The following is a 72,089-nucleotide window of genomic DNA, read 5'->3' on the forward strand; positions in this document are numbered from 1 at the left end:
ATAACTTAGAATTGGGTGCTCAGAACTAAACCCCCCCCCAATTTACAAATTAGGAGACTGAGGCACAGAAAAGCTAAGTGTCTTGCCTGAGGTCATACCGCCAGTGAGTAGTAGAACTGGGATTACAAACCAAAGTAATCTGGTTCAAGGGTCCACACTCTCAACTATGAAATTAATAGATGATGAGGGAAGAGAAAGAATTTCAAGCAGATGAAACAATACATGAAAATACCCCATGTGCTTGGGGAGTATGGGGATTCAACGTAGGCCAGTGTGGCTAGGGCAGAGAGGGGAAAGAAACGTGAAGATCTCTCTGAGAGGAAGTAGAGGCCTATTATGCAAAACCTTCTAAACCAGGTTGCAGAATGTTGTCTTTATTCTTAGAACAATGGATACCATTTAAGTCTTGTAAGTAAGAACTAATAGGAATTTTGAAGATATTATTTTGGTTTCAATGTGGAAAAGAGATTAGAGAGGGCTAGAGTGGATGTGAATAAACTCATTATTGCAGTTGTACACTTGAGATATGTTGATAGTTGAACTATGATAAAAGTCAGCTTGGGGCTTCCCTGGTGGTGCAGTGGTTGAGAGTTCGCCTGCCGATGAAGGGGACACGGGTTCGTGCCCTGGTCTGGGAACATCCCACATGCCGCGGAGCGGCTGGGCCCGTGAGCCATGGCCACTGAGCCTGCGCATCCGGAGCCTGTGCTCCACAACGGGAGAGGCCACAGCAGTGAGAGGCCCGCGTACCGAAAAAAAAAAATTAAAAAGTCAGCTTGAAGAAAGAAAGGCAAGCTGGAAATAAACATCTTACTGCATAACTCAGAAGTCTTTTCCTTTGTAATAATTAGAGGCAGATTGATATTGGGAGGGAATGGATCTGCTCCGAAACTCTCAAGGTGATGGTAGACATAAAACTCAAGTTCTGGTACAGTGAAGCCTGGAGGAGACTGCTAGTGTCCTGCCCACTCTAAGCAGAATTTTTAAAAATAGGCTATCTTTGGAGATGAGCAGACAGCCTTCTCCCACAGAGAAAGTATTAGAAGAACACAGAATATGGCCCCTAGTGAATAACTATTGTTCAATGTGTGCCAAGTGAAATTTTATTATGTACTTTGTTTAAATACTTTCCATAAGAACTCATCTCCAATCTTATAATGGAAGTCAAAGGGAAAAGTAAATTCCTACAACATTTAACTTGGAAGAGATACTAGATATTATGTAGCCACATTCTTCTTACAAACGAGGAGCCTCATCTAAGCTGTGATGTTAATAATTTAATAAACAGTAAATTAACTTGAAAAGTACCTGGCAGAACATGACACATTTAGCCACTTAATAAGTAATATTTATTAGTATTATGCTTAACATCACTATTTTTGATAAATATTATGTTAACAATAAGAATTCAATAGATGTTTATTCAGTGAGTTCTATGTGTCAGATGTTGGTCAAGGCCTGGAATATAAAAATAACTAAAACACTATCCTTATTTTGAACTTGATATGTTCACATCCTACTGATGATTAAATAAAATACGTAAAAGGCTAGATTACAACGTGGGGGGATAACTGCAACATAGCAAGTATTAAAGCATTATTTTTAAAGTTTTGTGGGAATTCAAGCCTTATTACTCACAGACCCCATGTTCTTCCCACTCAACCATTTTGTCTATTCATATAACCCAATACACACACACATGTATACATACAAACTCAGAGGCAGGTTAAAAATAATACACTCATATTCCAAATTAGAGAAACACCGAATTGAAAGTGAAATTGGTTTTAGCAGAGGGATTTTCACAGCGTGGACTCTGTGAAAATCAGTATTCGAAGCTTAAAGCTTTTGTGGTTCAAAATTCAACAAAATGGCATATACCTCACAGGTTTTTCCTTTTATTTTAAGAACAATTTGGATCCCAAAGAGAAAATAACCAGATAATAGGCTATCAACCTAAACTTTATTTGGATTTTTATGTTTGACTGGGAGAATCCATGCTTATAAGGATTATTTTTGTTTAGATTAAGATCCCACCAACCTCACACATAGCAGAGTGTTAAATATATTAAACTTGAGAAGGTTTTCTGATACATGTAGTAGAGGACATTTCTTTTCTGCTCAGCATCCTTTCCTTTGGATTAATATGAAATCTCATCCATTCCATATTAATAGTTTCAGTCCATGCAAATCAGGTAAGACTGTCATGACTCAAACAAAACCTATTAAAATATCTCCAGATCATCAGAGGTTTCATATCTGGTAACTAGGAGGGAGTGTAATGTTCTATTTTTCTGGACAAATGACTTTTAAAATGAAGTAGATTTGGAGCAACACTAGGCACCTTTCCATTTTGATATTCTCTTTCTGAGAATGAGGTCAGGCAAAGATGGATAATCTGAGTGATGGAAAGAAGTAAAGAGTCCTAAGGATATCATTTCAACCCTTGTATCTAGCTGTGCCTTAAAGCTCTAGCTCCTCCCACTGAAATTTCCACATATGGGAACCAAAAGAATATGTTTTCCACTTAAGCTTGTATGAGTTGAGTTTCTGTTGTTTGCAACCAAATGGTCCTGATGCCTACATGCTGGTAGTACATAACATTTATTGCTATTATTATTTCACAATTATTCAGCACCAGCAATACCTCAAACAAAGTACTGTACAATATAACAGGTTTAGCATCACAATTCCTATCATCTAGGAACTCATTTAAATTCGGTCATGACACATATATACAATGGAATATTACACAGCCATAAAAAGAAACGAAACTGGGCTTCCCTGGTGGTGCAGTGGTTGAGAGTCCACCTGCCGATGCAGGGGACACGGGTTCGTGCCCCAGTCTGGGAAGATCCCACATGCCGCGGAGCGGCTAGGCCCATGAGCCATGGCCGCTGAGCCTGCGCGTCCGGAGCCTGTGCTCCTCAATGGGAGAGGCCACAACAGTGAGAGGCCCGCGTACCACAAAAAAAAAAAAAAAAAGAAACGAAACTGAGTCATTTGTAGTGAGGTGGATGGACCTAGGGTCTGTCATACAGAGTGAAGTAAGTCAAAAAGAGAAAAACAAATATCTTATATTAACGCATGTATGTGGAACCTAGAAAAATGGTACAGATGAACCAGTTTGCAGGGCAGAAGTTGAGACACAGATGTAGAGAACAAACATATGGACACCAAGCTGGGGGAAGCCGCGGGGGAAGCCGCGGGGGTGGTGGGGATGGTGGTGTGATGATTGGGATTGACATGTATACACTGATGTGTATAAAATTGATGACTAGGAAGAACCTGCTGTATAAAAAAATAAATAAAATTAAAAAATTAAAAAAAGAAACTAATACTAAACTTTCTTTGGGTTATTTGTATGGAAATATGTTAATATAAATGTTTCAGACATTACATGAAATTCCTAAAAATCTTATATATTCTGGTATAATGTTATAAGTCATAATTCCAGTTATTACTTTAAAATGTATATCTCAGAAATAACTAAATTTCCCTGTCAATTGCATTATTATGAACTTTCATCAAATCTTTAACCGTGGTCATTTTTAAGTCTTTTGTCATTTACAGACAGTCGTGGGTGTACTCTGATGCTTTTGCAAAAATGTTGCCATAAAAGGGTTTCATCTTCAAGGAATTCACTGACAAGTACAGGTTTCTGGTAACTGACTATACTGCTGAACTGAATGAATAAGCATTTAGAACTCTAATGGAAAACTGATGAATTCATAAAAGTGCTAAAAAAGATCAAGATGAAAAAAAAATTAATTACATGGGACTGAGTTAACTGATGAGGATGATTATAATTTTTGTGACTTTCTGTTTGAATAAAAAAAGATGTGATGTAAATTTATGTAAAAAGAACTTAATGTAAAACAATGCCACTCTTCTCACATATTTTTTCTTGTTTTGGAAAATATAGATATTTTCTGTTAAAAACGTGATTTATGCTGACACATAATAGGTTGATTATTGTTATTATAAGTGAATTAATAAATATTTTTAAGTTTAAAAAAAAGATGCAGACGTAGAGAATGGACTTGAGGACACGGGGAGGGGGGAGGGGAAGCTGGGACAGACTCAGAGAGTAACATTGACATATATACACTACCAAATGTAAAATAGATAGCTAGTGGGAAGCAGCCGCATAGCACAGGGAGATCAGCTCAGTGCTTTGTGACCACCTAGAGGGGTGGGATAGGGAGGGTGCGAGGGAGATGCAAGAAGGAGGGGATATGGGGGTATATATATACGTATAGCTGATTCACTTTGTTATAAAGCAGAAACTAACACAACATTGTAAAGCAATTATACTCCAATAAAGATGTAAAAATGATTTAAATAAATAAGGCCATGAAAATGAGAAGGATATTCACTTGTCAGGAAAGAAGGTGAGGTAAATAGAAAGACTGTGATACTACACTGATCTCTCTGATGTGCTTTTCCTTAGACATTGCCCTTACCCATTCAGAGGACAATCTGTAGTAATTTTACTAGATTAAAGCAAGTATGAGAAGGTAGAATAATAACCAACAAGAGGATAACTCAATTGCCATATACTCACAAAACTAGAATACAACAGCAGTAAAATAAATGCACCACAGCTCCACACATCACATTGATGAATCTCAAACACAATGTAGAGTGACAAAGCAACTTCAGAATACTACAAAATCATAAACACTTAATGTACGACTAGAAATATATAAACAGAGTAAAACTATAATGAAAATTGAGGAAATGATCAAATTAATATTCAGAATAGTAGTTACTCTTGGTAAGAAAGGAGAGGGATGTGACTGGAGAGGGGCAGATAGAGGCTCTCAAAGGCATGGTTAACATTCTATTGCTTAATCTGGGGTGAGAGCACATAGGTGTACTGGTCCCTATTGCTGCTGTAACAAATTATTGCAAACTTAGTAGCTTAAAACATTAAAATTTATTATCTTTCAGTTTTGAAGTTTAGAAGTCTGAAATGGGTCTTACGGGGCATAAATCAAAGTGTTGGCAGAGCTGAGAGCTTTCTGGAGGATCTAGAAGAGAATACATTTTGGGGCTCTTCCAGTGTTTAGAGGCTGCTGCATTTCTTGATTTCTGGCCATACTGCTCCAACCTCTGCTTCTGTCATCACATGTCCTTCTCTGATTCTGACCTTCCTACCTCCCTATAATAAGAATCCTCGTGATTACATTGGGCCCTCACAGATAATCCAGGATAATCTCCCCATCTCAAGATCTTTAACGTAATCACATCTGCAAAGTCCCTTTTTCCATGTAAGGTATAATATTCATATGCTCCAGGGATAGTACATGGACATCTTGTGTGTATGGTGGGGAGGAGGGCAGGGATTATTCTTTCCAACACAATGAGTGTTTGTTTTATTTCTTATGTCTTATTCATATTTTATATATATTCATAGTGGATGCCGTAGTGTACCTCTCAAAATTCGGTTCAGGCCTAAGGCACTCATGCCTTCTGGGGAAACTGGCAGCTGACAGTGCCCTCTCTAGGAACTGCCCTTAACCAAAGAGAGGCACTTCACCCGATGTTTTCCCCTTCTCCAGAAGCAGCAGATACAGGCAGATATAGGAGTATAAAGGCCTGCCCTCCAGAGCTGCCCAACAACTCCCTCTGCCCAGTCTTACTTCTTTTCCTCCCCTTACAGGCACTGATCTCAAGAACATGTCACAGTAGATTCCCTGAGCATAAATCTCCCTCTCAGAGTGTGTTTCCTGATCTACAATAATATCATTTTGTAAAGATAAAATATTTCATGATCATTTAAAAAAATTTAAGGACTACTTAGGGCACTAGTAGGGAGTAAATAAATTCAGAAACAAAAACAAGATGAATTGGAGTAAAAAGAAACTGGAAGCACTAAGTCCAATTTAAAATCCTATGGAAAAGGACACAGGTACCCCAAGGTTCATTGCAGCACTATTTACAACAGCCAGGACATGGAAACAACCTAAATGTCCAACGATAGATGAATGGATAAAGAAAATGTGGTATATATATATACAATGGAATATTACTCAGCCATAAAAAGGAACAAAACTGGGTCATTTGTAAAGATGTGGATGGACCTAGAGTCTGTCATACAGAGTAAAGTAAGGCAGAAAGAGAAAAACAAATATCGCATATTAACGCATATATGTGGAATCTAGAAAAATGGTACAGATGAACCTATTTGAAGGGCAGGAATAGAGATGTAGACGGAGAGAACGGACATGTGGACACAGTGGGGGAAGGGGAGGGTGGGACGAATTGGGAGATTAGGTTTGCCATAAATACACTACCATGTGTAAAACAGATAGCTAGTGGGAACCTGCTGTATAGCACAGGGAGCTCAGCTCGGTGCTCTGTGATGACCTAGATGGGGGTGAAGGGCGGGGAGGGAAATCCAAGAGGGAGGGGATATAGGTATATGTATAGCTAATTCACTTCATTGTACAACAGAAACTAACACAACATTGTAAAGCAATTTTACTCCAATAAAAAATAAAATAAAATAAAAATAAATTTGAAAAATAAAATAAAATCCTATAGATATCTAGATACCTAGTAAATGCTTTGATTGAGGAATTAGCAGTAGATTTCAAAAGAATTAGATAAATCCAACATTTCAAAATAACTTTCAATATGAATTAGCAACTGAATGGTTAACACTTTTAATTTGGACTTTTGGATTTAGTCCCAACTCTGCTTCTTAACTTCTGTGAGCTGAGGTTTTCTTACTATGAAATGAGATAATTGGCTGCTGATCTCTAGTCTAAATGGTTCTAAAAATATTTTAATCCAATCACAAAAATAGTATTTACACCAATTAAAAGATCTGAAAAATGAGAACAGACATAAACCAAACAATTTGCCTTTGAAAAAAATGCTGAATCTTTTGTTCTGCTAGCTATTAGGTGCTCAACATGGTTCCTGTACTCTAAAAGAAAAAGTATGGAAAGTCCAACCTCTCACAGAGGGTCAGTGATAATTCAAAATCTACATATGAAAATATTTTCCTCTCTACTGACAAAAGTCTGAATAGGTCCTGACTTTCGTATTTTACACTGTGTAAATTTCAAATACAACATAACTAAAGAAGATTAACTCAGTATATCTCTTTATCTACTACTTCACTTGGAATATTAATACTGAATGTGTATATTCATGCCATGACCTGTTTTAGAATAATACCTTTCATGCCTATTATGTCACTAGGAATAGTATATAAAATATTCTATATTGTATATAGCTATAATCTATCCACACAAGTGAGGATTTATATGGCTAGGGAAGATACATTATATGAACTGGTAAGCATAGACAGATGTTCCCTGCAATCACTGAGCCATTTGGTTTGGAGCAAGCCCTAGTAGCATAGATCTAAACTACCACGGGCTCACAGATTGGAGAAAAGTCCATTGTGGAGTAAACACTCATTTATCAGCAAGTGTGTGTAGTGCAGGACATGTGACAGACATTTCATCTGGAAATCTAGCCTTGGCCTAAAGCCCCAAAACAATTTTAGAACTCACTAGGTACTCTGAACTGAAAATAACACATCCAAAGCATAAGAACCAATTAAGAGACAAACCAACCAACCTACCTCTTAAGATTAGGAAAAGTACTGCTTTAGACTTGCTCTTTAGTTTCCCATGTCCAGTTTGATATTAGCCTCCTAGAACCATAAAGAAAAAATGGTTTTGAAATCATATTTGGGCCTAAATCATAACTTTGCCACATTTTGGTTTTTTGAATTTGGATGATACCTAATTATTTTAGCTTCAGCTTTCTCATTTGTAAATCTAACTTCCTCATTGAGAAAGAAAAATGAAATAATTAATTTAAACTACTTTAGGATTCTAAAAGGCTATGCAACTGTGTTTCTGTTCTTGATGAAGTTGGTTTTGATGGTGAGGGGTTGACAGTGTTACCACCTTATTCATAATCAATAGAATCAAGACATTAGAAGAAAAAGAAAATGCCACAACAGCAGCATGAAAGAGGAGGCTGGTGGGGCAGGCTTTTTTTCCATTCAATAAATGACTAACAAAGGCAATTACATTGGAAATAATATTAATATGGGATTTGTATACTAAATCAATCCACCTTCTAGGCAGCCATCCTAGTTAACCAGTGAACCTAGCCCTTCTTCCTAGATGTGCAATTCATAAAACTTATCAATCCCATAGGAAACAGTTAACCAAGCCATGTGCCCATTCTTGTATATGTCAAACAACAACAAAAAACACAAAATCACTAAATTGATGGTCTCAAGATTATGTTTCTAATAACTGCAGAAAAATGCTAGCACAAGTTCAGCTCTTGTCAAGCCATTGGTTCAAAGGCATAACAGATTATAGAAAAGGAGGAGAAAAGAGGCTAACTTAGAATATTATAAATGACACTAGACTAGCTGTCAGTAACCAGAATTCAAATGCTAGCTGTTCCATGAATGAACTGTTTTACTTCGTATAAGCCACTTTGCTTGGCTGGGCTTCTGCAATTACAAATGCATTCTTTGGCTTATTTATTCAACAAATATTTCTTGATCACATACTAAGTACCAAGCACTGCTTTAGTTGCTAGTGATTCAATAGCGAGCAAATACAGATATAGTTCCTACCCTCATGGAGTTACTAAAACTTGTTTCACTTTGTAAATCAACTATGCCTCAATTAAAACAAAAACAAAAACCTGCTTCACTGGATTATTGTGAGAATGAAACAAGTTAAGATACTTAAAATATTTTGTTGTAATGTACTACAGGTAAAATCTAAATGCCTCAGTGCTCACCACTCTTTAATTTATTTAGGTTTTGAAGCATTTAGAAAAGTATAGAGAATAACATAAACCTGTATGTATCTATCCTCCAGCTCTAGTCAATCTTGCCATTTTTGCCTCATTTTGTTTCTTTGCTTGCTTTAGCTCTCCTCTCCCTCTTTTTCCCAATCTTATTTCCCTTCCTTCTTCCCTACATGTAGCTACTATCCTGAATGTTGTGTTTAACATTTCTATGTAGTTTTTAAAAAATAGTTACTACATAAATTAGTACCTTACGGTAGCGTTGTGTATTTTGGAATTCCATTTAAATTGTATTACACTGTACATATCGTTCACCAGTTTGCTTTTTTCATTAAAAATTTTATTGGAGATTTTAAAAAATATTATCATAGTACTAGTTCATTCATTTTCAGTGCTATAGAGAAAGGACTGGCAAACTTTTTCCATAAAGGGCCAGATGGAAAATATTTTAGGCTTTTGGGGCCATATTGGCTTTGTAGCAACTACTCTGTGCTTTGACACAAAAGTAGACATACACGACACATAACAAATGAGGATGGCCATGTTCCAATAAAACTTTATCTACCAAAATAGGCAGCTGTGGATGGTAGTTTGCCAACCTCAGCTGCTGAGCAGTAGTTCTCAACCTTGACAGAACATTAGTGTTACCTGGAGAGCCTTTTAAAAAAACCCATGCAAGGTACTGAGACTAGATTGGTTAAATCAAATCTCTGAAGGTGGACCCCGGCACTACTGGCTCCCCACTCCCTTTTTCTCAAGAACTTCCAAGGTGCTATTAAAAATTTTTACAACTGATATGCTAATCTAAATTACTATAGAAATCAATATATAGATTCAAATATTAAAAATGTATTTCACCTTTGTCCTCTATACTATAGAATTATGTAAAACTGCTTGTTAGTAACATAAATTATAATGTGTATCATTCATCAAATCATTCCAGTTATTTCCAAATCATTTACTGAATTTTACAAATTGCCATTACGATCTTTTATTTTACATAGGTGTCCCTTGCTGAATGATACCCCTCTCTTAGCCATGGCTTGACATAGGAAACTATATCAAACTGTTTCAATAAACTCTGCACTAAACTGAGAGTAATCAGGCAACTTTCAGTCTCAGTACATAAAGAAGTTCTCTTAATATTGCTACCAAGCACGGGCTCGCTGCCAGACACGCATAGAAGTCAATACTATTGCACCGGCCTTTGAGAAAAGAAAGAGCTTTACTGCAAGGTCGACCAGCAAGACAGGAGGCAGGGCTCAACTTTTTTGAATTATGGAGGACAGGTTGGTATGCACAACTGCTGGCGGGGCAGGTTTCCATTGGAGAGCTTTACACTTGGCCATAGATGGTAAGGTATGTAATGGTGGGTTTCAGCATCGGATCTTCCTGGACAATGGACCCTTTGTTTCTAAAAGGGTTCCAGTGTTCAGGTTCCAAGGGGAGGAGATGTAGGTTCTGAGTGTTATTTGAGGGGGGCTTTCCTTCTCTGCACATGTCCAGGTTACATGACTTGCAGTTTTGGCTCTGCTATATCTGCAGGACAACTAAACATCCTTTTTATCAGAGAAGGACCAGTTTGAGCTGGTCCTGTGGTTATAATATTAATAATTTTAATTGTTAAAATATTGACCTATAATTTTTTTCCAATTCTCATATTACTGTCTAAGATTTTTACATAGTTATTAACTCTATTATCTCTTACAGGATTATCATACTTAATTCGGTTAAACATAATCCTACAATCCAGAAGAAGCACAACACTGCAATGATTATGACTGACTCTGTGTCTAGGCTTCCTGGGTTCAAATACCAACTCTTCAACTTAAGTTTTGAATATCTTGTTTATGTTTTAGTATAGCCATTTGTAAAATGAGAGTGATAGTGATAATTCTATGACCCAAATGTGATTCTATGACCCAAATATGTTAATATATGTTTATAGTGATGCCTGACACAGAGCAAGCAGTATATAATTTAGTTCTCATTTTTACTCTAAAAACAAATGTTGTGTGCCTGTGATGGAGGGTGTAAAAATGGTTTTAACAAAGTTATCCTATTAAATAGAACTGAAAATAAACAGGATAATAAAAAGGGCATCCTCTGGCTCCAAACCACCCATGTAGGTCTGCTTATCCTCTGTGACCTTGTGTCTGTCATGGAATGTCTCCTATGCTGGAAGAACTTGCAGCACCTGAGCAGGGACAATGGTGGCCTCCATTACTGCTATTAACTGATTTCTGTTTCTTCATAGCTTTCTCAAAGTCCTAAGGAGATTACAATTCCCACAAGTGACCATTCAAAGGTGAATCCAAAGGCGAGTCAGCCTGCAGCAGGTGGCCACAGCACTGGGGAGGGAGTCAGACTGGTGCTGAGCATTTGTCCCCAAGGGCTGCTCCAGTGGAACAGAAGCCCATTTTGGCCTGGAGAACATTGTATATTGGGTGCTACGACATGGGAGCCACAGCAACCTGGCTTATAAACCTGTAGGCTGGCAGGTACCTGCACATACTTCCAGTGGTACCCACGTTGACCTCCACCACAACAAGGACCAGGTGATAGGCTCAGGCAAAGAATAACCAGTCCTTTGGGGGTTCTCTGGGACATCCAATGGCAGTGCCTGGGAAGCAGGATTTGGCAGATGGGCAGGACCCAACTAATCAAAATAGACACCAATCACAGGGCTGGAACAAGGTCCTGGAAGCCTCTCTCTGTGCCAGGAATTAACTTTTTAGTTGTTAGATTCTATATAGATGGGAGGGAGGGTCTCTAAGTCTACTTTTATTGACTATTTTTCTTGATTATAGTCCCACTTTTCTGCTTATTTTCATGCCCATTAAAAAAATTTACAGATATTTATGTAAAACAGCAATGAAAACAAAAATGTAATTTGTTTTATTTTGATTATTCCCAGAGAGTGTAAGCCCTTTCCTCAGTTAGGGTGAGGGTGATTATTCAGATTATTCCAAAAGTTATGCTGAAGAGAGTCAAGCCACACTTTTTTTTTAGTTTTAATTCACCCATAATTAGCCCAACTCCCAACACATTAACTCTATGTCTTTTTTTTTTTTTTTTAAGTATTTGAGTTGGGAGGAGGCTGGGTACTTTCAGATAATTTTGGGTCATTTTTAGATTCAACTCTGATAAGGTCCAGAACACCAAACATTGTGAGGATGTAGAGGAGTATATTTTTTATATCTATTTTCCAGGCTTTACTCCTTATTGCTGCTTTCTTGGCAATGTTTGGGTGTAAGTGGTATGTGGAGAGGGGAGAATTGTCAAGGTGCGTAATTTATTTTCAAATTTGGAGCTTATTCCAGTTATCTATTGCTCCATCACACATTACCCCAAATTTCGCAGTTTGAACATTTGAAACAAAGACATTTGAATGGAAATAAAACAATAAAATTTGAAATAAGATCATTTTATTATGTTCAGGGATTATGTGCATCAGGCTGGAAGTAACCTGCCTCCAGGGAGCAGGAATCTTCTAGAGGTGGCTCCAATCACACACACGCTTGTGGGTTGATCCCGACTGTTGGCTGCGAACTCAGTTTGGGATGATCCAGAACATCTCCACATGATCTTTCCTCATACCACAGCAGATTTAGACTCCTTACATTGCAGTTGGGGTTGCAAAGTCATGCATCGCGAGAGGTCCAGCTAGAAGCTATAACACCTTTTATGACTTAGCCTCAGAATTCACATATCATTATTTTCACCATTGTCACAAACTTGACCAGATTCAAGGCAGGGACCATGAACACTACCACTCCGTGGAAGGAATGTCATTGTCACATTGTAGGAAAGATTCTGTAGGATGGAAGATACTGTTCAGGACATTTTTGGAAAACTCAATCTACTATAGTCTTCTTCCAAATTCCTGTGCATCCCACAAGCCCACATTACTGTCAAAATCTTGGTTGGTTTCTTCTCATCTCCATCTTTGACAAGCTAATTCTCCATCTGCCTGTATTTAGACCAGGTGCCTACTCCCAAGTGGGAAATTGCTGAGGCTTTCTGTTCATTTATGAATGCCTCATTTCTCTTTGAAAAGCAGTTCCTCAGGGTTTTCTTTCATTCTTCATTCCTCGCTGACCTCATTAAAAAATATGATTTTAACTTTGTTGAGGTTTTTCTTGTTGTTACCATTTGTCTTTCATGTACTTCTACATCTTAACTGAAAGCAGAAATCTCTCCTTACTGTTTGATTTTAATATCTTCATTTTTCATTTCTATTAGTTGTTTTAATTAACTATTCTCTTGTATTTCCTTGTTTTCTTTTTTATAACATTAACTATTTTAAACATACTTATTTTAGAGTATCTATCTGCTTGCTTTATTACATTTATTCTATAAAATGCATGGGATTTTTTTCCCCTCTGCTATCCCTGTGTCATGCCTATGTCATGGTAGTTTGTAATATGTGATCGCAGGTTCATTTTCAGTGTGGTTTTATATCCACGGGAGTCCTGTGCAACCTAGATGGAAGTTATATCCCTCCCTCAGACCAAATATGTTCTTGCTTTGCAAGAAATCTCAAGGGCATCACTGCATCAAAACCATTTTTATGTTAATTTCTTGGCCTGGTATTTCAAAACTCTGAGGTTACTGTAAATTCCAACTCCTTAAGTAGAAAGAAGACAGACCTTGTGGTTTTTTTTTCCTAACCCAGATCACATCAATATTAAAAAGTTTCCTTTATATCTCCCACCTTTCTTTGCCCTGTTTTTTGATGCTACAACTCAATTGTGCAGACTACCTTTCTCCTTTGCTGGCAGGCTCTATGCTGGGATCTTCCAATAAGGGTGCTAGAGGGACACTGCAAGGCTGGAAGAAGCAATTCACTCTTTTTCTGCTGTTCTGTTCTCCATATGGTGGCAAGCAGATGAGCAGGGAATCCTGGCAGTGATTACCACAGTGGCCACAGCCCTCTACTTCAGTGGTGAATGCCCCCTAGCCTACAGAAGTGGGTTCACTGGCAGACAGCTTTCCATCTAGCTTCTCAGTTACCACCATGATAGGCAGCATGTTTCTATGGCATCCACACTGTCTTCTCAGAGGTCTGAATGTCTAGTATGTAGGGCCTTCCTCTAAATGTCTAAATTTCTTCCCTCTTTACTTTTCCTCAGTCCCGGGCTGGTGGCAGCTCCCAGCAGTAGCTACATCTGTTAGACCTTCAAGTTTCCTTCTAGCATTAATCACTACTTACCTACCTAATGATTCCTTGTGTTAAATTTTCCCTGCTCAAATCACTAGTACACAGTTTCTGAACAGGCAAGAAAGATCTGGGACAAACTCTACCCAGTGGAAGCACTTCATATTAATCACATAACTGTTCTTATTAATCCCCCTCTTTGTGAAATGTAAATGTTGAATGAGCAAAGAAGGAAGGAAATCACTCAGTGTTCATTTTACTCAGTGGTACTGACCAACTAATGAAGCACAACACACACCCAAAAGTCAGAATAAACGGGTCACTGGAGATTCAGCCAAGATTTAAGTAATTTCCCCTTCTACTTTCCCTTTTATCTTTAAGCCCATCTTTGCATCCCTTTGTTCTTGGAAAATCACTTAAACGGTCCATTTACCTATTTAGTTATGCAAATGTAAAGTAAAAGACCACTGCAGAAATAAAGTCATTTGAGAAGAGTGATTTTAAGGAGCTAAACCCCTCTGTAAGATAATGCAAAGGCTGTCTGCATTGTAGGCAGAGTTGTTTCACTTGGACTTTTTTTGGAGAAATGTTTGTGTTTTAAGTATGAACTTAAGCTGTGACATGCCTGCAAAATGTTAGGACTTATTTTTATGGAAATATGCTCTTTTCAAGCCACTGTTGAGCATTCAGAAGCTGAAACTAGGTTTAGTGCACCTAAATTTTCACTTCATAATGAAGGTAAATACGTACAAAAGAACTAGGCAATGCTGGGTTAAGTTAAAGCTGGATTGGACTGTTGGTCTTTTACACAGTTAAGAATTAATAACAAGACTTTAGAAATCATGATACTGGATTATTGTGTTATGGTGAGATTGAGGGCTCCGAATACAAACACTCCTAGCTGGTAGGGGATGAGGCCTCCCTGTAAGTCGGTGGATATTCTAACTTTCAATCATCCTGGAAAGAGGCAGATCATGGGACAGATAAGGCCTGAGAGTTTGAGAACTCATTCCCACGTAGGCCACACTTGCTTAGAGCCTGATCTCAAGTAGTAATGTGGGGTATGCCTGAATGCATGCCTAAGAAGTGCAATTTTGAAAAAGCTAACTTTTTTCATGGGATGCCAAGGATGTAGCTACAAACGAAAGAATAACTTGTTGATGAAAATCTCCTTTGGTCTGTGGATAATAATAACAGCTAATACTTATATTACATTTATGGTATTACAGATAATTACAGCATAATATACAGAGTACACGATTGGAATTATATGTGTAATTATATTATTCTAAGCACTTACTTTTATATTACTAAGCATTTGATTAAATGCTTAATCATTTATACTGACAACAATCCCATAAGGTAAATTTCATTATTATCTCCATGTTGTAGTGGTCATATCTAGTATCCTGTGTAAATTTGGTAATTCAAACAATGCTCCAATGAATTAAAAGGATGCATCTACATTGATAAACTCAGTGGACGAGTGTGGCAATGAGGAGCACAGAATTCTCCCCCTAACCCCCAAAAAAGCACGATGGTAGCAACCAATCTCAAAAGAACAAAAAGTGATTAATAGTCAATACAGAGGGAGTTCTGAGCGAAGAGAGATTCCAATTTGGAACCAGATAATCCAAAAGACAGTTCAAGGTATAGACTGCATCCTGATGGACTCCAGAGCATCTATAAGAAAAACTCTTGCTTTGACTTCAGGATAAACTACGAGAGAGAAAGGAACTTTGAAAGGGATGGGGAAGACAGAGAAAGGTCCTATTACCTGGAAGGTGGGCACATGGGGTCTCTCTAGAAGGCTGACATTAAGTGCCCATCATTGTAAATAATCTATTTGTGTCTCTTACTGGTTACCTTAATATTCTGCCTTGGCAACTGCCATATAAATGAATTCTTTAGCTGTGATACACTTGTCAATTTTGTCTTTACTGATTTCATACCCATGCCCAAATGTAGGGTTGAGAAAGTGATACTGTATCCATTCAGTATAATTTCCTGCAGATTCATTTAAGGTGTGTGTATCAATAATATGTTCCTTTTTGTTGCTGACTAGTATTCCATAGAATGGAAATTCCATTGGAATAGAAATTCCAACTGGAATAGAAATTCCAGTTGCTTTAAACATGTAGAGTTAAATTTTAAAGACTATTTCACAAATATATTTGCTTGATTTCAGGGGCTGAAACGGGAAAAGAAAATACAGTCACTATTCAGGAAGTCATTCAGTCATTCTGCCAACATTCACTGATGGCAGACTATTGGGCCAAATATATCCCTATACACTTGATTCCGAAAAAAGACTAAGACCAAAATAAAATCAAAATTAGTGAAGTAGCAGGGCTAAGGTTGAAACCCACGTCGGAATAGAATTCAGGAAGCAAGAAAATGAGTAGGTCAAAGAATATGTTATCATTAATAACAATTTTCTAAAATGTAAAAATATTCCTAAAAATTGGCATGTCTGGTTAGTTAGTAATTAAAACATCCTATCCACTAGACCAGGCGTTTACTAAGCCATGACTTACACCCGATTTTAAGGCCAACCACAGAAAAAAACCTAGTTTTAAAGGAGCACTTGAGGAGGGTGCCGCAAACCAAGTTGCATCAGAGTAGCTGTCTCTTCCCACCTACTACTGTTCTGGGAAGCACGCTTGGACTGGCAAGGCTGGTGTCCCTGAAAAACCTTAGCCCTCTAACATATTTCCTCTGGACCCCAACCGCTCCTCCGAAATTATTTGACGGTTCGATTCGAAACCGAACAAATAAGGCCAGTAGGGCACTGTTTATAAACTTCCCTACAATGCTGACAAGTATGGAGACTGAAACGCAAACTAGAGACGAGAGAGAAAAAATTCTTAGTGCTTCAAAACAACCACAGTCAGTTCCCTGACTCTATTTGCCACTTATGGTGTAATATAAACAAAACCTAAGCACACACCTCACAGAGAAGTGCCCCCTTCACACCTGATGACTCCTGGCCCGGGGCTCTAGGTAAGCCGCTCACAAGGCTTTGGTACAAAGTTCGAAAACTGAGCCTTGATAGTGTGACACCGGAGACGCTCGGGACCCAAAAGCGGGAAACTGCAAGGAAAAAAGATTTCCTAGTCAGGTCAATATCCAACAAAACAAACACCCACACCCACGAATTGAGACGCGTACCCAAGAGCTGGCGGAAGTGACGTAAGGCCAGTCGCCGGAGGAGGCGGGGCAGCCGAGGGAACGGCCTATTGGGGCCCGGGAAAGCCTGGGGGTGTGGCGGAGACGGTGGCCAGGCGCCGGCCTGGGCGCGCCGGGGGCGGGGCCTGGGCGCGCGACTCGCGGGGACTGGCCTCTTTCGGCGCCAGGAGGCGGTCACTGGATCTGAGCTTGGGGATCTGAGGCGAGCGAGGGGCCATGAGGACAACGAGGGAGTCTAGAGCCCGCTGCCCGGCCCTCCTCCCTCGCACAGCGGCGACTCGGCGGCCGCTGGAGTAACCGCTGCCTTTGTTCCGAGCGCCTGTCCCTCCCGTCGCCCTAGCCTCTCACTCCGCCGCGCTCCGGCCGGCCCGCCCTCGGTCCCCGAACCCCCATTCGGCTCGTGCCGCGCGGATGCGGCTGACGGGCCTGGGTTTGGGCTTTGAGCTGGAGGAGGAGGAGAAGCGGCGGCACCTGGGCGGCATGCAATGGGGAACTGCTGCTGGACGCAGTGCCTCGGACTCCTCCGCAAGGAAGCTGGGCGGCTGCAGCGAGTAGGCGGAGGCGGAGGGTAAGCCCCCGGGGGGAGGGGCCCGGCGCTCGCTGGCTCCTCCTATTCGGCCCCTGGCGGGGAACCCCTTTCACTTCCCCAATGGCTTAGAGGAGGCTGGGAGCCCCGGTACCCTCACAGCTGAACAGGCGTCGAGCGGGTTGTCGTAGTGGAGGCCCTGGGAAAGAGGTAGAGAAGGGGGCGGGGTGTCGCTCTTGCCTCCTCCGAGCGAGATTCTCGCTGGGCGCGCTATCACGCGGGGAAAGAGTGACGGGAGGCATCATCTCTAGGAAGCACGGGGCACCCTCACATGAATGGTCAGTAGAACAGGATCCACGGCGACCCGAGCACTTCCTACGTTGAGCTTGGTTTATTGCTAAAGCTGGTAGTAGCTATGTGTTTGATTCTCTCTTTGGCTCTGACAGAGCAGGTGGAGAATCTCTTCCAAAAAGTTGATGTCTCTGAGAGATTTTTTAGTAGAAGTCATTTGGATGCTGGAGTGAAATAAGGTTTCAGACATTGAGCACTTCTTTGATACTTGCGAATTGCTGGGTTTCCACTGGGCATTCGGATTCTTAATGTTAATAACAAGAGGAGCAGTGTGTAGCTTTTTCATATTAATTTTTTGGAATTTCGAGGGGAATGCCATACCCTGATTGCTACCCACAAGCTCTGTAACACTAGGGAAATCACAGTCCTTCTGAAGTTCTCTTGATTAAATCTGGGATATGCCTAGGTTTTTCTACCCACACCATCCATAGAATAATAGAATTTTGTAATTATTCCATTTTTGTGTTTTTTATTTCATAAGGTAGTGAAAAACTTAAATTCCTTGGAAATTGGCTTTGTTGTTGTTGTTAAATATTTCCCAGGAATTCAAACTTACAATTGAAAATCTGAACCACACCACTTTATGTAAGGAATAAGACATTAATTTTGCACTTTCTGGAACAGATTGCTAAGTTTTCACCATTTGTCCCATTTAACCAACATCATTAGGTAATAAGATGTTCAACATACACATACTGAAAACAAATGATTTATCATTTGGATCTTTTGGCGATGTAGATATTATATGAGTCACTCATTCGTTCATCAGGCACTGTGTGACCTCTGATGCAGAGTAGTTAGGGTTTTACACTAAGTGTCCCTTGAATGGAAAAGTAAGTACTTGAAGACTTTGTGCCTAGTTTTAGTATTTTGGTTTTCCTGACTTAAGGGTTATTACTGTTACAGGGGAACATGGCAACTCTTTTATCTTGTCAGCAAAAGTCATCTATGTTACTTCTAATTTTTATTCGTAGATACTCATAATAGTCAAGCTGCTTAAATAGGCTTGCCTAAGGACTAGGTGCCACAGAATCTTTGGCTTTGTTAATATTTTTATTTGTTCATTTGTAGTTGTGTTGTAGAATAACTAAAAATAGGATCTTATACTCAAATTAGGTAAGCAAAAATCATTTATATTTCACTTTGGAGTACATTGTTTGGTGTCTGGGATTTTGGGGTTTTGTTCTTTCATGGTGATTTTACAAACTGAAAATGTTTTCCTTAGAGTATAGCATTAAAATTACAGGTTTTACTCCCTGAACACATGAACTTGACAGCATAGGGAAGGGTGAGGGGAAAATCAGTGAATCATTGTGAGTGTTAATTGTCTGTAGATGTGTCATAAAAGCATAATAGCTGGATCTGTACTCTTCTGGCTGTGGGCAAAACTTGAACAAACAAGTTCTATTGCGGCAGTGAGAGTCTGTGGGTTGTGGACACTGTCATCTAAAACAATATAATAATGATATCCATCCTTTTGTTTTAATCCATAAATGTAGGTTTGAACAGTCAGTTACTTGAATCTTCTGATTAACTTATTGTTTTTTATTCATTTTAGGAGCTTCTAATAAACATGCAGAGAGGAAGGTGGTTATAGTTCATTGTTGTTTACAGAATAAGGTTAAACTTTACCTCTCATGTTAGTAGTTGCTTTTTTTTAATCACCTGGTAGTTCTGATTTTCTTTCAGTTATAGGTCTAGGTACTTAACTAGTAGTTCACCTAAGGGCAAAAAAGTTGAGGAGCAATCTGAAAAACTTGATTTATATTTTGTCAACCGTAGGTGGAAGAATCCTGGGCTTTCTTAGGCTGATTTAAGCTGGGCCTCACAAGGGTACGTTATAATCCAGGGCCTGATTTCTTAGCCTTGTAGATTTCCCAGGGGTAGCTCAGAGTCAGATCACTCACTTTTCACTATCCAATTTCAAAACCAGAATTACCTATTTTTAAATTTATAACATATTAGAGAATTCTGGTATTTTATATTCTAGAATATGTAGACTAGTCAGAATATCAATATCAGTGTTAAGGTATGCCAGAAACCTTGCTACTAATAAAGTTATTTGATGGTTAAAGCAGAGGGAGTTAAATATCTTCAAGGAATAACATTTAGACATCCTAATGAGTCATCCTTTTTCACTCCAGGGAGTTTTGCCTACCACACATTCTAGAGGGCTCCATCTGCTGGTCAGCTCTTCTTTTTTTTGGGTAGTACGAGAAATCTTTTGTATAGACACTTATCGTGTTCTTAATTTTTTCTTTCTCAAACTGAAGGTCCAATTAAGTTTTGTTGTGTTGTATTTTAATTCCTATTTCTATCTTACCATATAATTGCACGTAGTGGTTCCAGTTAAGATGTACTGTAGGTTTATATGAAAGTATGCTCATGTTTTATATCTCTCTTGATATTTAACATTTGTTGGCCTTTTTGGCTGCAGCAGCAAAGTTGCCTTCAGACAATAATTTACAGTGATTTGGTGTTTTCTTTACTGGTAAAAAATGATTTTAATAATAGCTGCCAACATATGATTACTTCCTGTGTTCCAGGCACTGTTCCTAAGTATTTTACACTATCTCATTTATTCCTCACCACAATTCTGTGAGGAAGGTGAGTACTATTATATACACTGTAGGTTGAAAATTGAAGCTTAGAAAGTTTAACTTGCCTAAGATAGCAGAGCTGAGATTGCAGCCCAGGTCCCTCTGAACTGAGAGCCTTTAGCCTTAACCACTAATATCTCATGGTTTTGTATTAAACATTATAAACATTTTATTAAACATAAATATTATAAACATTTAGTTGCTCTATATCTCTGTGCATTATCTTGTACTTTGTCACTGGGAGCTCTTATGCGTATATCTCCACAACTTGGCTCTTTATTCTGTGTGATAAGCTGTCTTCCTTTTCTTGAAACTATGCACTTGACCTCTGCAACATTGCTTTTATCTTTTTATTTTCCTGTTCCTGTCCTGGCTATATTTACTCTCTCTACCCATTAAATATGGAATTTTTCTCTGTCTTTTCTTTATGTAGTTCCCTTAATTTCATCCACTCCTATGGTTTCAACCACCACCACTTCCAAATCTCATGTCTTCTGAACAGACTTCTTTTCAGAGGTTCAGCACTGTATTTTCAGTTGCCTATTGAAGAGATATACTTAGATGTACCAAAGCTCCTCAAATCAACTTATCTGAAGTATCTAATATTTAATATTTGTGTCCCATTAAATATCCGAAATAGTGCATTTCCTTTTCCCCTAGATTTTTTCTTCCTCTGCTTCGTGTATTTCCTAATCAGGGATTAGGGACTCCCTTAACAGCTCTGTTCACAGTCTCTATACTACCAACTTTATAGTCCTCACTAATCAGCTATTCAGTCTTTGCTTAATACATACTGAACCTGTTTCCTTCCTCTGTGCTTCTTCCTTAAACTTTGTCTTTCACATTGCTCTCCCTGTTGTATCTCTACACTTCATGCCATCTCCCCTTCCTGTCAGTAGAGTTAAGCTTTCTAAAAACCACACTGGATCATGCCATTCCCTTGCTTAACAATTTCCATCTGCGAACTATTTCCTACAGCTAAGTTGCTCAACCTTTTTTTCCTTCTGTGACAGATGATGAGTTGCATGTCATTCAAACATGCAACATAATGTCCATCTGAATACTCAGGATTATATGCAGTTCTGCATTTGGGTAAAGAGTATGATCTCACTCTTTGTTCTCTCATTCAGAAAATCATGTCAGAATACAAATCAGAATAACATTAAAAGGAAAACAATGACTCTATTCTAATTTCAAAAAACTTAACTCATTCATAAACCTTAGTATTTTAACTTTTTTGATAAATGATAACCTTCCAATTCAGAGTAGTATGAAGTGCAGACTCCTGACAAGATAACTTAACCTTAATCTATTTTACCAGGCTAATTGCATTTTCTAATTATATTTTCCTTACAGCATAGCATTAAAATTGTAGATTTTACTCCTTGTGCACATAGCGTGGCAGCACAGGCCGGGGGAATTAGTGAAAGGATTCTCTGCCATTCTTTCACTTGGTACATCCCCAATGGCCTGTATACCAGTTGGACTATACCTGTTTCTGTTTTCCTAAATGAACTTGTAAAATCTAGAGAACAGTATTTTCTCCTTTTTTTTCCTCAAGATAATTCCCTAACTTTGGCATCACTCACATAGTTAAATATATATCTTACCAGTTTTATGTTGACTTACTTTTTAAAGAGACCGTATAGAGAATGAGAATTTTAAATATTTTATCATAATGTATATTGCTAAAGTATACTAATCAGTAGTTATTATTGAATGATTCAGTTTGGTTTTCTGCATGTTTGTCAGCTTTGAGAAATATACAAGCATAAGATATTTCTCTTGAAATCTCAGAAGTTAGGAAGGAAAACAGTAGCAGACTTAAATGGATATGAATCTCCTGAACATTCTGTGTTGTACCTTGAAGACTCCCCAGGGCTGTGTTCTGAATCTCACTCTGTTCTTCCTTAATATATTTTCCTTCCTTAATGTACTTTCCCTGGGTGATGGCAGGAAAACAGATGACCTTACCTACTACCTGCATACTAATGAGCTCAGTCATCTCAGTCTGAGCCCTGAATATCTTAATTGCCTACTGAGTATTTCCCCTTGGGTATCAAACATAACCTCAAATTCGGTTTGTAAAGTTGAGCTCATCTTTCTTTCCTGCTCACAGTTCTTTACTCCTTTTCTTCATTTTTTTAAAGCCCCAACCATTTTTACTACTTTGTGTCCTACTTTGTGAGTAGTGAAATAATATACGGTTACCAAAGCCATGAACCTGCGAATCATAATAAACTCCTCCCTTTCACTCATCCTCTAAATCCGCGTTGTCAAGTTCTGAATGTCCCCTACCATTTTCTTCAGTGGTTTACCATACTTCTAGGATAAAGACTGAAATATTTAATGTAGCTTTCAAGACCTCCCATTATCTATTCCTTGCCTTTTTTTTTTTTTCTGCCTCATTTGTGCCACACTCTTCCTTGAATCAGTTTCTTCCCTTTTTAGTTAGATAACTCCTACTCATCTTTTAGGTGCCAGCTCAAGGATTATTTCCCACAGAAGTCTTCCCAATCTGTTTCCTACCCTCAGGGGATGAGTTCTCACACCATGATGGAACCATCTTCCTTATCCTCTCAGCACTTCCTCAGGTTATAATTATATCTGAAATAGTGTCATTATTTGGTTAATGTCTGTCTTCCGCTCTCAGTGTAAAGGAACAAGTTCATGCCTATTTTGCTTACCATTGAATACACAGCTCCAAGTTATGTGCATAGTATGTAGTAGATGTTTAGTAAATACTTGTTGACAGAATTAATGTATGCAGTCTTGATCTTTTCATTCCCCTTTGCCTTTGGTAGCTGCTGCTCCCTGAAACATTCCTTTCCACTACTTGGGGGCCTGGCTAATTCCTTCTCCTTCAGCTGATTTTTGATGCTCTTCATCTGAACGTATCCCTTTCAGAGCATGGTAGTTGTTAATTTACCTGTGTGTCTACCCCATTAGACTGTAAACCTCCTGGGTACATGGGTCAATTTTTACTCACTTCTGTACTTTAAATATAAATACATAGCTATGACTGTCATTCAGTTATCCAGGGAAGTAAGAAAAATTAGAACATTCAAAATCATAGACACATAAATGGCAACAGTTTCTGAAAGAAGAAGGTGGTCAACAATTTCAGATGCTGCTCACAGACTGCAGAGGATGAACGAGAAAGAACTAAAAGACCTCTAGGATCCCTTCTAGTTGTTGATCTCCTCTAAATCAGGCTCCTCTTAAAGGACAGTGACTCTTTTTGACATGTTTTCCATCTTCAACATGTTTAACAGGAGAATTTGTCTCTTCCAAGGAACACAATAAATGTTTTGAACATCCAGTCTTCCTCAATTTGCCTTCATTAGGGAGGGGCTTATTTAACAGTAAATATTATTACTTTATTATTACTACCTATGTTGATGCTGTTCTACCTGGAAAATCTGTTGATGGATCATCCCTTGAGATCTGAATGCTTAAATCTTCACTGAAGTATTTGGTACTAATTGAAAAACAATGTGTCCATCATCTTCAATGTAATAGTTTTTGCCAGGCTTCTATTTGTAACCTTTCCAATTTTTGTCTAGAAAAGAAGAGTCTTGGGAAGCTTTTAATTTTTAATAGACTGTGGAACAGTTTACCATGGTTCTTCATTATTTTTTTATAATGTCAAACAGAAGATATAAGGAAAGACTATTATTTTAACAGATACTATACAGGAGAATATGAAGAAAAGGAACAATAACAATGTAGGATTTATGAGAATTTTTTAGTTATCTTTTACTTAAGTCACTTTGATATGAGTATTTGCCTGCTTTCCGTAATAACATGTAGAAGCATAAAAAACTGCATTTTCATTCTATTCTTGATGAGACTGATTTTATCCTTAATAAAAGATTGTCTTGATATCTGCCTTCACAACATTGACAAATAAATATATATGCAAGAATTGCCACTTTTGTACGTCTTTACTTTCAACCTTTTCCAAATACCTTTACATGCCACGATCATTCAGAGTATGATAGCCTATCTTTTCTACCTTTTTAATATCGTTTACATATTTGAGTCTACTTTCACATCGTCAGCGATAGTAGAATAGTTATATAGAAACTTACATTACTTAGAGACAGCTCTCAGGGGCATAAGGATTGTGTATAAAGGAATGTCCATGGATGGCTTTGGAGAGCAACTAACACACCATTGTAAAGCAATTATACTCCAATAAAAGATGTTAAAAAAAATTTTTTAAAGAAAACACAAAATATCAGGACAGTTTTTTTTTTTTTTACAGTGGTGTGTTAGTTTCTGCTGTATAACAAAGTGAATCAGCTATACATATACATATATCCCCATATCTCCTCCCTCTTGTGTCTCCCTCCCACCCTCCCTATCCCACCCTCTAGGTGGTCACAAAGCACTGAGCTGATCTCCCGGTGCTATGCAGCTGCTTCCCACTAGCTATCAATTTTACATTTGGTAGTACATGTAAGTCCATGCCACTCTCTCACTTCTTCCCAGCTTACCATTCCGCTTCCTCATGTCCTCAAGTCCATTCTCTACGTCTGCATCTTTATTCCTGTCCGGACAGTTTATAATGGGAAATACTGAAAAAGTCACATTGGAAATGTGTTAGGCTTTTAAGAATCCAATAATACAGAAAGATTTTAGTTTCAGTTTCTTTCATTTACTGCTTAAGTAATGGAGAGCACTCTGAAATCTGAAAGGATACTTTCAAAAACTGGCTTTCTAATTACTTTTAAAATATGTATCACAAAGTTTCTCATCTTCTTTTCAGATAAATTCCAGGATAAAGCTCTTCTAATAAAAATGTTACCCGAGTTTGCCAAATTGCGTATTACTTTAATCTATCAATATAATCTTAGCATTTATGGTAGTAGGAGTCAGTATGTGCCCTTTGTGAGTAATAAGGTCTCAATCTAATCTGTCCTAAAAGGAAAGCTTAAATTTTCTTCCAAACTTATTTTGCTTTTTTGTTTTCTTTCCATTAAAATTTTTTTTGCTATTTTTTAATTTGCTCTTTTGCCATTCTATCTCTTAGACTCTTGTTTACTTATTAGACAGGACTTTGGTTATGGGGACAGAAACCCAAATCAAACTATCGTAGGCAAAAGGTAGAATTTCTTATAAGGATACTAAGTTTGTCAAGTACTAAGGAAACAATGGGCAGGGCAGGGATGCAACTGGTCCTTAGGAATGACTTCAACACTGTCAGAACACTCTTTCAATTGATTTCATTCCTCTTTGCAGGTTGTCAGAAGTATAACCCCTAGCAGCTCCCTAGAGCTCTCAGGAGGGTATATGTCTGCTCAGTTTCTGTATAACCCTGAACCAATCAAATGAAGTCTGGGGGATGGCTATGATCTAGGTTGGTCAGATAATCAGGGAGCCAGAGTCATGCAAGAGCATGATTGTCCTCACCATAGTTAGATATGGAGAGAGGGGACAGAAAAGATAGATTTACAACAGCCAACACCTTGGGCTTCTACTGAAGTTAGCTATATATCTGTGTAAAATTGGGACAGAACACAGTACTCTGCCGTCTAATGTAAGTGTAGTGCAACAGTTACTTCCCTTGGTTTGTATTGAAGACAGTCTTAGCTTCAGGCTTTGCTTCAGCAGTGAAGTCACACTGATGGCTTATACTGGGATGCTTGGTATTAAACTTTATTTTACTATTCAGTTATATCATTCAGTAAGCCTGGAAGAGGAAATAGATTAATCAGAGACAAACTCTTCATTCAAGGAAGAGAGTGATGGTTGCTGAGGGAGAACGTATAGCACTTTATGAATGAATCCTAATGCCAGAACACAGTGCTACTGGAAGGCTCAACTCATTTCTGTTTTTATTTGAGAAATAGGGAAAATAAAAGAATGGGAGCACTAGATGCCTAGAGAATTGGGGTATTTTATTTATATTGGATATGTTCCATGAATTATTAGATCTATGGGATGACAATACCAAATGTTCCGTTTCTACCAATGATCTCTTAATGGGCAATAAAACTGCTTTGCATCTGTTAGCAAATAAAGATTGTACTGGAAAAATTGCTTTTTTTATTCTTTATGGTAATAAAAACTTAGTCATGATAATATACCATTCTCTTTTACTGAGCCCATCTGCCACCTCTGCACACATACACACATAATACAAAGCATTCTGACCTGTCCTAACCCCAGGATTCTTCCCATCTCTCAAAGGGGTGCTTTTTGTTCAAGAGTCCTGACACATTAGGAACCCACAGTGTGATTTTGGATCCCCATGGGAGGATGGGGGGGTCTTCTGTGTCATCAATTTAGGCAGCAATAACAGGATCCACATTATAAGTGAAAGTCTTAAAATTTCTTGGTACTTCCAGTAGTAAAGGAGCTTGAGGGGCTCTGTCCTGTACCAGCTTTCATACTATAGTAGTTAGAGGACATATAGTTAATAGAATGTGGTGATATCTTTGGAGCAGATATAACAAAGGAGATGCTTATTTGACTACATGTAAGTTTCACTAGTAGGAGCAGAAGATAATAACTAGAATTTTTAAATTTCAGCTTTATTGAGGTATAACTGACAAAATTGTAAGACATTTAAAGTATACATTGTGGTGATTTGATATATGTATACATTGTGAGGAGAAATTAAAATTAAAGTCAATATTTCACCCTAGTTGGAAAAATTAATGTAATGGATTATTTGGTAGATGTATATGTGATGTATATTGTTTTTCATTTTCTTTCTTTTATTTGTGCAGGCATGGGATGAGAATAAAAAGCACCTAAGCTTTATATAAACACATATCCCACCATCTAGAGATAACTATTCTTAGCATATTGGCCTATATCTTTTTTAGATTTTTGTTGTTTTGCAAATGTTTAACAAAATTGGGAACATGTTCTTATACATTATTTAACACAGCAGTACTTTAACAAGATATTTTTCTTGATACAGTAAAAATAATGAGATAAAATTTTAAATTTAATTGTATTCTGTTCTATGTAGTAAATATAGTAAATTAACTTATTATTACAGGTATAGTAAATATTAGGACCAATAGAAAAATATTGGTTGACTAAACACTTTTAAACCTACAACTAAGTTTAAAAATCTGGAGTGTTTATATTCTTATGTAAGTTTAGTGGTTCCTTTTTGTAAATATAAGATACTATACATTGGAGAATTTAAAGTTGCTTTTGAGGAAATGTTTTTATGCCACTATATTAACTCAGTTTTAGGATTGATTGTAATTTTTAAAGTTGTTTTCCTGTTTTTCTTCCCAGATCCAAGTATTTTAGAACATGCTCAAGAGGTGAGCACTTAACTATAGAGGTAAGTAGAGTCGTAAATCTGATTGAATAAAACTACCTTCGGAAGGGCAGGAGAGACACTTTTTTTTAAGTAAGGGGAAGGCTCTGTACCTAAATTTAGTATGGACTCTTTATATTTTAATATTAGATAGCTAGTGAATAGGAAGAGAATTGGAGTGGTGGGGGAAGCATGAATAGGGGAGAACAAGTTTGCAAAAGATTAAGATCCCATTCTTCTAGTAGAATTGTTATTTCTACTTAAGAAGTGGTGGGATTTTTTGTTTGTTTTTGTCTTTTTTCTGCCCTATACAACTGAGCGAGAGGGTACACTTCTATCAATTATAGTGGCTTATAGTAGCCAGTGACTCTAGAGACAGATCATTGGTCTGCCCTAGTAGAGGTGTGGCAGAATCAAAACAGCAAGTTGATTTTGAGCAACTCCACCATATAATTTTTTGTGAGATATGTACCTTAGACAAATATTCATCCTAACACTCACTTTCTTGTTGTTTCAGTTTGAGAATCTAGTAGAAAGTGATGAAGTAAGTATTTTCACAGCAGTATAAAATTCATATTTGTTCTCATTAGTCATCTCATAAGTTCTGACAATTATTTTTTTAATTTTTATTATATTCTTTTATTTTAGAATTTTTACTTCTTAGTTGTTATTTTTACTTTTTAGTCCCTTATAGTTTCCTTCTTTTACTAATTTATATTAGCAAATTATTCAGAATTTTCTATTATTTAACATATGTAATAATATATATACTACATATATATTATAGTTTCATACATCAGTTATATATTATATGTGTGTGTGTATATGTATACATATACATAAAACAGGTTTTTAAAGTATTCTGTAGAACTTGAGAAACTTTAAAAAAAGATATTTCTAACATCTTGCCATCTTACCTAAGGTAAAATTCCTCAGCAGTCCAGAGTAGACCCATTGTTTGACCATAGTTTTTATAGATTTCTGAGGGTAGAATTTATACATGTTTGTTCTGCAATCACTTTCTGACTTTAGCCATTATCTTTTTTATAAGTTATTCTTTTTGTTGATTTTTGTATTTCACCTCATCTAAAAATCAATTTTAAGATGCATCCCAAGTACAGAAATGTTAAAATGAAAAAAAAAAAAAAACATTTTAAAATTAGTGAAATATGGTATACATTTCTTATGCACTGGTATAGTTAGAAGAGTTTTAGTTTGTGTGTTACTTTCCAACTTTGCTAAACTAATTATATGAGTTGGTGTAAATTATTTAACCTGCCTTGGGCCTACTTTCCACATCTCTAAAGTATATTTGACTAGAAGAGCATTGCAAGTTTTTTTTTTCTTCATCATTTTTGTTTTCTAAGGAAAGAGAAAAATGTATTAAACCAAATTTAAATTATTCTTTAGCCCAGCATTTCCCAGAGTGTGTATAGAATACTAGTCTCAGAGTGTAAATTGGCATATTAAAGGTTCTGGGAAGAACTATTAGAAAAATTGTTAAAGAACTGTTAAAGAAAATTATTTAAACTTGTCCAATTTAGCATTTCCCAAATTAATTTGAGTATAAATCTGTTTTTAAAATAGTAATACATATTTATTATTATCTGGTAGAATATATTTGAGGACCTGTCTTAGCCTTTTGTTTCCCAGTAAAATTTCTCCCAAATATTTTAGTGTTTCATAGAATCTCGTTTCTTTCCCTTTTCAGAAGTAACATTAATTTTGTGTATTTTTTTAAACAAACACTTAACATATTTTTAAAGTTTCTGACAAGTACTAAATGTAAGATTTCTGTTAACCTTCAATATAGTTCATCCCCCCATCATACAGCTCTTTAAAAGAATGTGTGATTCCAAGTGTTTTCCTAAGGTGCGTTTTGTTTGGTTTGAGTTTGTTTGTTTGTTTGTTTGTTTTGCTAACCAGTCTTTTCCTCTCTCATGTCATAGTTAGTGTTTGGTTTAGTTGAATGTCACATCCTGCTTTGTAGTGCTTTTTCCTAAGTTAATTTGGACCATTTGAAATTTTATTTCTGCTGTTACTTAGTCATATATTTTAATTGTGAGATGTGAATAGCACAAATGTGTAAGAAATGCATAAATCCAAATCAGTCTTGAAAGTAGTTACAGTTTGCTTTGGAGGAAAAAACTGTAGGTAATTTCAGAATCCCAGGAAAGAACAAAAGCAGTCTCGTTATCTGTGGTAGTTACATTCTATGAAGTTGCCGTGAATACTGAATTAGTGGATACTGGAACATTACTCCTAGGGGAAATACAGAATTAGCTTCCTACAGGCTTCTGATCACAACATTTTCATCAACTGATCAATATATAACCTTGTTTTATGTTTCTGTTTGACACCTTATTTTAGTGTATATTATTGATTCATTAACTTTGAACTCACTAACAACAGCGCTAATAATTCATGCCTGAATGAAGCTTATCTAACACATGTATGTGTAGGCACATGTAGGCATGTCACACCTTCTTATGATTAGGAACAATAGACAGCACTTCAGCACTACACATGGGCGTCATTTTAAACAGCAAAATCAGGAACAAAAATGCAAAAAGTGACACTGCATAGGCTGCAAAGAGGGCACAGTAAGAGTGCTGAAACAGGAAGACAGAGCATCATCTTCTACTTCAACTGGGAATGTGTATGTCAGGCAACCAGATTTTTTGCTGCTCTGTGTATGCCCATGAATGACCATAAGAGTGAGGGGAGCATTGGTTTTGATGTTGCAAATAAATTTTAACTCATTGGTGAATTTTCAAATCTGGAATCTGCGAATAATGAAGATCAATTGTAAATGATGAGAACATAGAGAATATGTTGTCTAGTACCATCTTGAACCCAGAAGGTCATTTGGTGTAGAGTAAATATTTGTTATAAAAAATTAAGAAATGTCCAACAATTGGTTGCTATATAATTAAGATAGATAATAAACTAAATTTTGCCTTTGAGAAATAGTAAAATGTTAAAGCTTTTTGTTTAAAACACTTTTAATAATGAAATTTATTACCAAGGTAAAATAGATAAGCAGAAAATATTTTGATTAAATAAAAATTTTATTGGCTTGCCTTAAATAGAATTCAGCTAGTGAAATTTGTATAATTGTTTAATTAATTCTTGCACAGGGGGAAAGCCCAGGAAGCAATCATAGGTAAGGCTTTTTTTTTTTTTTTTTTTAATAAAACAAACAACTTCTATGTGAACTATAAGAAGCTCTCTAAAAATCCAGGCTCTGTCATTTGCTTGCTTTGAGGCATTGAACAGTTTACATTTCAGGACCTTGGTTTTCTCTTTCTATAAGATTGAGGCAATATCTCAAAAGGTTGTTTTGAACATTAAAGAATTTAATCTACATAAGTGCCTAAGTGCTTTCCTACTGAACGTAAGTTGTTATATATATTTTAGTTTTAAAAAACTATTTAATATATTAATATTGATAAGTACATTTCTTTGAATTTGTAAAACTTTATCCCCCTTTTGCTTCCTTATGACATTCTAAAACTTGTTTTACTAATCATGTTTTTTACTTTATATAAGTAATACCTCAAAAAACAAACAAACAAAAAGCCCTAGGCAGAAGTTAGGGCTAAAGGAACAAAAGTAGGAGACATTACCTTATACATGGCTGGTTATAACCATGATAATTATCAAGACCTGAAGTTGGGGAAGGGGGAGGAAGTGGGGTGATTGGAGCATGGAGAGAGAGCAGTTGGTCTGAAGACTGAATAGGCAGACACTAGAAGAGGATTCAGAAGATAGCCAAGAAGCAGTGGGCAAAAAGAACCAGGAGAGCATAGAAAGCCAAGGGAGGAGGTAGAGACAGACTGACAGATGGAATGGAGGGAATGGTCAGCACTGCCACATGAAACTGAAGAAATATTATAAGGACTTAAACTGTCTCATATTTGGCAACATAGAGGCCATTAATTACCTTTGTTAGAGTTAGTAGAGCGATGAAAGCAGATGCAGACTGTCATGAGTTGATGAGAGAATGGGAAGTAAGGACATAGAAGGGAAGAGAAACACAGTTGTTAGGAGCAAGGAGCTAGACTACTTGGGTTCAGATTCTAGCTTTGCCACATACTATATGACTTACTTGGACATAATCTGTCTTCATCTCATTTCCCTCATATGTATGATCTCTGTATCTACCTTACAGGGTTGTTTTGAGAATTAAAATTAGTCAATATATGTAAAGCACATAGAAAAGAACCTGACACATAGTAAGTGCTAGATGTGCTATCAATAAACTTTTAATTTCAGACATTTTGGCTGAAATGAGAAGGAGAGAGCGAGCAGTAGTTAGAGATAGATATAGGTCAAATGAAAGTTTTTCCTTCTTCCTTTCTTTCCTTCCTTTCTTCCAATCTTCACAAGGAAGAGAGGTGAAAACAGACAAAAAGAGTAGACTGAAGAAAAGAGGTACTAATTGATGGAGCAATGTCCCACAGAATTCTCTGGAGTGAAGGTGGTGTGGGGTAGCATCAGTGATGAATGAATCAAGTATAAGTGTGACAGGTGACCTTGAACAAATTAAGGAATACCACCTCTTTAGAGGAAGGAGGGAAGAGTAGGGAGGATAGACTTAGGTGAGAGGAGGACTGGCAAGAAGTTGAGGGATTTGATGGTTGGAGACATGCTCGTCATGTCTCAGAGTGGGGTGAAATTGACTTCTAAGAGAAAAGACTTTGAATGAAGAACTTAAGGAGTGTGTTTGTGAAGATTTTGAAGTAGTTAGCATAGGATGTGAGAGGGAGTTGGCCATGTATAAGTAAAGGGTTATTGCTAGGGGCAGAGGGCCAAACAGATGTAGGATTTTCTCTCACAGCTCTCAGCAGAAAGAGCTAATCATGGAAATGATCCAAGGTCAGAGAATGAGTAATCTGGGTGAATAAGGCATAATGACAGGTGTGCAGGAAGGCGAGTATGTGGGTAAGAAAGTACTTCAGATTTGCCACAGAGTCCACACTGGTTGTAAGTGAAGTAAAGCCAGAAGATGATCAGGATCGATAAACTGAGAGAAAAGGGAGGATCAAGGGCCTGGGGTGGTTAGAGGGATTGAGCAGGATAAATAGGGCAGTGGGTATGAGAGTTAGGAGTTCCAAAATGATATGAGGGCTGAGATCAGAGTATAGTATACTGAAGTTTATATTTTATGATGAACATTTTGGGATATAGTCAGATGGCTGAAGAGCCAAAGTAAAGGGAGTCCACATTTCTTTAAAGTTGATTTTAGGGCTAAAAAACGGTACTCTGATAGTATATCATCTTATATACCAAATTATAACAAGTATTAGAATGTATGATTTTTTACTCTAACAATTGAAATCATAGCATCAAATTGCTTTAATACATTTTTGACAGTAAAATTTCATAATTTCACTGATTTTATGAGTATTTTATTTAACTTGGACTCATCAGCACTTTTTTTTTTTCCTTTTCTTTCTTTTTCTGCCTTATTTTTCTCTGTAGGCCTCTTACTGAGGAAGAAATTGTTGACCTAAGAGAGAAGCATTATGATTCTATTGTTGAAAAACAGAAAGATCTTGATATGAAAATCCAAAAAGAGGTAAATAGTCTTATGTTGCTTAAGTATATATTATCATAAAGTCTCTGTTTATATGGGAAAGATGTCATTAAATAATATATTGCATGTGAACCTAAATTTAGATACATAGAGGTGAAAATGAGTTAAAAGTTAAAAAATTATTCCAGCCTATAATAATTTGGTTTAGTTTGGCACAATTTATCAGAAATCATATGCTGCCAATAAGTGAAGAGAATACATTCTTCTGAAAATAATTTCTGAATTCACAAGTAGGGACTCTGGCAAGATACATGCACCTTTGTGTTTAAAACTAACTTTAAAAATTACTCTGTTTCACAATAAGTGGTTTATTTTTTAAAATCTTTTTTTTTGTCTTGGATTTATTTATTCTTAGTAAGTGAACCAAGTACTTCTAACAATCATAAATGTTATATTTACTTTAATATATTTACAGAGGTGGCCTGTAATTATAGTTTTGCATTCACTAAACTAAATGGAATACGTCATATTCCATTATACATTTAAAAATAGTCTGTTTAGTACCAATTAGTGATTTCAGCAGCATTAACTTAAGCTACACAATAGATGCTAATATTAGGCTAAAGAAAAATATTGTGTTTGATTTTTAAATTTGATTTGACTTGCAGTAGATTATCATTAAAGCAGTTCGTATGCTATTATGAATGGCAGGAACTTAAATTTGGAAGTAATTTTTTAATAACTTGATGGTAATAAAATACAGGACATGTGTATCAATGCACCATGAACTTTGTGAAAGCTTACTTCGCTTTGGTAGACAGTGATGTGATTGACCTTAGTTTTAAAGACCTTGGACTAAGGAGGGCCCAAACCATGAAACTAATCAGGGTGATCGGCATTGGAACGATTGTTGAGAATGAAGATCACTGCATATTCTAAGGAAAGAAACAGTTTTGTATTTATGCAAACTAGATGCTCTACTTTATAATTCAACTTCTAAAGAATTCTGTAACATGTTTGATATCATTTGAATTATTTTGTAAAAAGAGAAATGAGAAATCGCAGAAATTTAATTCTATTATGCTTTGTAGAGCTCAGTTATTTTTTTAATAATTTATTTTTTATTTTATAAATAGAAGCATTTTATTTTTAGAGCAGTTAGACAGGTTCTGATTTTTGTTAATCCTTATTGTTTTGTTCATGTACAGTTAGCCTTACAAGAAGAGAAGTTAAGACTAGAAGAAGAAGCTTTATACGCTGCACAGCGTGAAGCAGCCAGGGCAGCAAAGCAGCAAAAGCTCTTGGAGGTGAGGGGAAAAGACCCCGACATATATTAGGGCTGCTTTTCTCCTGATTTTCTTTGACAAATCTTAGTTGGGACTTTTTCCCCCTAGAATCAAGGGCTTCTTATTCAACAACAAATGTATTTATTCCTATACTCTTAGGAATTTTAAAGGGAAATTAGTTGGTCTTTAACAGCTAGAAATAACATCAAATTATATGCTTGCTACTGAGTGCTCTTTAGCTTTAAATTACCAGAAGCTAATTCTTGTTTATCGCAAAAATGAACTTTATACTTTTCCAAAATTCAGCATTCTTTTGGAAAAATAAATATACTCTTAGATGAAACATTGCAAAACTAACCTTTAAATATCATTTCTGCAGCATTTTTTAGTTTATTTTGTGAGTTTTTTTTTTTTAACAATTTCTTGAACTGCTAGACTTTCTTATACTTCCTAAAATTGGGTAAGCTGAGTGATTTTGCCCCATAGGAATACTCTGTATTTCTCATCTTTATATTTGTGTCTTTGGGAGATTGGGAGTTTGGGTCTTGGGAAATCTTTGATGTAGTATCAGAAAAAACAACAGATTTATCATATCTTACCATGCTGTATTCAAACATGGCATTGTTATAATGCCAGACAGCTATTAATAATAGACATTTATGGAGCCCTGGCTAAGTGTCAGTAACTGTTCTGATTAGTTTACATGTTTTACCTTGTTTAATCGTCACAACAATCCTAGGAGAAAGGTAGTGTTTTTAATCCCCATTTTATAAGTGATGAAACCAAGGGACAGAGATGTTAAGTAACTTAAGATCCTACAGCTAATAAATGGCAGAGCCAGAATTCAAGCACTGCTTAGCCACTTTTCTATTTAGTATTTAGTATCTTCCTCCATCTTTTGCCTATGTGAACTCTACTGCAGTGTTAACTGAAGTGTAGTACAAGGATTATGTCACATAATTATTGTAACTTAGATGAACTAAAAAATCATGTATCATTTTCTGTGTGATTTCTATGGGACCCATGCTCTTCATCCCTCTCTCTTTTTTTTTTTTTTTGGTGTTTCAACAGATTAATTAGATTATGTGAGGGAGTATCTTTTTTATTTTTATTTTTTACTAACTTCTAAGTGATGGGAAAGTTTAAAAATTAACTCACCTTCTACTAAGAAAGGAAAGTATTTTTCTGGTTATAATTTAGACATCTCTTTTTGCTATAATAAATTCTCTGCTGCTTACCTTTTAAAGACTACCTTTTAAAGACTAAAATGATTCCATATGCAAAATCTGAGTTCCTGAGTTTTTTCTTCCTTGAATAAATATTGATATGGGAACACATAGCAGTCTGTACACATATGCTGACACAAAGATACACAGATACATGCAAATTCATTTGATTTTAACAGTAGCCCTATGAATTTGCTAGGACAGTATTATAGCCATCTGTAATTTACAGATGAAGAAACAGAAAATAAAGGACATGCCAGGGACATACAGTAATAACTGTCAGAGCCATAACTCTGACAGGTTTTCTAAATACTCTGTTTTTATTATTTCTGAGTCAAGCCAGCCAGGTCTTTTAGATTTTTTAATTGCTACTTATTTCACCCAGAATAGAACTTCATATACTGTTTTAACTATTACTTTCCAGTTATTAGAAGTTCTTAGGTGTAATAAGGAAGTCAGATATACCAATATATATTTTTTAAGTTATTTTTTAATAACAGTATGAATAGTCTGACCACTTAAGGATTATACACTGAAAAATTGAGAGAAATTCTACCCATGAATAAGAGGATATAGAAGTGAACAGTGATTAATTTAAGGAAAGAAAAACTTCAATGGAATAACTTTTAAAGTTTTTTTTTCCCCGAAACTAGAAAATAACACTTTCTGGCATTGCATGAATAGTGTTAAAAAACATAATTTTACAACAGAGTGATTTTGTGTTGCATTATGTTTCCAAAGCAAGAAAGACAGAGAGTTTTGCAGCAATACCATCCTTCAAACAATGGAGAATATCAAAGGTAAATAGTGAAATATACTTCTTCCCTTTGTGGTAGAAAATATTATTTCCAGAGAGAACACAGTACACCTCTGGATGCTTATATACATATTCATGTGTATATGTTGCATAAAAAATGATTGCTTCTTGAAGACACTTGTAAGAATACTGAGAACATTTGCTTTCTTTATGTTGGAAAATGATCATCATTTATTTTAAATTGACTTTATTGCATTCTTAAGAGTGGTCACATCTTTCATACAGAATATGATGCAATAGCACACTGAATGCCTTTGGATAAATTGTTTATGCCTTGGTTGTTTGTGTTTTCCTTAGCTCCTCTCTTTTCTTATAATAAAGTTTATGTGTGATCTTTTTTTTTTTTTTGGCTGTGCCATGGGGCATGTGGGACCTTAGTTCCCCGATCAGGGATCAAACCTGTGCCCCTTGCATTGGGAGCAAGGAGTCTTAATCACTGAACAGCCAGGGAAGTCCCTATGTGATCATTTTTTAGAAGATGCATTTCAATGTCACATTTCCAGGAGTATTTCCTGCTCACTCAAAGAAAACTGTTCATGCTTCATTATTGTAAATTACAAGTTAAACTTATGGCTAAGCTTTGGATTTTGACTTCAAGACTAACCAAAATCTTATTATTTTTCAGTTTATTGCTAGCATTAGGAAAAGTAAGACCTGTTTTGACTAGGTTATTCTAATTGTACAGCAATTATGAATTTGTATGGAATAGACCTTTTCAAACCAAAATGCCATCATTTAACTTAAGCATGAATTATGTTGTATCTACTATGAATATATAAAAAAAAATTATTTCACTTTTATTACAGTTCAGAACCAGAAGATGACTTTGAATCTTGTTTGAGAAATATAAAGTCACAGTATGAAGTATTTCGAAGTAGTAGTAAGTCTTTTAAAATATCTGCATTCATTTTAAGGTTACTTTATGCCACGTTAAACAGATAATTGAAGATCCTGGCTCTGTTTTTCTAGAAGAACTTTCTGCCCTTCAATTTGTGTTGCCCAAATAAGTCAATTAACTAGTCCTTAATTATACAATTTTATCTTTCCTTTTTAAAAAGGAGTTGGAGAAACAGGAACAGACTCACAGATACAGAGAACAGACTTATGGTTGCCGGTGGAGGGGGGAAGGGGAAGGGATTGATTGGGAGTTGGGGGTTAGCAGATGCAAACTATTATATATAGAATGGATAAACAACAAGGGCCTACTGTATAGCACAGGGAACTATATTCGATGTCTCATAATAAACCATAATGGAAAAGAATATGAAAAAGAATATATGTGTATTAACTAAATCACTTTGCTGTACAGCAGAAATTAACACAACATTGTAAATCAACTATACTTCAATAATATAAATTTTAAAAATAAATAAAAGGAGTTGGAGCAAAGAAAAACCTCAGGCTATTTCTGTAGATATGTATAGGGAATCAGGAATTCCTTTTTCCATTTCCACTCTGTTCTCACCTCTCCTCCTCCCAGAAAAGGGAAGCAGGTACACAAAAGTGTATTTATTTTACTTACTACAAATTATAAGATTAAACTTTTCTCCAAGTTTCAAAAGTCAAAACTCCTGTGCTCCCCAGATAGGGAAGAATAGTAGTGGTTCCTTTTGAAAATGTAGGTGCTTTTCATTTATCATTTTTAGTTTTTCATTTTTTTTGCCCCCTTTTGTAATTGACTATTAAAAACACTGCCTAGAGTTCATCATATTTTAAAAATTTATAATTCATTTAAATTTGCATGTGTACTGTGCTATATGGCAAAAAAAAGTAAAAAGAAAGCAGGAAAAGCCCTTTATACTATTTCTAACAGAAACTTACCAGTGTAATGATTTCAATAATTGTTTTTTATGATGTTATGATTTGAAGAGAGATGATTATTGCAAAATAAATGGTTGTAGTAAAAGAGTATAGCTCACCACATCTAATTGTATTTGGTGTATATTCTAGGACTCTCATCAGATGCCACGGTTTTGACACCAAATACAGAAAGCAGTTGTGATTTAATGACCAAAACTAAATCAACTAGTGGAAATGATGACAGCACATCTTTAGATCTAGAATGGGAAGATGAAGAAGGTATTTTATATTTACAATTTTCCTGAATATTTTTTTAAAGGAATTTTGCCTTTTTTTTTTTTAATTTTATATATTTATTTATGGCTGTGTTGGCTCTTCGTTTCTGTGCAAGGGCTTTCTCTAGTTGCGGCAAGCGGGGGCCACTCTTCATCGCGGTGCGCCGACCTCTCACTATCGCGGCCTCTCTTGTTGCAGAGCACAGGCTCCAGATGCGCAGGCTCAGTAATTGTGGCTCACGGGGCTAGTTGCTCCACGGCATGTGGGATCATCCCAGACCAGGGCTCGAACCCGTGTCCCCTGCATTAGCAGGCAGATTCTCAACCACTGGACCACCAGGGAAGCCCTACCTGAATATTTTTATTTAATATGTGTTAATTTATAGAAATCTACTTTGTGTTTTACTTTATTTAAACTGAAATGAATGCAAGGCCTTGAAAAATCAGTGTAAAAATTTCTTAGACTCTTATATTTTATCATTTGTTGTAAATTGTTTAGAAAGTTTCTGAATTCTTTTTTTTTAATTGTTTTTATTTTTGGCTGCATTGGTCTTTGTTGCTGCGCATGGGTTTTTCTCTCGTTGCGGCGAGTGGGGGCTACTCTTCGTTGCGGTGCATGGGCTTCTTATTGCAATGGCTTCTCTTGTTGCGGAGCGCGGGCTCTAGGTGCGCGGGCTTCAGTAGCTGTGGCACACGGGCTCTAGAGTGCAGGCTCAGTAGTTGTGGTTCACCGGCTTAGTTGCTCGGCAGCATGTGGGATCTTCCCGGACCAGGGATCAAACCCGTGTCCCCTGTATTGACAGGCAGATTCTCAACCACTGTGCCACCAGGGAAGTCTGAAAGTTGCTTAGTGTTAGTTAGTTAGTTAGTTCTTAGTGTTTCTTGAGATTTAGAAAATAAATGTTGTTTCTCATTTTAAGGTTTTTGTAATCCAGCCCATTTTACTCTGTAGGAATTACTGCCCGCTTGTGAGCAACCTAAAGCCAAAATTTAATTAACTTTTGGTTCATAATAAATAAGCAATTTGTTAGTTCTGTTGGTAGTACAAAAGCCATAACACAGACATGAGTTTGAATTTTACCTGGTATATCTTCCCAGCTATAGTACTTTAGATAGGTTTCTTAATCTCTCTAAACTGCAGTTAGTTCATCATAAAAAGGGAATTATAAACCTACTTTGAAGAATGATAATTCACTATTATATACTGATGGTCTAAAAAAGCTTGGCACATAATAGACAGTCAATAAATATTTGAACAAATTAAATCATGAATGTTAGGAGGAGTAAATAAAATTTATATAAAACACCCAGTACATAGTGTGGCACATAGCAGGTACTCAAAATTATAGCTAAATGTGGACTTTTTTTTTTTTTTAAATATTCAGCTATTTCACTGAATAAGGCCCAAGTCTTTATTTTCATTTTAAGAAATAGGTAATCCCAAAAGGAAGAATCAGTTACAGAATAAGGAACTTTAACTTTAATTTTTTTTAATATTCAATATCAAATATTTCATAGAATTTTGAGATGGAATAGACCTTAGATATACTCTAGTTGAGCCATTTGTTTTATCAATAAAGAAACTGAATAACTTTAGCAAAGATTGCGTTAATTTACTTAAGTCTTCTCAGCTAAACACTGTTTCCCCAACCCTATACTTTTGTTATTGTGTATTTATATCCCAATCTAGATTTTAAATTTATCTTTATTTTAGCATCTTGTTCAATTTGATCTAAAGCCTTTCAGGTGTTTTAATTCCTGATTTATCATCCTTGCTGTATGCTAATCAAATTTTTAGATAACATGACTTTCAAGTTTGTTATTCAAATTATTATAACAGAATTATTAAACTAGACTAGGTAGAAGACAGAACCCTCTAGAAACCTGATGATGTCTAATCCAGCTTCCTTTAGACATATTATTCAATTAAGTACAAATCCACAAACTTATATTAGTCTCCAACTCATATTTTTATTGTGTCTATAAGGATGATTTAGTTTGCTAGGTTGAGTGTGCAATTTTGGGGGAGTGACAGACAATAGTGATAGATTTATTTTTTTTTTTTAAATGTATTTATTTGGCTGCACCAGGTCTTAGTTGTGGTATGTGGGATCTTTAGTTGCAACATGTGAGATCTAGTTCCCTGACCAGGGATCGAACCCCAGCCCCCTGCATTGAGAGCGTGGAGTCTTAACCACTGGACCACCAGGGAAGTCCCTAGATTTAAATGTTCTTTTATTATTGTAGGATCTGATTCTTTAAGCTCAGAAAACAAAATTATTGGGTGTGTCTAGAGATATTCTCTTATAATCTCTTTTCTTAGATTTTAATTCTATTAGCAGTGTTGATTCTGCACTTGCAAATTCAAATTTCTTTTCTGTCCTCCCTCTCTTCCTTCTGCCAAAATGATGTTTTTTTCTTCAAAGATTTTTGATGCTCACTTTACTGATCAGTTTCTTTCTGTTCAGAATTAGATCTAGAACAGTTTACCCTAGAAATGTCTCTACTTTGTTATACTAGAGTCAGACTAGCAAAAGAGCACAGACTTTGAAGCCAAACTGCATGGAATCTGTTTCTTGCCCCACTACTTCTATTGCTATGTGACCTTGGGCAAATCACTTTCCTCTTTCTGCCCTAGTTTCCTCAACTGCAGAATGGGGGATAATGATAGTACTGTAGGTAACTTCATAGAGTTGTTGAGGATCAAATCAGTTAACATATGTCAAGTGCAAACAACATTAACTGGAACCTAGTAAGTGCTGGAAATGTGTATATTGTTATCATTATCATTAGAGTTACTATTATCTCTGAGAAATGAAATTGTCATCTAGGTAGGAAAGAAGTTTTGCAGACACACTAATTTGGCCGTATAAGACTAATAGCAATTGAAATCCTCCATGCATTCTGCTTTACGTATGGCTCTTCAGAAATTTCATCTTACTAGATTACCAGTGTTGCATAAAACTGTCCTTTGTTGAGTATTAATGTTCACTGTAGGATTATACCCTAACATTTCCCTTAAGAAAGGCTTCCGTATGACTGGCTTTTTAAGTTAATTCACAAATCAAGTCTGATAGTTTGTCTTTTAATATAGCTCTTTAAATCTTTACTGAGATTTCTAATAACCCTGCCCATATAATAGGAATGAATCGAATGCTTCCAATGAGAGAACGTTCCAAAACAGAGGAAGACATTCTCCAGGCAGCACTTAAGTATAGCAGCAGGAAGACTGGAAGTAATCCTACATCTGCCTCAGATGATTCCAACGGGCTGGAGTGGGAGAATGATTTTGTTAGTGCCGAAATGGATGATAATGGCAATTCTGAGTATTCTGGATTTGTAAATCCTGTATTAGAACTGTCTGATTCTGGCCTAAAGCAATATGATGTGGATCAACAAAAACGGTAGGGAAAAATTGTGTGATCTTGTTTATCAGTTATGACCAAATGTTTAAAACCAACTAGAATGTATAAATGGTTGTGCTGAGCCTTTTTGTAAGAGGGGAAGTAAGAAACATGTTATAAATGCTTATTAGAAAGGAATAGGAATGATAGGTTATATCTGAATTGCTTCAGAATTAAGTGCAATTTCATCATCTGCCTTCTGCTTTTCAAAAACAATTTAATGGTTCTGTCATGTTATTAATTAAATTTCTTTAACTCTTTTCTTCATAGCAATCCTGTTTACTGTTTGTAGATTTTCAGCTTTTAAAATAGTTTTATTAATTTCACCTTGAATGCTTTCTTAACTCTGTTTCAGTAGCTAACTGCGAAAGTATTAAGGCATTTTGTGTTAATTCTCAGCAGATGTGAAGGGAGCATGAGGAGGGACTGCCAGATTCAGATTCAGAATAGTGTTCCCTTTTCCAGCATTATTCATTCCTATGACTTACTTAAATTTTATTATGTGATAGTAAGCACAATTAATTTGAGTAGATGACCCGAAAGAAAAGCCGAAGTATCAATTTCTTTCTACACTTGTTGCATATCCTACTATAATAATGTTGACTCAGTCTGAACAAGGTATGTGATATGTTAAGATAATCTTTCAGAGTTTGGACACTTAAAGTGAATAATCAAAAGATATTTAAGAAAATATATATACTTAGGTGGGTTTTTTTGTGTTTTGGTTTTTTGTTTTTGTTTTTTTTGCGGTACATGGGCCTCTCACTGTTGTGGCCTCTCGCGTTGTGGAGCACAGGCTCCAGTCACGCAGGCTCAGCGGCCATGGCTCACGGGCCCAGCCGCTCCGCGGCATGTGGGATCTTCCCGGACTGGGGCACGAACCCGCGTCCCCTGCATCGGCAGGCGGACTCTCAACCACTGCGCCACCAAGGAAGTCCTATACTTAGGTTTTTCACTTCCTTTTCTGTGCCACTATAAATGAATGTTGACTTTAATTGATATAGTAAATTTCTATCTGTCATTTTTTAAAATTCTGTATTTCCAATGAATGGTCTTGAAAGATTTCACACAGAACATATTCTCTGTGCATGATTTATTAAGAAGGGAAAACCTGAAAAAGGTAATACGGGTATTTCAAAGTAAATAAAATCCTTTCTGGCATGAAAGAATCCATTGATTTTATTAAGCTTTCCTTTGCCTTGTAATACAACATGCTTTAATGTGATGGAACTAAGTAAATCAATATATATAACTGAATTTTACGATATACAGTTAACTTTTCTTTTCTCTAAAGTTTACGTATCAATTTAAAAGGCCAAGGATATAAGACAGTCCCTGATTGCTTGTCTTGATTTTGCTGAGGATTGAATATGACTTTAGTAAGCAAACTGTTTTTCAATTTTTCCTTAGTGTTTTTTTTTAATTTTTCTTGCAACAATGACAGTGCATGTTCTCGAAAATATAGGAAGGTCCAGATATAAATAGTAATTTAAAGTTCTTGCTATACTTTAAAAATATCATGTGGCCCTTTCAATATTTGAACTGCTGGGCAATGACATATATAGTTTTGTCACCTTTTTTTATCTCATAGAAATAAATATGACACTTTAAATATGTAAATATATTAGGTAATGCTGTTATTTATGTCTCAACATAATTTAAGTTGTAGCTATGTCATTGGAAATATTTTAAAGATAATCTATATTCACGTTGCCTGTGTTATGCTTTTTAAAGTTTGTATACATCAGATGTATATTTTTGGTTTGGCATAAGCTACTATTGTAATTTTTCTTGGCATTTTGTTCATAAAGAATTTTTTGAAGGAATGGTAACTTCTCAAAGATTGTGAATAAACACATTTTTACATTTAAATAATTTGATTATTATAATAAATTATTTGATTATTACTAGTTTTACTCCATAAACATGCAACAGTTTTGACTCCTGGCTTGTAATTATTTTATTAAATCTGCTATGAAGACAAAAAAGAATGAATTGGTAAAGCAGGATGGAACTAAACTTGAAAATGTGTTTGAACTGCTAAGAAAAGGATATCAATTTTCTTGCTTTGTATGTTTATAAAAAACACTAGAAATAACATTTATTCAGCAAATATTGGAGAATCTACTGTATCTGGTAGGGTGTTAGGGAGAGTGAATTTTATTTGATGTAGAATAGGAAGCCACTGACTTTTTGTAAGCCAGAGTGTACAGTGATCAGATTTGCATTTTCGAAAAATTCCTGTAGCTGCTATGTAGAGAATATGCTGTAGGAGGGCACAAGTGGATATATGTATAGTACTCCCAGTGGGACATGGTGTGGCTTGGATTGATAATTGCTATAGGAATGCAGAACAGATTACCTTTAGAGGTAGACCAACAAGATTTTTTTTCAGTTTTATTGAGATATAATTGACACAGAGCACTGTATAAATATAAGGTATACAGCATAATGATTTGACTTACATACATTGTGAAATGATTATCACAATAAATTTAATAAACATCTATCATCTCATAGATACAAAATTAAAGAAACAGGAAAAAATTTGTTTTTCTTGTGATGAGAACTCTTGGGATTTACTCTCTTAACTTTCATATATAACATACAGCAGTATTAATTATATTTATCATGTTGTACATTACATCCCTAGTACTTATTTATCTTATAACTGAAAGTTTGTACCTTTTGACTGCCTTCCTCCAAATTCCCTCTCCCCCTACCCTCCACCTCTGGTAACTACACATCTGATCTCTTTTTCTATTTGTTTGTTTGTCTGTTTTTGAAGTACAATTGACCTACAACACTACGTTAGTTCATGTTACACAACATAGTGATTTGGTATTTCTATACATTTCAAAATGATCACCACGATAAATCTAGTTACCATCTGTCACCATACAAAGATATTATTACATAGTTATTGACTATATTCCCCACACTGTACATTTCATACCCATTACTCATTTATTTTGCAACTGGAAGTTTTTACCACTTAATCTCTCTCACCTATTTCTTTCCTCCCCTCACCCGCCTCCCCTTTGGGAACCACTTGTTCTCTGTCTTTAACTTTCTTTTTTGTTATGTTTGATCATTTGTTTTTTAGAGTCCACATATAAGTGAAATCATACAGTATTTGTCTTTCTCTAACTTATTTCATTTAGCATTATACCCTGTAGGTCCACCCGTGTTGTCGCAAACGGCAAGATTTCATTTTTTTTTTATGGCTGAGTAATAGTCACACACACACACCATGTCTTCTTTATCCACTTATCTATTGATGGGCACTTTGGGTGCTTTCATTATCTCTGCTATTGTAAGTAATGCTGCAATGAGCGTTGGGGTGTATATATCTTTTCTAATTAGTGTTTTTGTTTTCTTCAGATAAATATCCAGGAGTGGAACTGCTGAATCATATGGTAGTTCTATTTCTAATTTTTTTTTTTTTTTTTTTTGCGGTACGCGGGGCTCTCACTGTTGTGGCCTCTCCCATTGCGGAGCACAGGCTCCGGACGCGCAGGCTCAGCGGCCATGGCTCACGGGCCCAGCCGCTCCACGGCATGTGGGATCTTCCTGTACTGGGGCATGAACCCGTGTCCCCTGCATCGGCAGGTGGACTCTCAACCACTGCGCCACCAGGGAAGCCCTATTTCTAATTTTTTTGAGGAATCTCCATACTGTTTTCCATAGTGGCTGCACCAATTTACATTTCTACCAACAGTGCACAAGGGTTCCGTTTTCTATACATCTTTGCCAACACTTGTTATTTGCTGTCTTTTCGATAATAGCCATCCTGACAGATGTGAGGTGATACCTCATTGTGGTTTTGACTTGCATTTCCCTAATGATTAATGTTGAGCATCCTTTTATGGCCTGTTAGCCATCTGTATGTCTTCTTTGGAAAAAACGTCTTCAGATCCTCTGCCCATTAACTGTAGGGTAATGCATACAGCATGGTGCCCTGGTGACCTTGCTCACTTTGCATATCTGCATAGCCAACACTCAACCATAGCCTGACCCAGGTCTTGACAGGAACCCCTACGATCCTTCCTGGAACATGGCAAGACAGGCAGTCTTAGAGGAGCCACCACAAGGCCATTTATCATCTGCCTCCCTGGCTTGCAGAAGACTGCCATGAGGCAGTTTCTCATCCCACTCCCTGGTTCCAGCAAGGCAAGGGATGTTCGCCTCACCCGCATTCAGGTACAGATGTAGGCTAACAAGACTCTTGGTTGGAGTTTAGAGTTAGCTCCTCAGTAACAGAGCTACCCTCCACTGAAGGCATTTGTCATCTGGCCCCCTCGGTTCAGTGTTAGCTCCGGACATCCCTAGCGACCAGGGATGTGGGACACTGACTCCTCACTGGTCCTGCTTTTTCTGTTTGTGTAAGTAATAAACTGTCTAAATCTATTGGAGTTCATTGCCTTTCTGTTGGCCAAATCTATGGAAGTATGAGAGCCAAACTAGCAGCTACAGCTACTCTTGATGATAACTTATTGGTTTCTGACTTAATAAATGTAGTGGGAGGAACAGGTTTGGGAAATTGGAGGAAATTAAGAGCTCTGTTTTGTAAAGTTAAATTTGAGGTATTTATTTTTTAAAAAACCTGAATGAAGATGTCTGCCAAGTAGGTGATGGGATATATGTCTACAGCTCAGAGAAGAATAGGTACAAGTTTAGGAGTCAGTAGTAGGTAAATAGTAATTTAAGTAATTATTCCAGCTGAGATCCCCCTGAGGAAGCAGACAGGCAGAGAAGCCCAATTAAGTGTTGCCCTTCAGAAGTCGGGGGTAGAGAACAGGCCAAAAGCAGCAGATAGGGGAGGAATTTGAGGAACCAAAGAATGTGGTGTCACCATAGCCAGAAAGAGAGGAGTCAGTGATATCAAATGCTGCTTGGGCACTGAGAGAAAGGGCAGGTGCATCAGCTGGGCTTGGAAACATGAATATTGCATGTTCCATTTTTTCAAATGAAGGGATGGAAACTGAGAAGTATCTTGTAAGGGGTGAAGAATAAAGAATGGCCAGTGTAGACAATTATTTGAAAAGTTGTGGTCAGAGTAGAGAAATGGGGTAACTGGAGGGTATATGGAGTTGTGTGAGGGTTTTAAGATGCTAGAACTTTTAAAATGGTATAACCAGGAATTATGCCTGCTTTTATTTTTCTTTCCAGTAATTGGAGCGTTGTGCGACTTGTGGGGATCTTAGTTCCCAGACCAGGGATTGAACCTGTGCCGAAGCGCGGAGTCCTAACCACGGGACCGCCAGGGAATTCCCATGTCACACCTTATTTTGACTGTCTAACCCCAGAAGTTTCCTGTTTTAAAATATTACTACCTTGATTTGGGTTTTTGAGAAATGATTCCACGAACAGTATTAAGAAAGCCGTTGTGTTCCCCTGCATCTCACGATGATCTCTTCTATGAAGGTGCTAGTAAGCAATGCGAAACTGGCTCATCTCTAGTCCCTCAGTGGCCTTCCACCAGCAACAAAATGTTGAAACCAGCATCAGTCTAAAACCACTGCTTTCCTATTTTTTTCACCAGTGTCCCTGCCCTAAATGCATCGCTTAGAGAGATACCTGGCCAAATAAATATTTTCATGTAGGTTGTTTAGTAGAATGATGAGTGATTGGACTTGGGTACAACTCATACCAACTAGAAGCCCAGTAAATTCCAATCACAATTTTCCAAGTGCTCATCCTCCGTCATCACCTGAAATGGAAGATCTAATTGTTTCAATCAGGCTCCAGAAAGTAAAATGGTAACCTTACCTGTTATTTTAACAGATGATAACAATTACTGTAAGGAATTAAACAAGTGTTAGAGAACTGGAAATGTTAAAAGGGCCATGAGATAACATGGAATCAGCTACTAAATATATACACACAAAATGTGAACAACAGTTATCTCCTAGTAGTAAAGATTATAGCTAATTTTTCCACAAGGCATATTAAAATTAATACTACACTCATGTTAGAGCCTAAAAGTAATGCTTCTTCAAGTCAGTCAATGCAGTAGATAGTAGAGACAGAATCTTCTAGAATATGGTTATATAATCACATAGCATATGAGACTCCACCATTGGAAAGCACCCCCTTGTCATAAAGTTGCAGGTTCAAGAAGAGACTGCCTATGACTGTAACACTGGCACCAATTAATACACCCCTTTACTTAAAGAGCGCAAGAAAAATCAGCTTCCTGGGACAAGTGAGTCCTTAAGAGGTGAACAGCGAGTCTCACAACTTAGCTGCAGTACCTAGTATCAAACACCAACATTTTTGTTTGCCCTCACCCACACCCCACTGTGGCCATTTTTTGAGAAAACTCTTTTCTTATCCACATGGTCACTGACTGGAGCAGCCATTATTTAACGTGACCTGTGGCAAGTTGGTTGGTAGATGGGTGGGCACCTGACACAAGCTGACCCTTCTCTTGGACTGGAATTGGGAGATAAGGTTCTCTTTGGGTGGGTGATCGGTAACATATAGAACTTGGGAGCTACTGGTGGCGATGTGCCTCCATGCGGGGTGAGGAACAAATAATGGAGCCAATATGCATTGAGGGGCACAGCTGGATGTGTCTGAATCCCCAGCCACAGCCTCTGCCTGCGGCCTACTGCAGTCCTCCCTTAAGAGCAGTCTAAAAACAGTTCCTCCCTTTCTTCAGAGTTTCAAAGAAAATGGTTAGAGAATTAAACTTTGACTTTATTATGTATATGGATGCTGCTAAAATTTTGAATTCATGGAATTTAAAACTCTGTAGTACATAAAAAACTATTTAAAATTTGGTAATAAAAATGAAAAATTGGGAATCCCTGGCAGTCCAGTGGTTAGGAGTCGGCACTTCCACTGCCAGAGGCCGGGGTTCAATCCCTGGTCGGGAACTAAGATCCCACAAGCCATGTGGTGCAGCCAAAAAAAAGGAAAAAGAAAAAGAATTCTAAGCTTAACACAGTGGTTTGTTAAAATGTTTAAAATATTGGTTTTAGATACTGAATACAGATAAGGAAAGCGGTATTCTTGGGAATAAACAGTATAAGTCTATAGAGAAAAAAAACAGAAAATCAAGGTATTATTGCTCAAATAAGTCTTCCCATATTAAAACCACAATGACACACTAAAAAACATGATGCTCTGTTCCAATGCTCTGGTACAAGTACCAACAGGCTACAACACCCATAATAACTTGTTTGTAGCCCTGACCTTGAAAACAAATGACTACTGTGAAATAATATGACCAAACCAAAACTTACAAACCAAAATGAAACAATATAAAACATAGGACCAAAATCAGGCATAAGAAGAAAGTAACATAACCATATTTTGAGAATACTATTCCTTCATCACAAAGGATACTATTTGTACATTAATGCTCACAGATGTACACGTACAGTAATTCTTCACATATCCAGCAATGCAACAGGTGACTAAATCAATGACTAACACAAGTTACAGACTTCAAATGATAACACCAGATCTCAAATTTGACAAAGTAATAGATGACAGTAATATACTACACTAAGAAACTCTTAATAAGTGGAATGTCTGTAAAGTGTCTACAGAGCTCTTCATCCTTCATGATTCCCTTAGCCCTGTGCGTTTACCATTCATTTTCACCCATTTCTATAGGAGAATTGTTTTGGGTGGAACAGGATGAATAACTGCCGCACTCAGGTATGCGCTTCTGTGGCAGCCAGTTGTTTTCTTGCAAGAGTGGTCTTGTCGACAAAGAAAATTCAATCTCAAAAAATTGTAATGACTCTCCATCTTCCTTCTCCATCAGGAACTGATAGTCCCCAAACCTAACGAGGCATTTGTGTGGCAGGTCCATTTTATTTAGGTAGCCCAGCTCCTTGTTGTCCACAATCAGTTTGGTCTTCTTACTCATATTTTTAATTTCAAAAGAGAGAACTGAGCTATCAAACTTTTTAAATAGCTGCAAAGAAAACTGAACTCGGGAAACCTGTTTGTCCTTAAAGGTATAATGACAGGTGTTGGAATTTCGGCCAAATTTCACCACTTCGCTGGAGGGGAGTTTTTCTCGGTTAAAAAACCTTATTGATTGGAATATTCCATTTTGCTGGTGGCCAGGATGGTAAACAGTCATCTGGAGACAAGTTACTGTCTCTTCTGTGTCGGCACCTTCGAAATCAGACATGACGTACACCAGAATCTGACCCGCCTGCAACAATCAAGTCAGCACATTAGTTCACTCCCATACATCAGGCATTGAGATCTTTGATTCTAATATTTTGATGAAAATCTTCTGATTTATTTAGACTTTAAGAAAACAATACATAGGCAGGATACTTTCAGTTAATGAGTAGATATGTGAAATCTTATACCAAACCCCATACGAACTGGTGCATTACTTTTTCCTCTCTATTTTTCATTTCTAGTTTGACAGTAAGACCATACATATAATCTGGACAATAACAAGGAATGACTATTGATAAAGTAATTTGGGGGGAGCATAAAGAAACTTCCGTTCCTTTTTCATTTAAATAGAGTGACTTGGTCCCAGACCAAACATGACAGCTGTACTTTAAACAGAAAATCAGGAATAAAGAAATGAAGATATACACATGAAGAAAACCTACAGTTTATTAACTGAATTAAAACTTAATGTATTATGAATTTTCTATTGTTTTGGGTGGAACAAGATGAATAACTACCACACTCAGGTATGGGCTTCTGTGACTTTTGAGGTATTATGTATTATCCTGATTAAAGACATGTAAAAGTTATATACAAATAACTGCAACATTTGTCCTTTATATCCTGACTTAGATTTCTAGGCGGTAAAGGGTTAAAAATAGTAAATGCTTTAAAAGTTTACTTTATCCTATAATTTTTTAATTTAGACATTACACACTTTTTATTTAAAAAAAAATATCTCCATGAGGTAGTTCTAAATATCATAGTCTGTACTTGTACTGGAATTATTCATTTTTGTCAATGGTTCCTAATGACTGGACAAACTGTCGTTAGCCACAAGCAGCTCAATCTAACTGCTGTTAACCCATCCCTCTAGAGTGCACGGCCCCGTGGTGCCCTCCACCTCCAACTCACTATATGTACCTTTAATAATCAGTGGAGTAGTTTAAGCAGTAATACAGACAGAATTAATTATTAAAATCTATGAGAGGTTATTTTGACCCAAAGCTGCCATTTTAAAACCAATTTATTTTAAAAGAATTACACGCACATGATTTAAAAATTCAAACACTTAAAAAGGATTTTTTTAAGTATCTTCCCTCCACCCTAATCCGTTTTTTATTCTTCTAGAGTCAACCACTATGTTGCTTTTATCCTTACAGAAGTCTTCTTTACACCTCAAGCAAAACTGTGTGCAAAGACACATAACACATTTCTACACAGAGAGAAAAAAATTTCTTACACAAATAGGAACATACTGTATTTAGTTCTAGACCTTGTATTTTTCAATTAGTAACACAAATGGGTGATTTTTTCCATATCTATACATATAAATATACCTCAATCTTAAACAGCTGCATAGAATTCCTTTAATCTAGTGTGGTAGTAAATTATACCAGTTGGTAGAGTGATGCTGAGTGCTCCCTGCATTCCTTAAATACTATACAGTATTTACAGTGGGGTTTGGGGAGCAATAGCCTTAAGCGAAGTTGATTTGTAGTTTTATTGGTTTTTGTTTGCCATCTATGTTAGATACTGGTATCAAAATTATGCTGGTTAAAAAGAAAAAAACAATGTTTTCCTTTTCTTTCCATGCTTGCTACTGTTTACTTTTAAAATACAATCTTCTGTTTTTCAAAGTTGTGTTGCAAAAAATCAAACTCAGTTTATTCAATTACTTAACAAATAACTAAGCAAAATTTCTTTTTTATTGATTTAGAAACGTATTTTTAGTTTTAAATTTACTTTCATAATAGGTTCTTTTTGGACATTATTTTACCATATTGCCTTACCCAAGCAACAAATGTCCAGCTATAAGCAGAAAAAGAGAAAGGAATGCTCAGAATCTTGGAGCAAGGGTGATAAAAATTACTATGAAACCAAGGCAGCAAGAATTAACACACAGTGGGTAGAACTGGTTAATCACCATGATTTGAAAATACTTTAATTACAATAATAAAGTCGTTATTCAAGAAACAGCTTAGAATAAATATAATAAATCATGAGATGATGCAATTAATGGTTGACAGGAAAACAATTAGCTGATAACAAGTAAAGAGCCTAAAAAGAAAGAGCAAGGGCTTCCCTGGTGGCGCAGTGGTTGAGAGTCCACATGCCGATGCAGGGGACACGGGTTCATGCCCCGGTCCGGGAGGATCCCACATGCCGCGGAGCAGCTGGTCCCGTGAGCCACGGCCGCTAAGCCTGCGCGTCCGGAGCCTGTGCTCCGCAACGGGAGAGGCCACAGCAGTGAGAGGCCCGCGTACAGCCAAAAAAAAAAAAAAAAGAAAGAGCAAGAATCTGTCATGATTTCCACCTTGTCTAGGATACACTGCCATCACTCTAATTCATTCTTGGACTTTGGACAATAACGGTTCCAAAAGGAGACCTGGATTTTAAAACATGGTATATTCTGGATACAGTCTTTTGGTAACACCCAAATTTGTGTTTTTGTGTTTTTTATGTAACCTAGTAGCTTAGAATTAATTCAGTCTTTTGAGAAAATCCACCATCAAGAAAATTTTGCCCCGTACAGGCTCTTATGCCTAGTACCCAGGGGAGATATATTAAAGGAAAATTTGGCATTCTGGCTTATAAATCAGTGGCTATAAGTGTCTTGGGGTGACTCAATTCTAAGCTTTTGATGAACTTCTGGGTTCACAATTGTAACCTGTGTTACTATCAAGTATTTGCTGCCCCTCACTACCAGGCCTATCTCTACTGGTTCTGCCCCTTTAGAAAGATGATACTTCCCACTCCAGTGACAACCATATCAACGAAATGTGAATGGAAGTAACATGAAGCTTATTTCCGAGCGCAGGTTTTAAAAACCACTGTGTAGATAGACCTTCTTTCCGTGTGCCACCTCGGTGCTCCACAAAAGTAGCAGCTCAGCGTGGGCTCCCAGAGGGAAGGGCCAAAGACAGAGCCATAGAGACTCATAATATAAGCAAAAATTAACCCTTCTTGTAAGGTGTTACTGAGCCATAAGGTACCCTGACACATGTACTCACCTATCTTATGAATGTATGAAATGATAACAAAGCCTGACAGTAACAAAGGCTGCTACTTACTGTATGCCTTTCATGTGCCAGGTACAGGGCTAGCCCTTTATACGTACTGTCTTACTTAATTTTCAAAATAACGCTGTGAATCACTGCTTCACAGATGAGGGAGCTAAGTCTCAGAGGGTTTATCTAAGTAACGCAGGTCACAAAGACAGTGTCAAAGGCAGGATTCACACAACAGAAATGCACCCTCTCTCTTGCCCACTACAAACATTACTCCCAAATACCAGTTACTTCACAAACTATAGCAGCTAACCAGTAGAGAAGAGGGCCACGGAGGTGTCTGTCAGAACTAGCAGGACACCAACCTAGAATCTAGCGTTGGGGAGGCAAACACACTGTTACTGGCTCCTCATAAGAGGAAGAGGCTGTGAAGCACCAGGTTACTTCGATTATCAGTTAACCTTAAGCCTTCGTGTATGGATGTTGGCAGGTCACTAATAATTATAGCGGGTTGTTAGGGAGCTCCAAAATTTAGGAAACCATGGTATCTGACCTCAAGGAACTCAGAAACTAACATTCATTAGTTTGCAGAGCTGCAAGTTCCCTCTACAAAGTGACCTGAATCTCTGACATTTCAGAGTGGTCAGTAGAAAAACAGAAAAGACAGAAACTAACAAAAAAAAAACCTAAAATAATAAAATTGTTGGATTTTTTATTTAAAAAGTCACTAGCGTGCAGGTGCTCAAAAGCAGCTTTTTCAAATCTGCTTGGCCTAAGTTATCAAAGAAACAGTAACAATGAGCTTATATAGTGGTATCAGTGGTTACCTCTGGAGAGGGAAACTGGGATTGACGGTGGAAAGGAGACTTGTCACTGCACACTCTGTACTTTCGGAATTTTATACCATGTGCATCTAATATCTATTCAAACATATAACAAATATTTTCTTTACAAAGTCACAAACCATCTGATTTTTATGGAACTAAATGGAGTTGGAGATTATCATCAAAGTGGGTTTAAACCGATCTCTGACATCAAAAAGCTGTAAAACACTGTAATGATGTCTGACATACAGTAATATTTGTGTTAACAAATGAACTAAAATAACTTTGCTGGCACTGAGCTAATAGGAAGGGAAGAGAAACTTGGAAGCACAGCAAAAGACAACTATCCTGACCCCCCCTCACCAGGTCATCGCCCTGTAGTGTGGCTTTGAAGACATCCGTGAACGCTATTGTTCAGCAGAATCAATACTTACTTAAGTAACAGGTCTTGCTAAAGGAGTCGTGAAAACCAAAATCAACAGGACAAAAACCTTAGTAAAGCTCTGTTTTTTCCAGAGACGATGTCTTCTTTCTCCCACTGTGCCTTGTAGCCAGCCAACATTGCAGAGTCCGGTTCTACGTGGCTGCGGACTTCCGCTGCGAGGCTCAGGGTGTATTCTCGCTCTAGAAAATTTGGGAAATTCCTCCTTTCAATCTGAAAGCTGGAGAAAGTCCCGGGAAACAACGGATTACGTTATTTTCCTAACCAAATAGGCTGAAGCAAGGCAGGTCTACATGCAACCGCTCGGTGAGCTCCACTTCATAAATGGAATTCCTTTTTGTTTACTGACTAGAGGGGGGAAAAAAACTTTGCAAAGCACAGGAAAGTACAAGGAAAACCCATCTCCAATATTTCCTTTCAGTGCTCCCTCGCTCCATTTATAAATATTCCTATAGTTTGGGATCACGCCGTAAATAATCGCTCAAGCGTCTGCCCGCAGCCGAGTCCGCGGGAGGGGCAGATGACTCTACGCAACGCCCCGGAAGACCCCTCGACAAAGCTTCCCTCTCCGGGCGATAAACAGAAAAGACGCAGTCCCCACTTTACACCCCAGACCTCCCCTAGACAGGTACCTTGGGGTCCCAGAGTCCGTGAACTTCCCTTTGCTTTCCGGGCTAGGCACGAGGTCAAAGGACGCGACCTGGAGGAGGCCCTGGATCGAGGGGTGGTCTCCGCCCGCCGGCCGCGCCGCCGCCACTGCGGTCTGCGGTGCGAGGAGGGGGAGCAGATGTGAGCCGAAGCGGAGGGACAGGGCCGAGCGGGGAGAGAGGGACGCAGACGCAACCCAGCGGGGGCCGCGGGGGGCTGCGGCTTTCAGACGCGGCGGCGCGCACGGCGACTCCTTCTGTCGGCCGGCCGAGTGCGCCCTTCCGCTGAGCCCTTAATTCCGAAAGCGCGGAGATTCCCAGACTCCACCCCGGCCTTGCCAGCCCCACTCCTCCCCCTGCCTTCTCCGTGTCCGACGCTGCCCTGTCAGACCAGAAATCCCAGCCTCCAGGCTGGGTGGGATGCGAGGTAAGCCGGCGAGGACCCCACCTCCCAAACGAGGGCCCTTCCGAAGAGGGCGTGGCTTTCGAGCCGGATTTTGAAAAGGGGACTGAATCACTTCAACATTAAGGGCGACTTCCCCCCACACACTGGGAGTGTTGGCCTGGGACCAGCGTGGGGAGAGGCGAGGTGTTGAATTAACCATCAAGCAAGACAGGTGCGGGGCGCACGTTATTCTTATGCAATCCTCACAGTCGGGAGAGTAGGTCCACTTTACAGGTGAGTCAACTGAGGCCCAGAGAGTGATTAAGTTTCTGAGCGAGGAAGAGGCAGAACTTGCTCCAGAGCTCCTGATCAGCCTCCTGGTACCCATGGTGCCCTCACCTTACACCCGAGCATCCAGGCGCTCCCTGTCTCCCCATCTACCTGAAGGCAGTCCTCACTCAACACCCAGGGTCTCGGGTTCCAAAAGTAAGGGCTAGTACCTGATGCAACAGGAAACAACCTCCCAGGAGTCCTTTATAGCTTAGAGTAAATAAGATGATACTATTTTCCTGCCTCAGGGAGAAGATCTGGGATGAACTAAAGGTGGAGAGAGCATAAAGACAATAGGTGTCTAGAGGGAGACAGGAGACTGTATGAAGAGAAAAAGGGCTGAGAACAGCAGTGGGGGGGACAAAGCTTCTGGTGATCGAGGTCATACTGGCTTACTTACTTCAAAGCTTGGGAAACCGCCCACCAACTCTGGTAAATGTCTGATGGAAGCCGCTCATTTGTCTGGGTTCCATCCTTGACTTCAGGAGAGGGCTTGTTTATGGGTCTGTTTCACTGGTAATAAAATAACAGTGATGCTTGCTGCGTCACCACTTGATAAAGAGGTTCTGAGGAGGGGTTAAGTATTGAACTCTCAAAGTTACATGTAATCAAGAACCATAAGCATGAGGAAGGACCGGTGCATCTATAAGTGAGGCAGATTCCTGTAAGGCTGCAATTTTGTTCGTTAATCATCAACACTTACTATTTCTCCCCTGAAAGACAGTCACAGTATCTTCTTTCAGTCAAAGAACATTAGAGCAGGTGGAAGATAAGACATGCAATTTGACTACACCAATAAGCTCACACAATGAAATAGTATTACCGGAATTGGAGTTTCTGATCTCTAACCTTTAAAATTAAATGAGATGTGAAAATGCTTTATAAACTGCAAAGGACTATTTAAGTAGGTGTTATCGATAACATTAATCGAGAAGATGCAACAACTGTTAAAATTCATGATGCTGAACATTATTCCATTTTTCTCTTTCCTTTAAGATGACTTATTTGATTTACTAAATGACCCAAAATGAAATTTGAATAAGCCTTCAATTCCAGATCAGTATCTAATCTCAGTAATGGTTTTCACCCTCTGACAACTGGTTGAAAACAATGGGCCTTGAACTGAAAATGGCTTGTGCAAGTTGAGAAACAGCCAAGAGTGCACATATGAAAAGTTTCTGTTCCTTAAAGGTTTGAAGGGACAGTTGGTGGCGGCTACCTGCTCCTGGTTTCAAACTATGCTACAAAGCTTTATAATCAAAACAGTATAGCACTGGCACAAAAACAGACACAGATCAATGGAACAGAATAGAGTCCAGAAATAAACCCATGCACCTATGGTCAATTAATCTAGACAAAGGAGGCAAGAATATGCAATGGGGGAAAGACAGTTTCTTCAATAAATTGTGTTGGGAAAACTGGATAGCTACATGCAAAAGAATAGAACTAGCCCACTTTCTTACACCATAGACAAAAATAAACTCAGGATGGATTAAAGACTTAAATGTAAGACCTGAAACCTAAAAGAAAACATAGTCAGTGTACTCTTTGACATTGGTCTTAGCAATATTTTGGGGGTGTCTGTCTCCTCAGGCAAGGGCAACAATAGCAAAAATAAACAAATGAAGGTACATCAAGCTAAAAAGCTTTCACTCAGTGAAGGAAACCATCACAAAACAAAAAGGCAACATACTCAATGGGAGAAAATATTTGCAAATAATATATCTGATAAGGAGTTTGTATTCAAAATATACAAAGAACTCATACAACTAACATCAAAAAAACTAACATTAAAGAAAGGGTAGAAGACCTGAGTAGACATTCTTCCAAAGAAGACAATACAGATGGCCAACAGGCACATGAAAAGATGCTCAGCATCACTAATCATCAGGGAAATGCAAATCAAAACTACAATGAGATATCACCTCACATCTGTCAGGATGGCTATTATCAAAAAGACAAATAAATATTGGCAAGAATTTGGAGAAAAGGAAACCCTCCTGCACTGTTGGTAGGAATGTAAATTGGTGCAGCCACTATGGAAAACAGTATGGAGAGTCCACAAACAATTAAAAATAAAACTACCATATGATTCAACAATTCCATTCTTCTGGGGTATTGATCCAAAGGAAGCGAAAACACGAATTTGAAATTGTATATGCACCCCAATGTTCACTGCAGCATTATTACAATAACCAAGATATAGAAACAACCTAAGTGTCCACCGATAGATGAATGGATAAAGAAGATATGGTAAATATATACAATGTTATATTATCCATAAAAAGAATGAAATCTTGCCATTTATGACAACATGAATAGACTTAGAGGGCATTATGCTACGTGGAATAAGTCAGACAGAGAAAGATCGATACTGTATGATTTCATTTATATGTGGAATCTAAAAAAAAAGTGAACAAACAAAACAAAACAGAAACAGATTCATAGATACAGAAACCATACAGGTAGTTGTCAGGGGAGAGGGGTATGGGAAGGTGGACAAAATAGGGAAAGGGGATAAAGAGGTACAAACCTGCAGTTATAAAATAAAGAAGTCACAGAGATGTAACATACAAGATAGGGAATACCGTCAACAATATTGTAATAACTTTGGTGAGAAATGGTAACTAGACTTATCATGGTGATCATTTCATAAAATATAACAATATCGAATCACTATGTTGTACACCTGAAACTCATATACTAAGTCAACTGTACTTCAATTTTAAAAGATTTTAAATCACTAATATGTAAATTAGGCAAAGTACTCTGTAATAATTGCTTCATTTTGTTACTGTTTCTGTTTGTGTAAAACCACTAGAAACATTTTTAATAGAAGAGATTATTTTACAATTCTACTACAGATTTTACTTTTTTTACTGTTATTCAAGATCAAAGTTTAAATACAGTAACAGTAGCATTTACAGAGAAACATGAACATCGTTCTTTGATAATGAAAATGTCTTTGCTGTTAAAGGAACACAATAGGACTTTATGTGATGAAAGTTTACTAGATATTACAGGAAGAGGTTTATAAAATATCCTCATCTCAGCCTGTGATTTCTCTGAAAGCAAGAGAATTACTAAAAGCCCTTGTGAAAATACTTCAGCCAAAGTAACATCAGTCTGAAGAAATGTAAGGATTCCAGCATGTGCTACCATCACGCATGTGCTGATGAGAACATACCTACTGAAAAGCACTTTTTAGGGCCTCTTATTTGCAGATTTCCGTTTCGGAAAGGAGCAAAACAATTTTTGTTTTGGTTTCGATGCGGTTGTGTCATTTTGACAAACCCGTCCTTTGATTTTGAAGTTTCAAGAACTTTCTCTTGCACTCAGAACTGCTCATGAGTTTTCAACATCTTTTAAATTACACGGAATGTGGATAGACTCCTTTCCTGTGAGTTTAATGAAGGAAGGCTTTGGATGGCTTTAAAGCTTGGTTAACTTCACTTGACACAGCCAAATGCTGTGAGTGTTGCTGGGTATATATGGAGTAAGCTAAATGCTTTCTGGAGGGTTTAAGTATTCCTAGGCTGCTAATTAGAGAGATTAAAAGGAACCCTTCAGAGAAATGGTACCTCAAAGGTCAGACCAGAATTGTTTATCAAAGCAAAACAGAAGAAACACTAGGCATCTATATTGTTGATACCAAAAAAAAGAGGGATTTACTATCTGAATTAGTGATGAATCATATAATCTGGAAATAACATAAAATGCCTACAATCCAATAAATTTCTATCTAGCTTTGAACAATTTGAAATTTCCAAATCGTATTAATGTTAAACAATAAAGTAAAATTTTGTCTCAGCTCTCATATTCAATTGATGATGTCCCCTTCAGTAACTGTTTCCCCTTCTATCACTACCACTCACCTCCATGATATGGGTTGCAACATAATTTCTAATTCAGTTACTTCCATGTTTGGAATTACAAAAATATTTGTCCATGGAAACAATCTAAAAAACTGCTTTTAGGGGCTTCCCTGGTGGCGCAGTGGTTGAGAGTCCGCCTGCTGATGCAGGGGACGCGGGTTCGTGCCCCGGTCCGGGAGGATCCCACGTGCCGCGGAGCGGCTGGGCCCGTGAGCCATGGCCGTTGAGCCTGCGCGTCCGGAGCCTGTGATCCGCAACGGGAGAGGCCACAGCAGTGAGAGGCCCGCGTACCGCCAAAAAAAAAAAAAAAAAAACTGCTTTTAGATACTTTCACTAGCCCATAACTAAGCTGATATACCTGAAAGCCTACTGTATTTCACTTAAAAATCAAAAATAGAAGAAGCTAATTTGTGGTAATACAATTGCACACTATAGAAAAAAAATAGAAAGTGTTGCTTTTTTGCGTTGCCTTGTGGCAACTGGGTTATATGATACTCGCCTTGTGCTCGGTGCACTCTAAGCACCTTGGATACAGACTCATCTAACTCTCTCAGGCCCAGCTAAAATGTTCAGATTCAGAGTGACTCAGTTCAGGAGTGTCCCATCTCAGGGCTGATGCTCTCTGCAAACCTGTGAAAACATTCAGAATCAACTGAGATAACTCACTTAGCTCTTTTCCCATTATCTGCTAAATGGGAGACAGGAGTAGGCCCAAAGTATTGAGAATGAAGGAAAACTAGCCTAGACTTCACTTTCTCCCTATTTGGGGGTCAAGCATCTGCAGTTAAAACAACTTAGATCTATGTGGAAAGATCTGATGGATGCATCACTAAAGCAAAAAACCAAAGTGCAGAACAAAAATGCTATATTTGTAAGGGGGAAAAATGTCTGTTAATGCATGAACTATCTACAAAGAGATCCAAGAAATGGAACTGTATACCTGTTAGTCTGAGAAAAAGAATTTGGGAGACAGAGGGCAGAATGTGGAGGTGGGAGAGATTTTTCATTGTGTACTTTTTCAAGCTGTTTGGATTTTGGTCTCATTTGCAAGCAATATGGTTCCATGCACACACAAAAAAGCTTTTTTAAGAAGAACCAAATGAAAGAAATCTCCTGAGAGAAAGGTCTCAATGCTTTGATGCCTCAATATTTTTCACATGAGGAGAACTGCAATAAAATTCAGACTCTCAAGAGAGTGAGCAGATGGTGAGGAGAAAATTGGAGCCCCCAGAGGCAGGACACCTGGAGGGTGGAGGGAGAGAAGGAGTCACGCTGTCTTGGGCCATTTGTCCGGCCCCTCCTTGGGCAGTTATGGGGAAGTTGTGTGGTAGGCAGAATTCTAAGACAGCCCCCAAGATTCCCACCCTGTGGTAAACACAGTTTGTAAAATCTCCTCGCCTTGAGTGTGGGCAGAATCCATGAATATGATAGGATATCTTCCTGTGACCAGGTTTCTAATCAGTTGTCTTTGAATCCAAAGGGAGATTATCCGGTTGGGCCGGACCTAAACATGTGAATCCTTAAAAGGGCTCAGCCCTTCAGGAAGTCAGAGACACATGCCCCTGCTGGCCTGGACACAAACATCCATGTCAGGAACTGTCTACAGAGACCACACGGCAAGAAACTGTGGTTGACATCTAGGATCTGAGAGTGTTCCCCAGCCAACAGCTACCAAGAAAATTGGCAACCTTGGTCCTATATATGGAATTCTGCCAACAACCTGAATGGGCCTTGAAGGAGTCCCCCCAGGCCTCACACAAGAACTGCAGTGTTCTCAGCTGTAATGTGCCCAGATTTCTGACTGACAAGACCTTGAAATAATAAATGGATGCTGTTTTTTTTTTTGTTTTTGTATACCAAAGGACCTTTATTACTTTTCCTCTAAATTCTTAAATACTTATAAAATGTCCATGCTCTAGTTATAGTATCATTTTATAGACACTTAAAATGCATCTTCATTTATAAATATTTTACATTTAGTTCATAGAAAAGATCATTTAATGGGTACTGTTTTAAGCTGCTAAATTTGTGGTAATTTTTAGACAACAGTAAAACACTAATAAGGTCTTTTGATTAGAGGAGCCCAGTGGATAATGAGAGTCTCCAGTGGATCCTAATCCTGGAATCCCCAGTCACTTATTATGAGAACTATGTAAGCAGGAAAAGAAGGGCCAGTTTTGGGGGGAGGGATGCATTATTTCTACCTGTCACATATCCTCCAAACCAAGTAACTTAATTTTGCCTTGTTAAATCTAAACTTTGTCATATAGTACTCCTTATTAGTGTAATTTTTAGTAAGAAAGAAAATAACAACCCCACACCTCCTCCTCTTTAATGTTTAAATATTTACATTTCATTTGTTAGTGCTTTTCCATTAATTTTTTTTTTTTTTTTTTTTTTTTTTGGTTGCACTGGGTGTTAGTTGTGGCAGGCGGGCTCCTTAGTTGCGGCATGCAGACTCTTAGTTAGGGGATGTGCGTGGGATCGAACCCACGCCCCCTGCATTGAGAGCACAGAGTCTTATCCACTGTGCCACCAGGGAAGTCCCAGTGCTTTTCCATTAATTTTTAAAATCTAATGAATTACTAGCATCCTAACAACTAACAACTTTATACTACTAATGAGTGATTAGACAATATACATTATTTAATTTATAATACAATAATTTCATTTTCTCATGAAATAAAACAGAAAGTCTTTCCCCAGAAAAATGCCATACCTGGAATAAGTTCTCTTTTTATCCTCCATCTCTGGTTCTTTCTTTATGCTTATCATCATTGTGCTGACAACTAATTCTGAGAAGAAAGTTCCAGAATGACATTCTGGCCATTATGCCCATAGAAATCTCACTATTCCCTGCTGTTTGTGGCCTTCATGTTTATTATGTAGTTAGTTATATAATAAAAGGGTTAAGTTGGTCTTGAGATCATATTGCTCCATCACTGAAGACCTTTGCAAAGAATGTAACCCCCTCCAAAAATAGGCTCCACCTGGATATTTTATTTATTGTAGGCTTAGATGGAAAGTTTCTCTTTCTACTCTATTTATCTTACTAGGATTTTAAAAATATTTCATCTCCTTTCTACCACTACTCCACTGAATTTGTTCTTGTTAAAACTATCCTTGACCTACCTGCCAAGCCAATGGACACTTTTCTATCCTCATCCTTCTCACTTCTCTGCATCATTTGGTACTGTTGACCACTCCCACTTTATTGAGATATGACCCAGCCACTCTCACCTACCTGGCTTTTAGGAAGGGCTGGCTTCATGAGGATGTGACCTGAACGGTGGCACAGGGCCCCATACTCAGGGCCTCATGCTTGGCTCTGCTGTTGCCATCTTGAAATTCTTAATAATTTTTGGACAAGAGATCCCACAGATTATACAGCCAATCCTGTTTTTAGAGGATAATTTTGTTTTGCTTTCTCTGCTGTGATCTACACATTCTTTCCCCATATCGTTTGTGGCCCCTCTTTTCTGACATGAATACTGGTATTACCACACTTGCTCTTTGTGACTTTTCACATCCTCCCTCGGTAAACTCTAACTACAGTTATTGTTTTTGGACAGCCTCTAAGTCGTTTACCCATACTTCTATGTCTGTCACACAAGCCTGTGAACCTGTCTCCTAAATATTTCTTTCTACTTTTTTTTAAATTTTATTTATTTTATTTGTTTATTTTTGGCAGTGTTGGGTCTTCATTACTGTGCACGGGCTTTCTCTAGTTGTGGCGAGCGGAGGCTACTCTTCATTGCAGTGCACAGGCTTCTCTTTGTGGTGGCTTCTCTTGTTGCAGAGCACAGGCTCTAGGCACGTGGGCTTCAGTAGTTGTGGCACGCAGGTTTCAGTAGTTGTGTCTCGCAGGCTCTAGAGCACAGGCTCAGTAGTTGTGGCGCATGGGCTTAGTTGCTCGGCAGCATGTGGGATCTTCTTGGACCAGGGCTCAAACCTGTGTCCCCTGTATTGGCAGGCAGATTCTTAACCATTGCGCCACAGGGAAGCCGGTATTTCTTTCTGCTTTTTATCTACTGTTATTAATTAAGCCCAGTCATGATTGCAGTATAGACCAGTGCAGTAGTCTTCTAACTCAATTTCCTAACTCCAGTCTTGCCTTCTAATCCATCCACTACCATGATTTTCTCCTGGAATAAACCTTGTCCCATAATCCAAACTTCCTACTACAATGAGCATTCTTTCTAAAATAGTTATATGATTTTACCATATTCCTTAAATTTTTCTATGATTCCCCAGTGCTTTCAAGATAAAAGTTCAAACTCCTTAGAATTAAACACAAAGCTCTCATATTATGAGCTAACTCCTATCTTTCCAGGTAATTTCTAGCCATACATCCACCAATCTATCTGTCGCTGTGATTGCATTAAGGGTATTTCTTACGTGGTCAGTCTGAATCCATGGCACCAATGTAACACTAGGCACAATATAAATGCTCTAAACATGTTATCTGAACAAATGAATGATATCAGCTTGTTTTAGCGATTTATAGTCAAGATAAGAAAATAGTCAAACCTAGAAAATAAAAATGAATATGATGGTGCAACCAGTTTTTCTAAGTGATTCATAATGTACTTCTTTTATGAGTGTACATCTCACAATAGTTGAGGCTTGCGTTATTAGTTTTCCATCTCAAAGAATTTTTATCTTTGAAATCTTTCTAAAGCTCAACATTGTGATCATAAATGAGACATTCTATCTTTGTGTTTCCATGGCTCTGGGAATTCTACCAGAAATCGCTATTGGAGACAGATTCAACTGTTGTCCAGATAGTAGGCAAGATAAATGCCTCATTGCATCCCTCAAATAAGAATGATAAAAGTATCAGTACCCTTTTTCTCTCTTTCCATTCCCAAGTATCCAATGCCCTCTTTTAGGCTCTAGAATACTGAATTTCTAACATTTTTGCTCATTTACTCTCAAACAGAATTTTACAAAAACAACACTCACACATTTTTAAGTTGATATCCATCTTTTATCAACACTTTAAATAGTTGCAAATGATCTAAGTCAGATGTTTAATAACTCTTTTAGATGTACCCAATGGAAATTATATATGCTAGTAATTTGCTGACCTCATCATCCATTTAAAAACACAGGTACAAGTTCTTGTACATGTACAAGTTTAACAACTGGAAAGTTTATATTATTCATCTCCTTTAACTTTTATTTCCTTTCCACTTTCTCCATAGAATTTTCTCCTAATATTAGTAGTTTATATGCTTGAAAGTTATTTTAATCATATTTCTTGGGAATTCCCTGGCGGTCCAGTGGTTAGGACTCCGCACTTTCACTGCTGAGGGCCTGGGTGGGGGAACTAAGATCCTGCAAGCCAAGCAGCCAAAAAAAAAAAAAAAAAAAGTCATATTTCTTTACAATAAAAACATGTGCATACTAAAATTAAACATTTTTAAATTTCTTTTTTATTTCCTCTGACCATAGACTTTAAGTGTTAATTTTTTAAATACAGAGTTATACATTACAAGGATTATGAATTCATAATAGATTAGAAAGACAAAAATATTCTGGTGAATAACTATTAAACAGAATAAGATTTTATGGAAAATGCATTTCTCAGTGAGATTTATAAGGTTTTCTCTCTTTTTATTATTTAGTTATTTATTTATTTTTTTGTGGTACGCGGGCCTCTCACTGTTGTGGCCTCTCCCGTTGTGGAGCACAGGCTCCAGATGCGCAGGCTCAGCCATGGCTCACGGGCCCAGCTGCTCTGCGGCACGTGGGATCCTCCCGGACTGGGGCACGAACCGGTGTCCCCCACATTGGCAGGCGGACTCTCAACCACTGCGCCACCAGGGAAGCCCGATTTATAAGGTTTTTAAAAATTAGTTCATGGATGAATGTTACTGAAAGCTGGAATAAACCAGCATTCTACAAAAAAAATGCATACAAAGAAAAGAGAAACTCTTTACATAAATAAAAGGAGATAGAAAGAGTTTTGATATACAATTCATTTGGTTATTTGAACTTCTTCTAAGGTCATATATTAAGAATTACATAGTGATCTATCATAAAAAATTTTTTAAGTTGTCTAAATACTGAGTATTTAGTACTTAAAATACTTAGTAGCTGAATACGTAAGTAGTTTCTTTTTCTGTTTTGTTGAGAAGCAGAGTTGGAAACCATCCAGCTTGCCGAAGGATTTGTCACCCACTTATTCGTCATTCAATTTCTCAGTTTGGGGGAACTATATCAAAAAGGTTTTACCAAGACTTATCAAATTACTACTAATGAAATGTCTTACTCCTTCACTGGAGAGGACACTTCTTTAATCCAGCAGGTTCAGAAAGGACTGAGGAAATTACAATATTGTTGACGTCAACAACTTTTCCAATAAAATGTTGTTAAACATTTAAATATCTTTTCATGTACTTTTGATATTTTTTTGTCAAAATTTGGAGCCGCAGATTTAGATTGAAGGACGATATCCACTATATAACACTAGTTGATAGTCCTCACTGTTAAGCCAGTCAGCCCAATGAGATTTTCTATGAGATAAATTCCAACTTCGTTTTTTTTTAATTTTTGAATTTTATTTAATTTATTTTTTTATACAGCACGTTCTTATTAGTCATCAATTTTATACACATCAGTGTATACATGTCAATCCCAATTTCATTTTTCAATTCAAAAACTTGGTAGTATAGGTGTCCTTGTAACAATAAGCTCAATTCTGCACACTAATTCTAAAATAGATGGAGCGCCGAATGGTGCTGTAACATGAATTTCTTTTGATAATAGATCACAAACAATGTCATGTTCATTGTTTCTTACTAACGGTCTCTTTCCTCGGCTCTCAAGGGGACTGGCTCTCCATTCTGACTTAGTCCAAATAAGGAGTTTTCTTGCACTTTCTTTAGAAGAAGGAACTTTTCTGTAGTAATACAACTCCCAGAATACCTTTCACTTAAGCAATTCCAGAACTGCTGAAAGTCCCGGAGTTGAATTGCACAATCAAACTCTGAGACAATAACAGTCTATGTTTTCTTTCAAATTCCTACTTCCTGAAACGGAGGCCGTTTATGAGAAACAGTATATTTCAGGGAGGTTGTGCTATAATTAACTTTTTTCAGAGTTAGATTTGCTAGTTTTATAGTGTATTTCCTCTTCTTGGAGATAAAGGTGAGTATCAGCCTTTTAATGACAAAAACTCAGTAGATGTGGGTATAAAAGATGACATAGTTTTTAAGGCAGTATTTTCTTAAATTGTGACCCTGTTTCCACCTGGTGGCCTTCTCTACATTGAAATAACTTTGGAGCTCCAAGAACATTTGCACTTCTGAAAACTCCCCAGAAAGGGAGGGGGAGGGGAGAAGGACCACCTACAGCAGTAAAGTTAGGTTATTAGGAAGAGAAAAGAAACCAGCTTCTTTTTTTTTTTTTTTTGAATATTTTATTTATTTTTGGATGCGTTGAGTCTTCGTTGCTGTGCGCGGGCTTTCTCTAGTTGCGGTGAGCGGGGGCTACTCTTCGTTGCGGTGCTCCGGCTTCTCATTGCAGTGGCTTCTCTTGTTGCGGATCACGGGCTCTAGGCGCACGGGCTTAGTAGCTGTGGCTCGCAGGCTCTAGAGCTCAGGCTCAGTAGTTGTGGAGCACGGGCTTAGTTGCCCCACGGCACGTGGGATCTTCGCGGACCAGGGCTCGAACCTGTGCCCCCTGCGTTGGCAGGCGGATTCTTAACCACTATGCCACCAGGGAAGTCCCGAAACCCCTTTCTTTTAAAGGCTTAAATAATGGGTACTTCCCTGGCGGTCCAGTGGTTAAGACTCCGGGCTTCCACTGCAGGGGGCGCAGGTTCCACCCCTGGTCAGGGAACTAAGATTCCCCCACGCCGCGCTGGGCGGCCAAAAAAGAAAAAAAAAAAAAAGTTTAAATAATAAAGTCCTCAAGTCATGAGACTTGCTAGAACTGCTGCTAGTGAACATCTGGCTTTATTTATCACTGAATTATGATCTTTGATTACAGGAACTGGGATTACTTATTTGAAAAATTAACCTTGGGACGTTTGCCTGGAGTATATAGGTAGTGATAACAGAAACTGTCACTTTTATCATGGCCTCAATAGTTTTGCCAGGAAACAGATAAGGCTGAAAAATTGCTCTTCTCATTTGGGATGAACCCCGAGGGGAATTCTGGATGTGGAGAAGCATTATGTAGAGAGAAAGTATGAAAAATTAAAATCCTTCGTATTTCTATTCAAAAGAGTCCTTTCATTAACCAATTTTAGCATTTAAAATTAGGGGTCCGGATGACTTTTTAAAGCCACAGATTAAAACCTTTAGAATTGTTTGGAATTTGCAGGTGGGTGAGGGCGAAAAGAGAGGCAGGATCAGAAGGGAGGGGACTTTATGTCACAACATAATGGCATCTCTGTTTGCTTCTATCTCCCTCTGCCTTTTCTTTTTACTTAGTGCAGCTAGTACTCTTATAAGAAACAATATTCGGTTTTGGTTGGCTGATACTTCATTGTTAAGAACATTTTTAATTCTTCACATGTAATCACTGTTGCTGTACAAGTCTATACATGAGGCTTCATCATAGTCTCAAGATTCTGTTGTTTCTCCTCTTTCCTCCTTGACCTCGAATTCAAGTGAACCAAAAAGAGTATTAGTAATTGTACCACAGAAGCTGTGCACCCCTAGGTCTGAGTGGTGTGTCAGCAGATTACATGACTGTACGGTGTGCATTATTTTGGGTAAGGGTGGGTGTAGGTTAATTTACCACTTGGATAACACAACAGATGTAAACAAAAGCCAAGTCAAGTCTTTATATCCACTGACCAAAATAATTTACTTCTGTCTTCCCACCTCCTTTGTCCAAATCCTGTCAACCTGCAGCCTCAAAAGAAACAAAACACTTTAAATTATTCTAGCAATAATTTACTCTCCACTCCAAATGTCTTTTTGAGTCTGAGATGAATTCTTCAAGTTCTTCCCCCAACAAGACTCCAAAATTTTATAGCATCCACTTGCATGAGTAGAGAGACAATAACTACTTTCAACTCTAAAATATTATTTTTTGAAGTTAAAAAAAGCTATTTGTAAATTGTGATGGATATTATAAAATCTCACATAAAATAATACTGATTTGCGCCTGATTTGTTAAGCTGTAACAATCCCCCCTTAAGTGCTATGTGATCTAAGTTTGGGTTTAGAACCTGGAATTTTCCTTAAGAATAAGTGTGTGCATTTCTGAAATTCCATGGCTTCTCCCATTCCAAAATTTCACTGACCCCTTTCCCAGAACACAGCACATGTACTATTTTCCTGTCCCTTAATCTTTTGCAGAGAATGACAGCTTTTCAAAATAAAATGTTCATTGTAAATGCTTTTATTTCCTGATATTTTAAGTTCTATGGGTTGAAGAACTTTAACAGGAATGGACATTCAAACTTTTGTTGTAAACTCATTCCATATTTATGTTTTTTTTTAATTTATTTATTTTTGGCTGTGTTGGGTCTTTGTTGCTGCGCGAGGGGCTTTCTCTAGTTGCGGTGAGTGGGGTCTGCTCTTTGTTGTGGTGCGCGGGCTTCTCATTGCCGTGGCTTCTCTCGTTGCGGAGCACGGGCTCTAGGCGCGCGGGCTTCAGTAGTTGCAGTGCGTGGGCTCAGTAGTTGTGCCTTACAGGCTCTACAGCACAGGCTCAGTAGTTGTGGTGCACGGTCTTAGTTGCTCCGCAGCATGTGGGATCTTCCCGGACCAGGGATCGAACCCGTGTCCCCTGCATTGGCAGGCGGATTCTCAACCACTGCACCACTAGGGAGGCCCCATATTTATGTTTATTGTATTTGTTGCTGCTCTATATGGGGGACTCTGTTTCTTGTTATTGACAGTGACATCTATTTTCTCAGGATGTTGTGATTTGCTCTGTTTATAGAGTTCAGTGGAGTAGATGAATTTAAAAGTAAGAATATTATCTGATGCTATCATTCTTCTATGTCTGAAGAACAGAAAGAGATGATCATAGCTTAAATATCAGTTACATATTAATATCATTTGCCCAAAGTATGGTATACAAATTACTGATTTTAGGTGTCACATATCCAAACTGAAAATTTGAGTTGTGCTTAGTTTAATGTGCATTAAAAATATAATTAGCTTTTAAAATGTATGATTTCATGGATATTATTGCCCAGAAAGATGTTAAGTAAAAAGAAAGTGAGCCACTTTACTATTGATGTTAAGGAAATGATTAAATAACTACTATTACAGATAATATGCAGATATGGTCAAGATTGTGAAAGTGGCATGTAAATGGCTAAAATTTTGGAAATACTGCTGTAATGTGTTTGAGAAGTGGATATTTTCCGAACCAGTGCAATATCTTTGAACTTCACTGGTCCTTGGTGACAGAGCTCAACTGATAATACAATCTGTTGAAATTCCTAATTATAGATGTACAAAATATAGATAGAGAAATGCTTTATCAAACTTTTATCAGACCTGCGGTCCTCATGAATTGTCATAAAATCGAAGAGATGCAGCATGTAGCTAATATTTTTTGAAATAAGAATCATAGAGAGGGTGAATTATCCCAGAGTAAGCATTGTAGCTCCATTTTGCTGGTTTCATTGAGATACCATTATCTCTGAAGTGGGGTTCAGGTTGGGGCTAAAGGGTGGGAGTTGGGGAGAGCATCATCTAGGTCCAGGGCCATTAACATAACATGGTATGTGCCAGTGACCATTAAAATGGTCATATTGGCAGTTTCTTTTTGGGAATTCGTTCTAGGGAGGAAATAATTCTACGTTAAATCCCGTGGAGACCACGTAGCTCCTATGCTAGCAGACCAGGCCGACACTGATCTTCAGTTACTTGCTGCTGAATTTTGAGAGGTGGAAATAGCATTACAGAATCGTAGAGTTGGAAAGGACTTTAGAGACCTCAGCAACCCCCCCTAATTTTATTAAAAAAATTTTTTTCTTTTCTTAACATTAAAAAAAATGATTTTGTATTGGAGTATAGTTGATTTACAATATTTTGTTAGTTTCAGGTGTACAGCAAAGTGATTTAGTTATACATATACTTATATCTATTCTTTTTCAGATTCTTTTCCCATATAGGATATTACAGAGTATTGAGTAGGTCCTGTTGATTAACTATTTTATGTATAGAAGTGTATATATGTTAATCCCAACCTCCTAATTTATCCCTCCCCCCACCTTTCCCCTTTGGTAATCATAAGTTTGTTTTCTAAGTCTGTGAGTCTGTTTCTGTTTTATAAATAAGTTCATTTGTATAATTTTTTAGATTCCACGTGTAAGTGATATCATACAATATTTATCTTTCTCTGTCTGACTTACTTCACTTAGTATGATAATCTCTAAAACCCCCCTAATTTTAGAGGTGAGTAAATTGAGGTCTAGCAGGGAAAGGTGATTTGCCTAAATTCATACAATTGGTTTGTGACAGAGCCAGAATTAGAACCCAGGTATCCTAATGCGTAATGAATAGAAAGAGCCTGGGAGCAAGAGACTTACTGTGTGGTTGGGATCCAACATGAAGTGAACAGATCACAGAGTTCAGGGAATTCATGAACAGGCAGTATCTAAAAGTCTAAGAAGCCATGAAAGCAGGTCTCTCCCTTACTCACCATAAATGACAATCTGTTCACCAATGCTAAATATAGTTAATAATAAGTATCCATTATTCATTAATGCATATTTATTGAGCATATTCCGTACAGTAGTCCCCCTTTATCTATGATTTTGCTTTCCATGGTTTTAGTTACTCTCCATCCGGAAATATTAAATGAAAATTTTCAGAAGTAAACAATTCCTAAATTTTAAATTGCCCACCCTTCTGAGTAGCGTGATGAAATCTCGCGCTGTCTGGCTGGGGCGTGAATAGCGTGGATCGTCTGTTTGTGGAGTGTAGCCGCCCATTAGTCACCTAGCGGCCATCTTGGTTATCAGACCGACGGTGGTGGTATATGTTAGGCAGGCGCTGCGTTCAAGTCACCATGATTTTACTGAACAGTGGCCCTAAAAAGCCAGAGTAGTGGGCTTCCCTGGTGGCGCAGTGGTTGAGAGTCCTCCTGCCGATGCAGAGGACACGGGTTCGTGCCCTGGTTCGGGAAGATCCCACATGCCGCGGAGCGGCTGGGCCCGTGA

The 72,089-nt window shown here is 37.6% G+C and overlaps 2 protein-coding genes and 1 long non-coding RNA gene across 6 annotated transcripts; 1 reads left to right on the plus strand and 2 right to left on the minus strand.

The window, feature by feature from the left end:
• Nucleotides 1-12,350: 12,350 nt before the first annotated feature.
• LOC309821408 lies at nucleotides 12,351-17,692 on the minus strand. Its single transcript, XR_014296611.1, has 3 exons — nucleotides 17,627-17,692; nucleotides 16,917-17,059; nucleotides 12,351-12,478 (listed from the first exon to the last, which is right to left on the minus strand). It is a non-coding gene; the product is annotated as an uncharacterized lncRNA (long non-coding RNA).
• Nucleotides 17,331-47,614, plus strand: AP1AR (adaptor related protein complex 1 associated regulatory protein; the record flags this gene model as incomplete). Of its 2 annotated transcripts, XM_082652670.1 has the most annotated exons (11): nucleotides 17,331-17,723; nucleotides 27,899-27,947; nucleotides 28,441-28,467; nucleotides 31,064-31,089; nucleotides 33,411-33,507; nucleotides 34,674-34,772; nucleotides 36,719-36,777; nucleotides 37,601-37,674; nucleotides 38,745-38,873; nucleotides 42,012-42,273; nucleotides 47,446-47,614. In XM_082652670.1, the coding sequence occupies exons 1-11, from the start codon at nucleotides 17,641-17,643 to the stop codon at nucleotides 47,612-47,614; spliced, it is 1,074 nt and encodes a 357-aa protein (XP_082508796.1). In that variant the 5' UTR covers nucleotides 17,331-17,640. The 2 variants fall into 2 exon arrangements, with proteins under 2 accessions (XP_082508796.1, XP_082508795.1); XM_082652669.1 differs by lacking the exon at nucleotides 47,446-47,614 and having other exon boundaries at nucleotides 42,012-44,122.
• Nucleotides 47,615-47,665: 51 nt separating this feature from the next.
• TIFA (TRAF interacting protein with forkhead associated domain) lies at nucleotides 47,666-55,692 on the minus strand. 3 transcript variants are annotated; one of them, XM_082652775.1, is made up of 3 exons: nucleotides 55,340-55,692; nucleotides 54,700-54,889; nucleotides 47,666-50,455 (listed from the first exon to the last, which is right to left on the minus strand). In XM_082652775.1, exon 3 carries the CDS (start codon nucleotides 50,429-50,431, stop codon nucleotides 49,874-49,876), a length of 558 nt encoding a protein of 185 aa, XP_082508901.1. In that variant the 5' UTR covers nucleotides 50,432-50,455; nucleotides 54,700-54,889; nucleotides 55,340-55,692; the 3' UTR covers nucleotides 47,666-49,873. The 3 variants fall into 3 exon arrangements, with proteins under 3 accessions (XP_082508901.1, XP_082508900.1, XP_082508902.1); XM_082652774.1 differs by having other exon boundaries at nucleotides 54,700-54,927; XM_082652776.1 differs by lacking the exon at nucleotides 54,700-54,889.
• Between the last annotated feature and the right edge of the window lie 16,397 nt (nucleotides 55,693-72,089).

This window comes from Grampus griseus (genome assembly GCF_964374135.1).
Source record: "Grampus griseus genome assembly, chromosome: 4".
NCBI lineage: Eukaryota > Metazoa > Chordata > Mammalia > Artiodactyla > Delphinidae > Grampus > Grampus griseus.

Bases quoted from the DNA above. Each gene is read 5' to 3' on its own strand.
- TIFA (XM_082652776.1), bottom strand. From the start codon at position 50,431: ATGTCTGATTTCGAAGGTGCCGACACAGAAGAGACAGTAACTTGTCTC.